Source organism: Mustela lutreola, chromosome 10 (assembly GCF_030435805.1).
Source record: "Mustela lutreola isolate mMusLut2 chromosome 10, mMusLut2.pri, whole genome shotgun sequence".
Lineage (NCBI taxonomy): Eukaryota > Metazoa > Chordata > Mammalia > Carnivora > Mustelidae > Mustela > Mustela lutreola.
The window spans coordinates 84672267-84744355 of NC_081299.1; the positions used below are offsets into that span (position 1 = coordinate 84672267).

Consider the following 72089-nt stretch of genomic DNA (forward strand, 5'->3'; position numbering starts at 1 on the left):
TGAGTGGCGAGCTGGGAGCTAGTAGAAGTGCGGGGGCACCACATTGCCGTCATTGCGTACAAGGCATGCATTCTGGTGCAGTTCTGGGGGACTGCAGTGAGACCTTGCAAACTCCTGCAGTCTGATTCTCTCCCGTAATAAGGTAACTGGATCCAGGAAAAACTGCAGTCCTCAGCACGTACTTTTCTCGAGGCCTTTTCAAATTCCTCTGCTTCTGCTCACAGTACTTAACTGTGGGGAATTAATTTCCCAGGATGCAGTGCACCATTGTAAATCTCTCCTGTTGCATTTTGGGAGTTGTAGTCTGTGAATGGATATAAAACTATCAGGACCGTTACTTTAACAATTAGCAATTTCAATGAAAAGGAATAGCCCCTCAGTTTCTTGGTTTGTAAAACAAACAAATCAAAACTACTGCTTTCGCCTGGAACCATGAAGTTGAGAAGAATTTAGTTTCTTTCCATCCTCTTCCAAAGGGGAAGAATTGCTTGATTTCCTGAGACAAAGCGTAAGTATTGATTACATTTCTCAATTCATGGAAATTTCACCTTGGTTCTAAAGAAAAAGTCTTAACACTTTCAGTGTTGGTATGTTTTCACTATTTCATCATTTATTTTTCAGTACTCACAGGTATGTTTTCTGAAAGATATGCTAAGCTGTGTTATAATTTGTTAACCAGAGGCTTTTTTTAGCCCTAATGTCAGAAATTACCAAGTAGAGGCTTGTAAACATCTGTTAATGATGCTAAAGAAAAAAAGAATCTGCATCTAATACTTAGATTGAATTAGGTTACATTTACATTTTCTTCCAAGTTTATATCCTATTGACCCTAAATACATCTGAAATTGATTCAAAGAAAACATGTTGTACAAATATAAAAACATTGTCTTACATTTCATTCTTCCTTAGAGTTCACAAATTACCTGCACAAACACTTGACAGAACTGCTAAATCGTTCACCTAAATATCAGAATTGTGATGTTTTTGGGAGAGAAGACAATGTGCCCAGCTTAAAAACCACATTACTCAGCCCCTCACAGAGTTAGACCTTTTACTTTACTCTTGGTTGGAGAAGCCATACTGGTCATGGCTGAGATTGCCCTTGTATAACAATATAGGACCTCTGAGCTCTCCCGGACAAGTGAAAACCATTGACTTCTCCTGTGATTCATAGACTAAGAAACTACAACCTTATGCCCTCTCTGGTACACAAGGTAACCCATGTGCTTCGGTGACATGACAGACTGGTGGTTGCTGGGTGACTTTAGACTCATCTCATGCAGGCTTTTCACGCTCCTGGGCTGACAATTAGAATGCTGAAATTTTTTTTAAATTTTTTTATTTATTTGACAGAGAGAAGGAGATCACAAGTAGGCAGAGAGGCAGGCAGAGAGAGAAGGGGGAGCAGGCTCCCCGCTGAGCAGAGAGCCCGATGCGGGGCTCGATCCCAGGACCCTGGGATCATGGCCTGAGCTGAAGGCAGAAGCTTAACCCACTGAGCCACCCAGGTGCCCCAGAATGCTGAAATTTTAATACCACTCTGAGCTTTGCAGGTACCTTCTGCTCCCAGATCACTAAACCATGTTGAGTTTTTATTAACCTACAACCTCATGAATATTTGTCTAGGTGTGAAGGGTCAGAGCTCAGCCTTTTTATTAAGATTGACCAATAAATAAATTCACTTTGCTCTACTTCTAATTTTTTTCTCTTTCTCTAAATTTTTCTCAACTTCCCTCTCTGAGCTTGGTAGGGGTGCCAAAGGTGGTAGAAAAGACATGGAAAATGATAAGCTTTTCTTACTCATTCTAAATTTCTTTTTTTATATCAAGACCCGCCTTTTGGGGTCACTGCCATATATTTTATTTGTTCTCCAAATAAGTTAGGGTATAATATATTGGATATTTGGAATAAAAGAAAAAGTCATGGGATTATGTAAATTACTGGAAATGAAAAAAATGTATTATAGTATCAAAATCCCAAACTATTCCAAGTGTATTGGTCAGAGTTCTTAGGTATAAACAACAGAAACCATTTCTAGCTGATTTAAGCAGAAAAGGAACTTATTTAAGAAGCTGAACACCAGGGTTGGGGGAAAGAATTTTGTAGCCAGAATCCCAGACAAAATTATTCCAACTGAAATAACTTTTGCTGTATAATGAATCATTCCAAAATTTAGTGGCAACCATTTGTTTAGCTTACAATTTTGTGGTTCAACAATTTGAATTGAGTTCTCTCATGGGTCTGTAATCAGATGCCAATGAACTGGGTAGCTGTTTCTGATGTTTGGGCTGGGTATTGGCTGACACAATAGATCTATGTGATTTGCATCAACCAGTAGGCTAGCCCAGGCACATCTACATAGCTGTTCAACAGGGTTCCAGGGAATGAGAAGTCTGCCATTCTTTCCACCTTACAAAAGACAGATACAATTTTCACCTACATTTACTCTTGTGGTGTATCAGATCCCACAAAGCAAACTACAATTTAATATGATGCTGACTTCAATTAATTAGGATTATTTTATCCTCTTAGGGTAGAGATATGCTGTTCAAACTCATCACTGTTAATGTAATCACTTTTGGCTATAAAAGCAACAACCAATTTTTGTGTAATAATTCTAATATCCATCTTTCTGTTCATTTGTTCTATTTTTTAAAAATGTTTTTAAAGATTTTATTTTTTTATTTGAGAGAGAGACTGAGAGAGTGAGAAAGGGAATGAGAGGGGAGAAGGTGAGAGGGAGAAGTCTCCCCATGGAGCTAGGAGCCCCACGTGGGACTTGATCCCTGAACTCTGGGATCACAACCTGAGCCAAAGGCAGTTGCTTAACCAACTGAGCCACCCAGGTGGCACCTGTTCATTTGTTTTAAATTTTAAAGTACTGTAAGGGGTGGACACCTGGGTGGCTCAGTTAGTTAGGGCTTTGGGATCAAGCTCCCCATGGGGGTCCCTGCTTAAGGCAGAGTCTGCTTGCAATGGCCACAGTCACCAAACTGTGGAAAGAAACAAGATGCCCTTCAATAGACGAATGGATAAGGAAGATGTGGTCCATATACACTATGGAGTATTATGCCTCCATCAGAAAGGATGAATACCCAACTTTTGTAGCAACATGGACGGGACTGGAAGAGATTATGCTGAGTGAAATCAGTCAAGCAGAGAGAGTCAGTTATCATATGGTTTCACTTATTTGTGGAGCATAACAAATAACATGGAGGACATGGGGAGATGGAGAGGAGAAGGGAGTTGAGAGAAATTGGAAGGGCAGGTGAACCATGAGAGACTATGGACTCTGAAAAACAATCTGAGGGTTTTAAGGGCGGGGGGTGGGAGGTTGGGGGAACCAGGTGGTGGGTACTGGGGAGGGCAAGGAGTGCATGGAGCACTGGGTGTGGTGCAAAAAACAATGAATACTGTTATGCTGAAAAGAAATAAAACATTAAAAAAAAAAAAAAGGCAGAGTCTGCTTGTCCCTCTCCTGCTGCTCCTCCCCCGACTCACACATCTGCAAGCACATGCTCTCTCCTGCTCTCTCTCTCAAATAAACAAACAAATAAAATCTTTAAAAAAATAAAGCACTCTGAGTGGCATTTGAAATAGGTATGGCACAAATATGTAAATTTTTACTTGAAGCTAATGGACAAACCCCAAAATAAATAACTTCTGATTTTATAGAGTCCCTTTTACTCTTATATAAATTCCACTTGATAGTCAAAGTGCTTCTAATTGAATGAATAAGGTATAGTTTGGTAGTTTGCTATGTCTTGGTAATATATTTTGATATACTCATAAGAAATTGAGAAAACAAAACATGACTATAATAATGAATCATTTCCAAGATAAGCAAAATTCTTTTTGTATAAATTTTAGAATCAAATTGTCAAGGCCTTTATTTTGGAATTTTTATCAGGACTGCCTTAAATTTATAGGTGGTTTCAGAGAGAATCAACACATTTATAATATTGTGTGTCCTGCTCCATAAATATGTATAGCTCTCTATTTATTTAGGTCTTTAATTTCTTTCATTAAAGTGTTTTAGCTTTTACTATAGAGATCTTGCATAACTTTAGATTAATTCCTATAACACTTTGATAATGTTTAATCCCGTTGTAAATTAATATAGCTATGTCAGTTTCTCTGGGCAAGTTTTTATATGGTGTATTATTTCTGTTCTTTCCATTTTCAAAATTTCAAAATCTTCTATAAATAGGTCACAATTAATTTTGAAATCTGATGTATGGTCCTCGTGTTTTAACTAAAATAACAGTCAACTTGAAGGCCTGCATTATATATAAGTAATGATGTAGTATACACATTATGAATTATATATATTGTACTTATATCTCCCATTTTCCTATGTTCTTTTTGTTGGTTCCACCTCATATGCTTTTCTTGACCTTTTCTTGACCATATGCTTTTCTTTCCTCTTTTCTCCCTCCTGAAGAAGAACCTTAGAACACTGAAGACCTATTTGACTTTTTCCTGACTTTCATGCTATTTTGCTTATATTTCTTTCTACATCCTTATGCTTTCATAAGGGTCTAATCAACTGTTAAACTGATCTGTATAATGTTTCAATTACATAATTTTTAGGTAGATCCTCTTCAAGTCTGTTTACTTAAATCCCTTGAAAAAAATTAGGTTTGACTTTTATCTCTATAAACAGAATAAGTATTTTACCCCAGTGTGTGTCTGATAAATCCAGTATCTGGAGTTCTTTCTGGTCTGTCTATTGCTCCTGCTGATTCTGGCTCACACAAACTTATTTATGCTTTGTAATACTAAATTATTTGATGGTCAATTTTATTTGAAAAAATATCTTTTAGATAAAGTGTGGCACTTTGCGTGATATTATCTTCTTCAGAGAGGATTTTACCTCCCACTTTCAATTACCTGTGAACCCTTGCATTATAGGCTCGATGTTCAAGGAATCTCTGAGCTGCCTAGGGATTCCCCAGAGTAATCTGCAGATCCTGCTTCCAGAATTCAGCTCTCTGAGGTATTTGCTCATAACAGGGATGGGTTATTGCCAGCTTTGGCAGTTGCTGAGCTGAGGCTCAGTTCCCCGCCTTTGGAAATCTGCCCCAAAGCGCAGCTTGCCTCTCAGCTGTTTATGGGGTGTTCCCACTCATTCTAGTCCTCTTCCCTCAAGTGTGAATTGCCTCCTTTCCCTGGGCAAACGCCTCTGGTGTCAATCACTCTAGCTCACCTCTCGGTGGTGTTTACCCTCACTAGTCCAAGATTGGTTATTTTTCACTAACTTGTTGAGTGTTCGGCGCTATTAGGAAGATATTTTCTGTATTTTGTCTAGCCTTTTTACTTATTTCAGCAGGTGTTAGTCAGATTGCCTAAAAAATCACTACTGGAATCATCTTTTCAGTTATATCACTAGTGAATGAAGGTAGGCATCAAATCATAATGGCATTTAAAGATTTTTTTAAAAATTTATTTGTCAGAGAGAGATAGAGAGAGCACAAGCAGGCAAAGTGGAAGGCAGAGGAAGAGGGAGAAACAGACTCCAAGCTGAGCAAGGAGCCCAATGTGGGACACGATCCCAGAACCCTGGGATCACCACCCGAGCTGAAGGCAGTGGCCCAATCAACTGAACCACCCAGGAATCCCCATAATAGCATTTAGATCCCACTGGACATACATTCGAAAATGATCTCACAGATTCATCTAATATTACCAATATTTACAACATGCCAAAATGATATCATTTTCACTAATTTAAAAATATCTTAAAATTTAAGATACTAACATAAAATGGACAAAGAAAAGGTTTTTTCATATTATTTCAAGAGACAGTTTAGAAAAATTTTGAAAGCTAGTGTCTGTTTTCTAAGTATTTGATTTCACGTAACTTCTATTAGCACAGTGTAAACTTGTTGAGAACAAAAATGTGCTCATTTATCTCTAGACCTTTAGTATTTGGTACAGTACTTTGTATAGAATAGTCCCTCAATAAATATTTCTTGAATTATTACATTTTAATTTTTTCCCCAAATTTTTAAATTGTATTGTGTCCAGTGTCAATGAGGAACTGATCAGCAATGGAAAGCAACATTATTTTCATTAAATCTATTCATTTTCTTTAATAATTAATACAACAGTTGGTTTTAGTAGTCAAGTGACATTAAGACCAAGGTTCCATCTGCTTCTTCTGAAATATTGGTTAATTTACTCTAATTTGCATTCCATCTTAAGTAACCTTGAAAGAACTCAGCACAGATTGAACAAACTAAAGATATTTGTATAATGTGGCTTTTGCCATTTTATGGCATTTTAAAGTTTAAAATTTCTTCTGAATAATATTTACAAAGGCAAATAGATATCTGAATTTTAAATAGAACATTAAAATTTTCTCTAGTGTATTTTATGGAATATTAGGAAATATTTTTAATTTCCATCAAATATTTTGTGAAAAATAAACTATAGACTATTCTGTGTGTGCTATTCCCGTGTATCTGAAGTCATGTCACAAGTTCGCTGTTCTCCATTAATTTACATCCATAGATGTGACATTAAAGAGTCAAGACTAGATATTGCAGTGGGGTAGAAGGATGTTTACGAACTCTGCTGTGAGAGTGATTGTTGAGAAATGGTATCTACAGAAAAAGTGAGGGTCTATCCTAGAGACAGCAAGATCAACCCCGTGGGTTCAGAGTAAACACAGAGACTAAAATCGAGAATTAGTGAGAATTAGGATAGATGGGGTGAAGGGGAATCTGAAAGCTGTTTATATCAGGCATCAACACAGTTTTCTATAAAGAAACTGAGAGTAAATATTTTACCTTTTGTGGGCTATATAACCTTTGTCATAGCTTCTTGATTCCGCCATTCTGCCACTGTAGTGTCAAAGCAGGCAGAGACAGCACAGAAAGGATGTGTGTGGTTGTGTTTCAGTAACTCTACATAGGAAAGCAGGCTGGATTTGGCCTGTGAGCTGGTGGCTCACCTGCTGACAAGGATTCTAGGGCCCCAAGAGCTAACTTGTTGCTAGAAGGGTTCAGTCCACTTTCAATGCCAGAAGAGTGAATCGAAAGCCTTACTTTTCCTGTGGTATCTGGCTCCCTTTGCTGCCAGACCCTTGGCCTTCATAATCCAATGGAAGTTAGCCCACCACTGATGAGATTCTCTCAGTGACTTGGAAACGTACATAGTCTGCAGCATTGCCCACTTGGAACATTCGTGGTTCTCAAACCACAGCACCACGCTAGGGCCAAGTCCCGAGGGGTCTTCCAAACTTAGTTACTACTCTTCCAGAGCTAGTTCTTCCTTAGCAACTCTTGGGTCCAATTATTTTAGATTTGGGTCATGAAACCGGAAATAATTTTCCTTCTGGTGGGTTCCTCTTGGGAGTCTTTATGTCTCTTCCTGCCAGAAGACTTCTTGTTTAGAGAACAACAGATCACCTTGAGAGTTGACCTTAATTCCTTTTTCCCCTTCATTTTGAAATTGGGATCAGAGTCTGTGTGTTTTTCTTCCACCACAACCCTAGCTTTTTTATAAAGCTGATTCCTCTATCAAAAGACCAAAGAAAATAGAAAAGTTGTCTCCTGGCAACAGAAGTTGTATGATACCCTTCCCTAAGGACAGTGGGTTCTATTCAATTTACATTTGCCTATGTCAACCCTTTTCAAAGCAGAGATCTGCTCCAAGGTGACTTCTTTCTTTGTCTATAGAATGAATGTGCAGTTTGTCTTTATAAAAAGAAAATTTAGCCCTGTCTAAAAGAAGCTCTTATTCAGGTGAGGTCATTTTCTTGGGATGCAAGCAGCTCTTTCTGGAAGAGCTAGATTTTATAAATTGAATAGAGGCTAAATTATCTAAAACGCAAATTAGACCAACACTGCATATCTTGATTCTTTTAAATTGCTAATACACCACTTATCTTTATTCTGGCATCATCTCACATGGGCTGGCCCATCACACAATCTGCTCAGTTCACCAATCAAAATTTGTCAACCTTAGTTAACCCCAGTGAGTTCTGTATGTGGACAAGATGTGTATGCTGCAAATAGTGAACGTCCAGAACCACTGTTTAAGAGAGGTTCATGGACACGTTTGTCATCATCCCTTCTTGCAGATTGTGGGTGGCAGCAAAAAAAATGCAGTGGTAGACCACTTGAGTTGAGATTTAATTTATAGTCTATTGGGATACATTTCAGGATGATGGCATGGTAGGATTGTGGCTTGAAATCAATTTGATACTGACTATTAGCATCTCATACTTTATTTTTCGAGAAAAACTCTTACAATATCATTATCAGTCGTATAGAGTATGCATTACACAGAAGTATTTGGTTTATAATTGACCGGAACTCAAAGAAAAGTAACTTGAGCAAAAACGGCTTAAAAAGGAGGTGATTATTGACTCATGTAGCTCAATCCCTGAGAAGTTTGTGTTGCTGCTGGTTTTGTGGCAATTGAATTCAGAAACTCAAAATTCTCATTTATATATTCTTCTCCCTTAATATTGGCTTTATTCTCTTCTACTACTGTAAGACTTTTCTCATTTGACAGAGGAAACAGGACCATGGGAAGTTTGGGACTTACATTGGCATAGCCTTGCTACCTAAAAGGGAGGGAAGGGCCCACTTCCCTCTGACTCTAGTTAGGAAGCCCTTGTGAGGGTATTTTGATAGGTTCCTGTTGGTTTTATGCCATCTCTGGGCAAATCTCCATTGCCAGAAGATAGAGTATCTTATACGATAGTTCTCACTTCAGTTATGTGACCAATATGGTGAATTCTGAGACAATGAATGTCCCCATTTCTTGGGGCCATATATTGGTCTATATTTGGAGAAGAGGTTATATCTCAAAAGAAGGGATGGGTGTAAACCAAAGTACCAGATGTTTCCAATGCCTGGAATCTCCAAAGAACAATCAACTGATGAAATAATAGTTTACCAAGTGATAAATCAATGACATATAATTCAATGCAAGGGGTGAACCAATGAATCTAAGAATTCTAGCATTTAAATAATCACCATCTCCACATTTGCAAAGATCTGTTATTTGTGACTTCATACCTGTGTAAAATCAACTTTGTATTAATTTTGTACTTCAAAATAAAGTCCAGCATTAATATGCCTATTTTTCCAATATCAATGAACAAATCTTTATCAAAGATATAACTGAAGGGGTAAAAATTATTTTAAGTGTATAATTTTCATGTAGTATATATATTACTGTGAAATTAAATTGTAATTCTACTTGTTTTAAAGTTATGTAATATCTTAATTTTAAGGAATATCTTGTTTTAGCTCTTATCATAACTGTTTCCAGAACATACTAAAAGAACAAAAGTGGTGTGAGTGGCAGCAAAGGTTAAGAACCACTGAGTTATATCATCTTACATTTCTTTCCATGTCTCTTGATAATTCCTTTAAAATCTTTTCAACTCTTGTGAAACCTAATTTTTCTCATAATTTGTTCTAAAACAGAAGCATGATGACTGTAGTTAGTAACAGTGTATGGAATATTTGAAATATTGCATATTTGAAAGTTGCTAAGAGAGTACATCTTAAAAGTCCTCATCACAAGAAAAAGAAATTTTAGCTATGTATAGGGACTTACTATGGTGACTATTTTGTAATACATACAAATATTGAATCATTACATTGTATACCCGAAACTAACTGAATGGCAGATGTCAACTATACCTCAATTAAAAAAAATGGTTATTATCATGACATTCAAATTAAGAGGGAACATGGGGAAATTTCAGTTTAGTATGACAAATAAAATATAATTCCCAGTCCACAGAGGAGTTCAACAGCCAGGCAGACCAGGATAGGTGAAAAGAGATATAGATATAGATATGTAAGATATGTACACAAAAGTGTACAGGTACTCAGAGAAAAAAGAAAAAAGAGAACTCACATTTGGATTCTAGAAAACATCTGAAGCTGTTAGAGCCTGGAAATAAGGCTGGAAAACTTCATAGGGATAGTGAGTCTTCAGTAGACATTGGAGAGTTTGAGATGAGGTATTTAAGAGAGTGTATGGTTAGCCACACACTGGGAAGAGAAGAGAAGAAAATGGAGAGCTGCTTTAATGGTGAACATTTTCCTGCAGTTCCAGAGAGAGGTTCAGAATTCTCATGTTGGACTAATTATTATAAAAATTCTATGCAATCAATGGATAATTACAGAAGGAGCAAGAGAACAGGAGTCACTCTGGACTAATTAAAGTAGGTTCTTATTTGCATGTCAGATGCCTCTCACACTTTTTGTGAAAACTGCCAATGTGCTCCAAGTGTTGAGAGATAGAAAGGAGAGAGTGAGAGAGAGAGAGTGCTTATCCTAGCAGGATCAAAGATCGTGAAACCCTAAATTAATCCAAGTATTTATTCAGAACTTTATTATTCCAGGACTTTATCAACCCTAGGAGACAACAGAAATTATGTAATTTAGTTATTCAATAAGTATTCACTGAACTCTTGAAATGTGTGAAATATGATGCCAAGGGTTGTGTGTGGGGTCCATAGAGGGAACAATGGGGGATGAGACATGAAGATTGGTGGCGGCCAGAACAAGGACCCTTACATGCCAGGTGAAAGCGTGTTTTAGCAAATAAGTAACACCGTCAAAATTGTGTTTTGGGGGAGATATCTTGCTGCAAAATTAAAGAATTGATTATCAAATGAAGTAATGAAGCCAGAGGCTATCATAACGTTGTAGAGATAATGAAGTCTGGAACAAAATGGTGAGAGCAGAAATGTAATGGTGGGGGGGGGGGGATGAATAGCAGAGAAATGACACGTGTCATTCCCCCAATTTACCCCTACAGGCGGGAATACAACATTACAATACACTAAATAAAACAAAATAATCAAGGTCATAATCAAGTGCCACACTGTGCAGTGCAAAATGTCTACTGCTGTTCAGACGGAGGTCACTGAAAGTGTGAAATAGCATGAATAAAACTCAGAAATGTCAGGTGTGCGTGTGTTCCAGGATAGAGGAACAGCATGTGAGTGGGCTCAGAGGCAGAACGAACATGATCCAAGTATGGCTCAAACAAGCTCATCACAGGAGGGGACATGGTCTAAGGAGAGGAAAATGAGGCTGTTTGGCAAAGACAAGAGTTGTCCAGTGGAGCCCTTACTTAGAGGGGTATTGTGTGGCAAAATGAGCTCAGAGGACACAGCAAACTTTTGTAGGAAACCAGGCATTAATTGATGCCAGTGGAAATAGAGGAGACACAAATATGAAAGAACCAAATTGCACTGGACATTCAAAAGGATTTGGAGACTAAATATAAGGGTTGAAAGGCATGAATAAAGCCAAGATGATGGCGAGCAAAATCTTTAGACTGAGTGGTTGGGTCCATTTTATACTTTAACTAGTTGTGGCTCGTTGCTTACCAGTTAAGATAGTAGAGAACCATTTGCCCAGTTACCCTGAAAGAAAAGGAAACATCAGTTTATATTCATGTATTCCTTAACCTTTTCACATATTAAATAGTGTATTAATACAGCACAATAAGGTAAAGTAAAAAAAAATTAAGGGCAGCTATAAAAAACTTGGTGGGAAAAATTAATTGTATTTTTACAGTATAGGGAGATTTTTATTTATTTATTTGACAGACAGAGATCACAAGTAGGCAGAAAGACAGGCAGAGAGAGAGGAGGGAAGCAGGCTCCCCACTGAGCCCCATGCGGGGCTCGATCCCAGGACCCTGTGATCATGACCTGAGCCAAAAGCAGAGGCTTTATCCCATTGAGCCACCCAGGCGCCCTATTTTTACAGTATATAAGCATGAAGACAAATCAAATTTTAGGGGAATATATTAAATATAAAACTGCCAAATAAAATCTATTCTATTTTTTAATGAGAAACTCAAGCTTATTGTCATAAATATGATTTTGTACAGAGAATGGCTATATAAAATTAAAAATTTTTATCTAACTTTGTGATAGCTACAGTTGAAAAAACTTTGCACAAATAGCTAATAAAAATCTAAAACCATTGCTTTACAATCATTGAAAATAGAAGAACCCTTGAAATGACACTGAAAAAAATCCAAAAACTATACTTTCATTGACCAAAGTCATGTTTAAATTCCGTGCGATAATTGGATGTTTTCAAATCCAATTAAGATTTTTATATCAAATGTCCCAAAACAAAAATCTTGGTCTTATTTCCAAAACGTGCATGTGTTTTTAGGGCATTTGTACCCTCATAAAAGAGACATTGGTCTCCCATGGACAAATTAACGCATAGAAGACAGAGGTGTTAGTCACTGCTTTTATCTGTACACAGGAGGAAGCTGCTGGGTCTCTCCACTCTCACACCACTCCCAACACACCTGGGGTTGTGCCCGGTGCTCCTTGGGCAGAAACATGTTCTGCAGCTGATTGGCTGGGGGGGTATGTCCAGTGGGTTTCCAGGTGGTGGGGCCTCTTCCTGGCTCTGTCAGTGCACTGGGGTAGATACCAGTTCCTGATGCTCCTTCTCTGTTCCTTTGGCTCTCAGCCCTTTGTGCTTGTTGTCATACAATGCTCTACCCTAACCAGAATGTTTGCAAACAGAAGTAACCTGCCTGTGAAGGTCTCTCACACAAACCCTGCCACATCCCTGAAGAGGTTAATATTTTGTGGGGCAGTTGTAGCCTATTCTCAACACATTAGCATATCAATGCACACCCACAGCAAAACTTAGCAATGCAACTTTGTGTTTGGTTCCTTCTCTTATGGGATTTCTTAGGATAGCTACAACTCTCAGAACAAAGGTATGTTCCTGGGGAATGGGACTCACTAGAACTGTGTACGCCCCATTTGATTCCTCCTGAGGAATCACAGGAGGCCATGGTGGGCAAAAGTCACTGATAGCAGGAAAATGTAGAACTCAATTAAAAAAAAAGAAAAAGTATCTCCTGCCAGAGAATACTGTTAGGTGACATATTTTTTAAAAAGGTCTTAAGTTAATCCTTTAGTGAATAGGATTCTTTCTTATCTCAGGAATCTGACAGTCTTTGTATTCATTTGGGGTTTTTGCTTGAAGCCACCAAGAAGTGGACGAGAGAAAAGGAGAGGGGAAGAGGAGGAGAGAGACGGAGAGAGACAGAGAGAAGGATTTATTTGAAAAGCTGTGCGGATTTGCAAAGGGACAAAAGAAAGGAGAAACTAGACTTCCAAAAGGAAAGGAACACCTCAGTTCTGAGAAATGAAAGACCAAGAGTAATTGCTGTTCTCTCTGCACCTGCCATGAATCAACACTCAGTTTTTCAACTCTGTATCACTCCCTTCAAAATTCAGCTTCCTAGGGAATTTATTCCCTTTGTTTTTACATGGCTCCCCATCCCCACTTCCCCAGTTAGCCAGGAGAGGACCGAACACCTTCAGTATAGCTCTGACCGCAGGAATAGACAGTTCATCATGAAAATTCAAGACACCATCACAAGAAAGGACAATGGGTCTTAGACAAACAAAACCCGCAGATATTCATTTTTACCACTCAAACTCCATTTTTAGGTGAAGAAACCGAGTCCCTGAGGTAAAATAGTCTCCTCAGTCCATGACAAGGTCAGAATTAGAACATCACTCTCCCATCTGCCAGAACTTTCCTCTTTTCACTACTTTTTCTCCTTCACACATTCAGTCCTTCTAAATTTCTCTCTTTTAGGAAAATGAAATAAAATCTTAAATTGCCTCCCCATACTACTGAGAAGTGGACTGATGTTTGAGAAATACATTACTAAATTAAATACACTTTTTTTCAACCTTAAAGATAAAGTCCAAATATCCCAAGGAAGCACAGTTGCCAAAAAGCCGAGAAAGAGTTTGTATTTGGCTGTGAGCACCAAAGCCAACACATAGGAAAATGACCTCTTTCTTATCTCAAGAATCTGACAGTTTTAATGATCATGTCAAATGCATTTTCAGGCATATTTTTTCCAGGTTATTTTTGCTGTGAAGTACTCTGTCTTGAGAATGTCAGAGTGCTCTGTTTTCAGTGGGTGCCATTTTTCATTTGAACACACTGGAACAAGATTTCCACTGAAAAGTATTCAAGTGCTACGAGGCACATTAAATTGCTTTTAATTCCACCGTTATTATAAGAAGCTGAAACCAGCAAACCTGAAGCAACATTCAACATATAAGTTCTGCCCTTGGTACAAACACGAAGGTGCGTGGTGAGTGTGGGATGGAGCATTTTTGAGTTCAGGAATGTCCTCTAGTAGCCTCAAGGCTGAAAGTGGCTCAGAGGTCAACCCTTCCCAAAGCCTTCCATGACCACCACACTTAAGCATCTTTTTTTTTTTTTTAAAGATTTTATTTATTTGTCAGAGAGAGAGAGGGAGAGAGAGCAAGCACAGGCAGAGAGAGAGCAAGCACAGAATGGCAGGTAGAAGCAGAAGGAGAAGCAGGCTCCCTGCTGAGCAAGGAGCCTGATGTGGGACTCGATCCCAGGACGTTGGGATCATGACCTGAGCCGAAGGCAGCTGCTTAACCAACTGAGCCACCCAGGCATCCTGACCACCACACTTAAAAAGTTTCTCCACAGTAATTACAACTGCATCCTAATTGTCTCCTTAGTAGTGTACATCTTAAGAGGTATTTATATGCTTGTAAAGGAAGGCAGTGTGTGTGGTAGCCCTTAAGATCATAGAGTTTGGAGGGGCCCCTGGGTGGCTTAATTGGTTGGACATCTGACTCTTGATCTAAGCTCAGGTCTTGATCTCAGGGTTGTGAGTTCACACCCTGCATTGGGCTCCACATAGGCATGGAGCCTGGGGAAAAAAAAAAAATCAGTATATCAGTATATCAACATATCACAGAGCTTGGAGTAATCTACTAGGTTCAAAATCTCAGGTAATTGTAGTTGTTGCCCTTGTGCACAATAACTAACCTTTCTGAGTCTCAAGTCCTGCAACCCAAAAATGTGAGCCAGTGTATGCAGTTCTTAAAGTTGTTTTAAGATTTAAGCGAGGTTAACTGGTGCAAACATTTCTAACAGTGACTCATCTGTAGTGAGTATCATCTAAGTGCTTTCTATTGTTATGATTAATTTATTGTCCTGCACCTCTTTCCTTCCACCTGCATTAGACTTTGATTTCTGTGAGGGCAGGAGCCATATTTATTATTTTATCCAATGGGTATCCAGTAAGAAAAGTGCCTTCCAAGTAGTGGGGGAGGGGTTAATCAGGATTTGTAGGTTGAATGGATGGACAGTTGAATGGATGGACCAATCTGATAATGTCCCAAGGGTTTTCACATATATTGTCACATTTGAGCTCCCAAGTGGTCAGATGGGGCCAATATGTCTGTGATGTAATGTATTAAGAACCTGAAATGTTGGGAGACCCGGGTGGCTCAGTCAGTTAGGTCTCTGCTTTCGGCTTAGGTCATGATGGCATAATACCAGGGTCCCGGGATCCAGCCTGTTGGAGGCTACCTGCTCATGAGGGAGTCTGCTTCTTCTTTCCCTCTGCCCCACCCTGCAACATGCTTGCTCACTCCCTTACTCTCTCTGTCAAATAAATAAATAAATATTTTTAAAATTTTATTTATTTATTTATTTATTTATTTATTTTTAAAGAAGAAACTGAAATGTGGCATGACTTGCTTGAAAGCAGATTTCAAATATAAATCCTGGGCTTGAGCTCTGGTCTCTGTCTCCAAATCTCATTCTCTTCTGGTTCAGTCTTTTATTTCTTAATGTTTTCCACCTCTGAATTGCATCTACAAGATTATTCTTTGATAGAGGGAAATAATTTGCCCTGTTCATTGCATTGTTTTGAACATCAAAAGTTAGAGTAGGTAAAATACATTACACTGTTACTTCAATATAAAGTTATTATTGTGTTTAGTATTGGGGAGATTGCAAAAGGTAGCTGCATTGTTTTGTGAAATGGTTTTAGAAGGGAAAGAAAATATTCTAAAAGAGATGGGAGAGAAGAAAAGAGAATCTGGTCAAGGGAGGGATAAAGGATTTACAATAAGAACTGAGCTTTGAATTCTGAAGCATTTCCTGATCCCAGACCATGTGGTCAGGTCATGCTGAGCCCACCTAGAGAGAAAAGGAATGTAACTTTCTAATGTTTCAATAATTTCTTGAATTACTGAGGTGTGGTCAGCATGCGTCTCTGGCATTTTATCACAGGTTTTCAGCTCTTGGCTAATGACATTAGGGAACTGCAGTTTTAACCTTCTGTTTTACCTCCCCTTCATATAGAAAAGCTGAGTTTCCTCGATGATAAATTCAGAAATTTTCTAACTTATTTTTTACCACTACCAAGAATTGCAAATTCTGTTGAGGTACTAAAAGAGTTGGAAAAAGGAAATCCCTACAGAAGAACTTTGGTAGAGATGAGAAGTATAATTGCTGATTAATAGCATGATGGTTGATTAACAATCATTGAACATTTAGTATGTGAAAGAAACTATTTTACATGGTTTTGTATGCATTGTTTTCTTTCTTTCTACCTATACCCCCACCCACCTCTATCATTTAATTTAAGTGATTGATTCATTTCTTCAACAAATGTTTACTGAGTGCCTATTTGCCAAGCTCAATTCCTGTTACTAGGTAAGACTTACTGACCTTTTAGAGATTATATTCTAATGGGACATAAAGTCAATAAAAGTCAATGAAAAATTGACGAATGAATACTTGATAAACTATCAGATAGTGACAAGGTCTGTATAGAAAAACAAAATAATATGTAAGAATAAAGAGTAAAAGAGGCCTGAAGTGATTAATGTTATCTAGGTGGAGTCACTGGTCCAGAAGAGTTTAAATTTGGGCAAAGGTATGAATTAAGTAAGAGGTTAAGCCATGCAATGTTGACAGAAGAGCATTCTGGGACAAAGAAACAGTGCGTGCAAAATCCGTGAAGTTGGGGAGGTTAGATTTTCTCCTGAGTGTGATGGAGAGCTCTTAGAGGGTTTGGGCAGAGGAGTAACACAATTGGATTTACTTTTCAGAAGATCATTCTGGCTCATCCTGCATAGGAAAAGGTTTATAGGTCACAGGACTAACATGAGTAGAAGCTGGCAGTCAGGAGGCTATTGTGTCAGTGCAAGGAAGAGATGGTGGTAGTTGTGGAGGGTGAGGAATGGGGCAAGTAGTCAGCTTTGGATAGTAACATGGTTCTCTTCTGATTACTTCCACTCTTTTGGTAAAATGAGTTGATGTCATTAGCTGAGAATGACAAGATTTGAAGAAAAAGAAAGTCTGAGTTGGTCCCCAGAGAGTGAGAAAGTGAACGGACTATGGAAAAATACTAGGACTGTGGGGTCCTGTTTGAAGTTTGTGGTCATCACTCTAATGTGAGACAACACCGCATGGTTGTGTGTTTTCCTCTACCCACCTTCAGTTTTTCTGGCAAGGGCAGAGAATCTCATTCAATTCGGGCTGGGATTTTGCTTTCTAGGTGTGGTGCATAGGGAGGCAGAACATGAAGGTTTGTACAATTGTGAGCTTTTGGTAAAATGAGGAGATAAGGTGCTATTGCCCGTGAAATGTGGACATTGGTGGATCAGTTTGTCTCCATGCTGCTAGATCTGCTGGAGTGTGCTGTGGACTGAATTTCTGGGCCCCTCAAAATTCTTAGGCAGAAATCCTAACCCCCAATGCGATGGTATTTGGAGGTGGGGGCATTTGAGTCATCATTGTTTAGATGAGGTCATGAGCGAACTGGAATTGAGGTGGAATGTCCGCATTGGCAGTCAGACACTTGAAATGGAGACCTTGAAGATATTGGGGCACGTGATCATGGGAGTGGGTTATCTTTATCAGCCTAATACAATTTATATAGTATTTTATATTTGCTGGGTGTTTTTCTCCTCTGTATCACTTGACCTTGCTAGGTTGTCAGAATAATCGCACAGTTGAGACCAGCCAAGTTCACTGCCAGAAGGTGGAGGACTTATTCTAGATTGTTAATGTCTGAAGAGGTGCCTCCTATCACAGTTAAGACTGTGATGTTGGCTCTGTTCTGGAGGTGTGAAGGTGCGGGTAGAACAGGCCCTGGCCTCTGGGCGCAGTGAGGATGCCCACACACCAGCCTCCCTTGGTGCAGGGAACCCTCACCATTCCCAGACAGGTGATGGTGTTTATCAGCAGGAAGGTGTTGCAGGGGGCCGGGGAGTACCCTCGGCAGAGAATCCTCCCTCAAAAGGGGCGTTCTTTTCTGGATAACAGCCAGCAATCTGTAATTCCCACCAGGCCTACTTTTCAGTATGGGATCCAAGTTTTTAATTTCACGCAGGTAGAGGTCAGTGTTCATTCTGTGGGTCAGTGCGCAGGAGCCGGGGGCTTCCGCTCTTCAGCAATTCTTAAGTAAGCACCTCCAGCGGCTTAGGAGGCTTTCCAGGGGGGGAGACGTGGGTGTCTTAGCTTCTCAGCCTCGCTGCTGCAATATCCAGGGGTGCGTCTCCCCCTTTTCGATTCTTGACGTCAAGCTCCAACAGCGCGGAGCCTGGCAAGGGCGGTGGAGAGCAGAAGGAGGGTGGCAGGGAGGGGAAGCCATTGCAGCAACAGCTTGCAGGAGGGAGCTGGACGTCTCCCGGTGGAACAAAACCGGGAGCGGGGGCCGGAGTAGGGGGAGGAAGGGGACCTGCCCGTTCAGGGAGCCGCCGGGTTGCTGCAAAGAGGGGCGGGGAAAGGCGGGGGCGCTGCATGCAACGCTCTGGCTCCAGCGGTGCCCGCGGGGAATGTGACATCAGCGGCGCCGGGCGCTTGCGGCTGGAGAAGGCAGCTCGCCTGGGCTGCGCGGTGCACACCTCGCCCGGGGGAGGACGCGGACTCGGGCAGGCGGCCGGGATGTCGGCGAAGGAGAGGCCAAAGGGCAAAGTGATCAAGGACAGCGTGACCCTCTTGCCCTGCTTTTATTTCGTGGAGGTGAGTTGGTTCAGCTCTTTGGCATAATGCAGATCTTGAGGGCAGCTCGGGAGCGAATTCGGGTCCTGGACGGTGTTGGAGGCGCGGAGACTGTGCGGGGGTGCGCGCCGCTGCCCTAGATGCCCGACCCTCCCCCTTCCCCTAGGTTTCTCCGGAGCTCCCCCGAGTGTGCCTATGAGTGTCTGCCGGCCAGGGGTGACTATCACTGGTGGTGTCGCTGCTGGGTGGCCTGCAGGGAAGAGATACCTGTGTGAGTGAGTGTGGGGCTAGTTCTCTGGCCCTCCGGTTCTGCTGGTGTGCAAAGCGTCCGTGGCCCACAGGGGCCATGATGCCAATATTTCGGGATTTGTGTTTTCAGTCTACGAATCCGTATCTAGAACTCTGTGAGCTTTCGGTAAGAATTCAAATGCACACAGCCATGCTCAGAATGTATGAGGTCTGGAGATGTTTATAGAGCATTGGAATTACTGACTGCTTCATTCAACAACAACAACAACAACAAACAACATTCCCTTATTACAATTATTATGGTGCTCACGTCTGCTTCTAAAACTGGGTCTGCTTCTCTAGACATCAATCTATTGGCCCTTTTCCATGGCTAACAAAAATTATACATGTGTATACGTATGTATATATGTATGTATAATATTTTTAAAATATGTGACACCATCTGCTTTTGCATGATTTCTACATGTACATTTATTTTGTGCTGAGCAGTACTATAGATAAGCAATTAACATGCAGATGTAATCATAATAAACCTTTAACTTACCAAAATGCAGTATTTAAGAAAGGAACAATTTGTGGAAGGGTTAAAAAGATTGACAGGTACAGTGATTCCATGCACCGTGGTCCATTGCATTAGGAAGACATTTTTTAGGCAAGAGGTTTATTAAATCATAGGTAGAAAAGAGATACATTGGATAGGTTTGGAGACTTTAGATGGTTGTAGTCATAACATTATGTTCTGTAATTAAAACCTGGATTGCAACAGAGAGTGTTAGAGTGTTGATGAATTATAAATATCTTTCATTGGTTGTCTTTTCAGGCAAATATGGAGGTTTAGTACTTCCAAGTACAGATAGTAGATTCTGTATTTGATGATGGTGAAGCTTATCTATATTGAACGATAGGAACGATAGCCACTGCCTTGGAACTTGGGGGTAGGGACGTTGTCAGATTGTTCTTATACAGGACAGAATATTTGCAGATTTCTCTTAGGTGTCCCAAATTCTAAAATGGTTTCAGTTTTAAGAAAGATGTATGTGACTTGCATGAGTCTCAGAAAAATGATGGGTGACTCCTTCATCCATGACCTATAGGAAAGAGGGAAAAAAAAGAAAAAAAGAAAAAAAAAAGAGGTATTTTGTTTATTTAAAGTAATTAATTGATTAATTTGTTTTTAATCCTTTCTCTTTCACAAGGGATTTTGAGGTCATGGTTTAGACAATTTTGTTGAAAGGTCATAGTTTCCATCAGAAAAATGTGGGCAGCAGAAGATTCCATGATGAAAAGGGAAAATAAATAGAAAGAAAACGGGATGCCTGACTTTAAGCTAAATCATGTCAAGCCACTTGTCGCATTGCTAAGCCACTGTGGTTTTATACTAAAGCACTTTCATTCATATCTGGACCATTTATGTGTTCTAGAAGGAATCAGTTCATTTCCGGGCTCCACCTCCAGGATGGAGCACACCTGAGGTCAGCTAGAATCTGACCGCATATGGACTGCAGCTGTATGGCTTCAAAGCAAATACTTTTATGAAAGAGGACAAACCAGAGAATTAAGTATATGTCTTTAGAGTTTATGTGTGAACTTTTGAAGGACCTTTCACAGGGGTACATACATATCCCTTAATCTAAAATTTTATAAGTAAAAATGCCTCATAATGCTTTTGAGATGTATCTCTAGGAACAAACATCTCACAAATGTCACTTCTTTTCCATGAGTGGAAATCACCCCAAATCATTACATTCCCTTTGACCCGTTCAGATAACCCTCTACAAATTCCTTAGCAGAGCAAGCTATAGAATAGCTTAAATACTTGAAGACTATGCATGGAGTCTGAATGAGCATTAATGGCATTATATCCTGGGGGTAACACAAAGTGAGAGCCACAAAAATCGGATTGCAAATTATCTCCCTGAAACTTCAATGCACTATGAACCACTAAAGAGCCTCTAGAAAATTGGAGAAGACATTAGTACACCATTTATTTAAGGGGTTGACAGGATGCACTACCAAGCTTCTTTGGAGTGACTCATTTTGAAGCCAGTGAAAATGAGCTTTGTATTTCCTTTGGAGGATGAATAAATAGCAGGAATTAAGATGTCAGTAAAATGCCCTAGAATAATGACACTTTGTCTTACAACATGGTTTCCCAAGACCTTAGTAATTAAAACAGAAAAGTGAAACCTGAATCTTTCATCCCATATCAGCCCCAAAGCTCATATCTCAAGCCTTTCTATGTTACTTCAGGCAGTAATTTAAGCCCCTACCCCCTCCCCAATTTCTAGAGGTGGTTTGGTTCCATAGCATTCCTGAAGTGGACCAATTTTGATGGACAGAATGGAAACAGTAACCAACAGAGTGCTATTTACAGTTCATACAGTAATAATTGCAACCAATTATGAAGCACCTAATAGCTACTAAGAATAAAGCAAGCTAAATGCTTTACCTGCACCATCTCATTTAGTTTTCAAAGGTTCTTTTTAAGAGAGACACTATTATTATCTATGTTTCAGAGAAGAAGAAACAGAAGCTCATGGAAACTGAACAGCTTGTCCAAGGTTTACAAAGTCAGGTCAGAGGTAGAGCTGGGTATGGATTCAGAGCATGTGCTCCTGGCACCCACTGTCTCTCTCGACACGCTGAAAGAATATTCACAGGGCAAAGTTACTGCCTATGGCCTCCCACTGGTAAACATAGAAATATGTAGTTTCAAGTAAGGCTACATCAACAAAGATAACAGTTTTGCCTGATAACAGACCATCCTTCTCCGCTGAGTTCCTCCTTCACAGGACGCCTCTAGATGCAAGGGGTTGGTGGACAGGGTCCACTCCCCATACGGACTCAATAGTTAGCAGCTAGGGTCCCTTCAACAACTCCCCATGACCAGGTACGAAGAAAGAGTGGAGATGCTGGCAGTTCAAGTGCAGAATGTCAGAGGGTGGGGACTGTATCCTTGTGGGCACTAGGCTAAGTGGTTCAGCCACTAACAGTGAGTAATCTTGTCCCAGTTCACCACCAAACTCAACGTCAAACAAACATTAAATTAATGGATAGAATTCATTTCTCTCTCTCTCTCTCTCTCTCTCTCTCTTTTTTTTTTTTTTAAAGATTTTATTTATTTACCTGATAGAGATCACAAGTAGGCAGAGAGGCAGGCAGAGAGAGAGGAGGAAGCAGGCTCCTCGCTGAGCAAAAGCCCCATGTGGGACTCAATCTCAGGACCCTGAGATGATGACCTGAGCCAAAAGCAGAGGCTTAACCCACTGAGCCACCGCGGTGCCCCTAGAATTCATTTCTCTTACACCTTTGGTGTATGCTGCCAGTTGTCTGCTGATGAAGGGGCTTATGGCTGACAGTAATGAAATATATTAATAGTACATGGTGATGGAAAAAACACATGATGATTTTCAGCACGGTACCTCTATGATCTAGTTTATTAATTTGGTTTTGCCTTGTTCAACTCAAAAGGAACTCTCTGACAAGCACATCCAAGGCCTTATCAGTTTGGACAGAAAAGCAGGTTAAAAAGGAATGTTCCATTGAAGATAAGGTTTCTTTTGCCTTTAAAGTTCCAAAGCACTCTCCAGCTGATGGTTCTATCACTTTCAGTGGCAATTGCACTGGCAGCACACCTACACTTAGTGAAAGGTCTTGCAGGCTTAATCACCCAAAATTACGAGAGATGAGGTTGATTATCTGTGTGCTAGTGCATTTCCTTTATACAAGGCATCATAATGGTTGTACCTGTGCTCAGACTCACCATTTTGTTCTCATTAGTCATCCTGTTCAAAGATAAGAGTTCACATCAACTCGGTAGGTAATATAAACAAATGACAAATACCCTTTAAGCCAAAAAGGCATAAATTATTAATAAATAAATAGGAAAGAGCTTTTTTACATTTAAATGTTCTGTTTTATGACCTATATTTTTATTACTAATCTAATGTTCTTTTTATGGAGGTTGAAAGCTGTGTTTGACCAATATGCAAGGATATTTTTATAGGATTACAGAGGCAGATGGTTGGAAATTCTTGTTTTTCTACACACACACACACACACACACACCCCTGCACACACAGGCAGGCACAAACCCAGGTCCAGGGAGAATATCATCTCTTGCCATTAAGCATCAAATAGCAGTATCTGAAGAATTCCAGATTCAGAATATTTTAAACACAATAAACTTGAAATCATACAGAAGGTGTTCACTAGTTTGAATGTTGGACTTAACAATGGCTATGTCTCGAGATTTTGTTAATGCAGGTTAATTACTGTAGGCTTGGTAACCAGACAGGGTGTTCCACAGTAAAAGCCCTTGTTTCTTGGTTGCCGTCCGACCTGGAGAACTTCCAAAATCCTTTGTTTGAGCACAGATATCCCAGTTTGGTCAGTCTGAGCACCATACGCAGACATTCTGGTGTCCTGATAAAACATTAATTTGAATTTTGTTTTCTTCTCCCTGGAAAGTGTTCCCAGATTCTTAATCATAGCAAACCTGAAGTCACACGATTTCTGTTCTAGCTCGTGATCTGTGTGAAAATTACATAACTCATTGGATCTTCTCTCTGGGAAATATAGCTAGCTTATTTCTTTCTCCATAAACTTTGGCATCAGTAAGAAGTACAAAATCACATTTCTGCATTGCATGTACCAAAATAGTAGCTGGAGGCTTTTCCCTTTTCTGGGCGGCATGGTGAAGTAGTCTGCTCAAAGTAGTCCCACAAACCTGCCAACAGAGATGAGCTGACAAATTTTTCCTCCTCTTTTAGAGTCACAGTGCGCAAAGTCCTCTGGTGAATGAATAACGAGAAGGAAATAGAGAACAGATTCCCAAGTTTTAGACTAAATGAGGACATTTCCACAAATACCAAATATTGATAGGTATGCAGTACCTGCTTTGAGGAAATTCTGTGCTGTTTTAGGCACCATCACTATCCTACTGTCCACGGCCACATCACTCATAATAATGTTCTGTGGCCTACTTTTCTCTAATAGAAAGAAAAAGAAAAAAAAAAGCATTTGGCTTCTACCAACCTCAGAGGAGACTAACAATAACAACGGCAATAATAATAATAAGTAGAAGAATCAATTTCAGTCCTCCTATATGTGACACACCCTGTCCCTACATTATCTTTAATGCTGAGAACTACCCTAGAACTAGCATTACTATTGTGTTGAGGCAGTACCAAGAAAGGATTATTATCCTTATGTTTTACATCAGCAAACTGGAGCTCAGAGAGCTAACTGTGGGGACGCACGGCAATGCAGTGAAGCAGCCGGGATCTGAGGGCTGGTGCCTCTCACTATTGCACTGCCCTCACACTACTCCCCCTCACTCACACTCTACTCAATGGAACAGAGCGGTGGGTTGGGGACACCCGCCGCTACCACGCCCGGGCTAGCTTCATGGTATCTGAAGGCAGGTCCTTGAAAGATACCTGGTCAGGGCTCCCTCTGAGTAGTGGGGTGAAGTTTTTCTCTTTTATTCAGCTACTGAACGTGGGGCTTCGTTAGTGTTGTCTCCTACTCACAGAAAGGGATTTAATCCTGACCTGGAGGTATACATGACACGCTATCTGTCTGCCTCAGAAGGCGCTTCCTTTGGGACAGCCCAGGGCACCCATGAGTCTCCTGTGGGGACCAAAGGAGCAGCAGGGATGGAGTGAGGAGTTGGAACTGAAATAAAGCTTAGAAAAGGAAAATCTGCAGGTCTGGGGAAGAAGGAATCCCAAAGAGATAACAGAAACAGAGATAAAGCTTAGAAAAGGAAAATCTGCAGGTCTGGGGAAGAAGGAATCCCAAAGAGATAACAGAAACAGAGAGAGGCCAGGCCATGGGGGAATTAGGAGAAGATGCTTGAGAAAATAGAAGGTAGATGTGAAGTGCATGTGAGGGGATGGGGATCCCGTGTGTGAACAAACCATGGAGATCCTTTAGGCATCCTGGTCGTCTCAACCGGCTTGTAAAATGCATAGCATTAGAGGCACAATTGTCAGTTTTTATGTCGGGAATGTATTACAGATACAGTGCACAGCAGATTTCCTGCCGGAGTATGTATACACACCAGGCTATTTTCAGGCAACCTCTCTTTAAAAAATAAATAAATAAATAAATAAATAAAATAAAATAAAATAAAAATTTAAAAAGTGAGGAAATGTTGTATTTCAGAGTTAAGTCTAATAAAATCCTGCACTCCAAGAACATCTGGCTTGGTTCCTCTATCGCAGAGGAGAAAATTGTGCCTTGAAAAGGTTAATTGAGTTACCTAAAGACACACTCTAGTTGAATATCAGATCGGGAATAGAACCTGAGTCTCCCATCTCCTGTTCCAGTGTTCAGTCCTAATTACTACTATTTCTAGAATTGCTCATATTAGAAAATGTCCCCCTGGATTATAACACTAAAAATACAGGTCATTCTAATTCTACATGTGAACAAATTGTGCTAGTTGTTTGAAAGTTGTATCTCGAGACCTAGGGTACATGTTTCATGACTTGGCATTGAATTAGTCAACATATTAAAGCAATTGTGAATGGATCTTCTGCTTTCCCAAATTGTTGGGCTCTTTGAAAAACATGGCTATAGCTAAAGACTGGAGTTTGGAAGTGGTATTTTTCTTTCTCATTGCCTAATTGCCCACCTATAATTTCACAATTGCTTCCTTTGACACGAGGTCTCTGACAGACAATAAAGATGAAACATTGAAGGAATAAGAATATAATTTACATCATTAGTAAAAAAAATCCTGAATTTTCTATTATAATGTATTGTAGTTTTTCACATACATTGTCTTTTTTGATCCTTTAAATACAACTGGGCAGTAGCAGTAGGTACTAACTCTTGTTCTACAAATGCAGTAACTGAGGCTCAAGGAGGTCCAAGAATATGCCTGAAACCCAAATAGTCCTATACGCCTATGTCGAAGTTTGTAAAAAAAAAAAAAAAAAAAAAAAAAAAGAGGCTTGTATTTAGATAGTGAAATGTCTATTTATGAGCATCTTAGCTTCTGTGGTTTCTTCTAGAATTAATTAGCTGAGAAATGTACTTCCAATAATTCCTCATGGTCAAGTAGATTTTGGAATATGGAAGCTAAGGACAGAAATGTTCTTTTTAACACAGTTAATGTGGAGGTGTTTTTCCTGTCAGTAATTAGACACAGAATCAATTGCCCTGTAGTTCCATTATTCTTTGGTTGTTTTCAAGTCACAAACATTTATGTTAATGCAACATAAGGGAGGATAATCGCTTCCTTATTTGCTGTCACAAGATGGCTTCTGTATATTTTTCCAGAACTGGCCTTAGGTCACTGAGGTATAAATTAAAGAGAGGGAAAAATTTGGAAATTAAAATCAAGGTATTTAGAGGAAAAGGTAAATAACGTATCAGTTTGTTTAACAGGCTGTTGTTTGGGAGTGGGAACATGGAACTATGTATGAATGTGGTATTTACAATTTAATGTCCTCACCAAAATCCTGGGCTATTTAATTGCTTTGGTGGTAAAATGCCATTTTATAAAGTCCTAATCATGTTTCAGAAAGCGAGCCCACATGGGCAGAACCCCCAAGAGACCAATCTTACATGAAGTAGTCTCCAAAAAAAGGGTACTAAAATGAAGTACCAGGGTGTAATCTGTTTGTGTCTTCATGACAGTTCATTTATTCATTAAATAAATATTTATTGATTGCTTATTATGTGCCTTTTAAATTAGTGGAAATGATATAGAACCATTGCTGGCATATTTCCTAGTTCGTAGGAGAGTTTCAGTAAATTTTCACTGGACGGATGGAATAAAACAGAACTAATATGAACATAAGTTTGTCCTTAACTTTTTTTTTTCAGCTAATGGAAATGTTTTTGTTTATAAAGTAAATGCTGATGAATATCCCATCAAATATGTTGCTCTGTCTCGTGAATTATTGAACAATGGAAGATTAAATCAATCTCCATGGTCAATAGGAGTCCTCAGTTCTTAAGTATACTTATACTCATTTTATGATGTAAGACATACCTATGCAGTTTTTGAGATTTCAAGGAGTGGTATTATTTAAAGAAGGAACTCGTCATTTTAATTTTCATAGATAACTCTTTAAGTTACATAAGGCACACATTCTAGCAAACTCTGGGCAAGTAACTTAATTCTCCAAGTCTCACATTTGTAAAATGTGAGAAATACTGTGGGCCCATTCATTTTTGTGACTCCTTGATTGTATACAAATTATACAATATGGCTAGCAATTTCTAATGGAAACTCAGTGCTTAGTAAATGAGTTTACTCTTTCCCATTTGCCAACACCCTCCAACCCATCATCTCGTCTAAAGTAAAGTTTTCATGTGGCTTCAGACTTTACTAGATTCCCTGGAAAGGAGTTTATTTTCCTGATGTTTTTTTTTTTTTTTTTGTATCACACATTTTGGTATGTTTTATAATGTGCATACAATGATAAAGTAATCTGTTTCAAAATAAAAATACGTATAAATAAAAGCTTGTTGGATTGCATGCTCATTTTTTATTGATACAGGCAGGCACACACATACACACACACAAAACACACATTCACAAAATGGAAACCACTTGCTTTTAGTATCCTTACTTAACCTTGTCAGTGGGAGAAAATTCACATTTACTGAACATTTTCTATATGCTAGTACAACACTCTACTGCAGGCTTTTGTTCCAAGGATGTTGGTAGGTCCGTACTCTGTGAGACCGTGCCATTCAAATCATTTAGAATTCTGTGGTACTGTATATGAACTCAGCGGCAGCTATCCAGTGCAAAATACACATATTCTCATGTTTCATTTCAGCCATCTATGAGATAAAATATATATACATTCTACAAGAAAAGATGAATCAAAGGATAATCTAATCTTTGGGAGTACGTATCCTCACTTGGGCTATTGGGGTGAAATTCATTGAAATTTTTTTTTGAAACAGTTGGATACACACCAAAGAATTAAGTTTTTTCCTTTCTGTGTGATGATCTGGAAATGCTTGTATTGTAGCAACTGAGATTTGAGTGATTGAAACACAGCTTCCAATTATAAAGATTTGGGTTTAGATCATGAGTCTTCTCCAGGGGAAGACATCAAAGTACAGGCAACTCTCTGTTGTAAACTGTATACTGGAAAAAAAAATTAACTTTTGAAACTTTTCTACTTTGGGTTCTCATTGGGTTTCTAGATTCCAGTTAAATTTAATAGATGTATGAAGAAATTTATTCAATGATGCTAGGTTCTTTGATATTTAAGTCTCATGCGTATATAGTTATTTCATGGATAATATTGGTTCTGGTGGTTTTTTTAGATAGTTAGATCAGGAGATAGTTAAGATAATTTTTTTTAATTTTTTTTTTTAAACTCTAACCTCTAGAGCAATAGAAATAGCAGAGAGAAGGTAATAGGGTCTCAATAAATTTGTGTTGCATTAATGTCACATTGGTCAAGAAATCTGTCAGTTACTGGAGATAGGGAAATAAAGACTATACTGGCCCTCAGCTTTGGTTTTAGCCTTGGCCTCAGTCTTCTCTGGCTGATTCCAAAGGCTAGTTGTCTTTCTAGTCCAGTTCAGAAACAAGGGAAGAGATCACTAAAACTTTATCACCCCGATATGTGTTCTAACATGTCCAAGAAGGGCCAAGTGCAATACCTGCCAGAAGATGCCTGTTCTCTGGGTTATAAAAGAATTTTACACACTGTCCATTCCAAAGCTTCCAGCCCACCTGACTCCACAGGCTCTGCCCCTTCCTCCATCACCACCCTTGCACTTTAAGATTGCAGAAGTCAACACAACAGAGGAGGAGAGATGGGTAATAAGAGATGACCCCAAGAAACACAAATACCTTTGTGAGCTGTGTTTTAGTCTCTCATCCTCTCCTGTGTTCTGTCTTCATTTTCCAGGCTGCATTAAAAACCATAATGAGGACAACAACTTCTAATCTAGACAGAGGCAGTTAAGCATAACAGAGGGGCAGACACTGAGCTTGGGCAGTGGGGCAGGGACCTCCCCTTCTTCAATGGCAAGATAGAGCCAGTTAGCTACCCAGACCAGATGGTTGGGTTGCCAAAATCAGAGGCTGCTGAAATCTTGGCATATGAGCAAGGGTTAACCAAATCTGTAATGGATGGCTACTTCTTCTAATGGGTGGGGAGGTTGCTTAAAAATGTCATCAGCTACAACAATGCTTAACGGTCCCTCCAGTTCAGAGACATTTCCATCCTACTGCGCCACCTTCTGAAGATCTGTGCATGGTACCAGGTGAAATTCTAGAAGGTCCGCCAAATATGTGCGCACACACACATATACATACACATGCACACGCAAACATATGATTTCATTTATTCTTTGACTTTTGGTTCAAACTACTGACTTTCCCAGTTTTTTGTGTTGGTCAAGTAATTCAGTAGTAATTAGATTTATTTGTTTAAAACTTGAGTAATAAAATGTGCCTCTTTGCCAGATGTACTTGTATGTCACATCACATTGTATTTTGTGTGTGTGTATTTACTCATCTGACTTTTTGATGCATGTCAAAATGAAACACATGATACAATTATACTTAATTTAATCACAGCTTTAAGATGTTAGAAAATAAAAGTTATTAATGTCCAGTCGCACATTAATATTTTACCTTCAATATTCCGTTTATATTCATTGATATCTTTCACAGATTACTTTCAAGTAAATAAAATCCTTAGCAGTCTTGGAAAATCTTTAATCTTGAAGGTGGGCACATAATATGCATTTTAGTATGCATCTAAGTATGTAGGAGACAAGCTTGAAGGAGAGAATGGCTCACGAGACATTGTTAAATTCTTATCTAAAATAATGGATTAGAAATCCCTTTGCTGGATAATTGATAGGTCAAGTAAAATATATCAGCTACAAGTATACACTTAATAAATGTTAAGACTTAAATCAATTATTACATAGTAAAAAATATAAACTTTAATAGTACTTACATAAAATAGTTTAAATGATAAATTTGGTGCCTGAATTTAGTAAACAACTAAAAAATTTTTCAAATGACTGATGTATAGAATTCAATAATTTCTGTGTTTATAACACAAAATTAGGTATCACTTTAGATCTCAAAATCAGAATTTTGGTTTTGTTACTCCACGTCTCAAAATGGCAGTAATTTTTAGTTAGATTTCATTTCCCTGACATTGCATGACAATATTTATTTATTTATTTTTTTACTCCTATGTTGTTTCATATTAGGAAATATGTATTGGACCCCAAATGTATTATGTATTTCCTTTGTAAGACCATTCAGGGGAAAATATGTATGCTTTCTCTACATGAATTAAATAATCCAAGTGATAGTCAAAATGTCATTTAATCTAAGTATATAAAAATTATAATTTTTTAAGAGATATCAAAAATACATGCATAATACCAATCACAGCAGAAATTATAGGGAGGCCTCCAGGGTACATAAAGCTAAAATGTACTTTATGTTTGTTTATTTTTTCTATTTCTCATTGTCTTTGTGAAGGCAAAGGTCAGAGGTGGAAATTTTTAGCAAAATGCAAGAAGTATAATGATCACGAACATGAACACAGATGCTGGGTTTCTTGGAGTTTATAATCTAGCTAACCAGCTGAGTAATCTTGCACAAATCACGTCATCTGTCTTGGCTCAGCTCTCCCATCTGCGGGTATAATAATGGTACCTAATAATAGGAAGAGGCTTTATGAAGATTGAAAGAGTTCAGAAACGTAAACTACTTTAAGTGGCCCCTGGAAGTAGCATTAAATTGCTACTTGTACCCATTATTTTTTGAAGTCAGGTCTATGTTGTAAGGGAAATGAAATTACAACTCTAGAAAGATTTAAAAGCAATTACTTTTAACAATTGAGGTATGGGTCCCCAGCCTCAGGTCTTAGTGTCTAATTTGGTTTAAAGAACAAAATGCTTTCCAAGACAATGTACATACTTCATTGTCTACTTATGTAAGAGGAGCAAATCTCCAAAACCTGAGGTTAAAGCTGTGATTACAAAGCTTACTACCCCAAGCCTAATGCTGGATCAATATTCAGGTGATAAAACAGACATGTATTTTTATTTTAAACTTTACTATTTGAAGGGCTTAGTTTGAGTTTCTTGTCTTTTTCAGTGCTTAAAAAAATCATTATTAGAATTGTAGAAATTTACAATAGGAGCATGTTCTGTGAGATAAGTAGGCAAGGATCTTTTAACATGAGTATTTTTGTTTTATCATATTAGCCACACGACAAGAATTGTGTAAAACACTTAACATCTCTGTCTGAGCCAGCCATGTATGTATTTATTCTACATTGAGGCTACTGAGTATGTCCTTTGCTATACTAGGCCTGTGGGATAGAGACATGAATAAGACCATTTCTGTGTTCTCAAGGGTCATATCATTGAATAAAAGAGAAAAGTAGAAAACAACTGCCATCCCATATGGCAGTCGCTGCGACAGAAGCATTCATGAGGACATCCCTGTGCAGCTAGAGAAAGGGATCCAAAGAAATCACTGAGGACAGGAAAGCATCTGGAGATTTAAGGGTGCCCCAATCCCTGGTATTTTATACTAGAAGTTATTTACGAGGAAAAAAAAAAAAAGTGAAGATAAGAGCAGAAAACATCCAAGATATAATTAAGGGTTCTTAAGATATTACCCAAAAATAATAATAATAATATGATTACATTGGAGAAACTGCCCCGGGAAGAGCATTAAGACCTTGGAATATGAGATCGTTGAGAGCATGATTTGAAAGTGCCTAGGGCTTTTCACTCTTGCTGCCACTGTTGAAACCCCTCACACACACATGGCCATTTCTCGCCTCTGTCCTTATGTGGCATTTCTACGGAAGCCTGGGGCTCTTCTTTCCTGGAAAACACCGGACTAATGCCAGATGGCGACATGTGCCAGAGCGGCAGCAGGGTGGAGTGGAGCTTGTGCTTCTGGGAACTGAACAGATAAGGTTCCTTACTCGGGCATGGCACTGAGGAGCCAGGCACACTATTTAACGTATCTGGGGCAGGATCTTCTCTCAAAATTTATCTTACAATTCCCAAAGAGGTCATGAGTATTAAACTAGATAACTCGTGGGGAAATGCCTACGTAAAAGCCCAATAAAAGTTCTTTTCTTTTTAGATATGAATTACTATTCAATAAATATTACTTTTAGTAACTGAAAGTGAACTGAGCTGCAGAAAAGACAGGTAGTAGATTTGAGCACAAGAAGCTGTTTTCATGGGGTGCTTCGGTGGTTCTGAGGTGCTGAGCCTTCAGCTCAGGTCATGATCCCAGGGTCCTGGGATCAAGTCACACATTGGGTTCCTTTCTTAGTGGGGAACCTGCTTCTCCCTCTGCCAGCCACTCCCCCTGTTTGTACTCTCTCTCGGTCTGTCAAATAAATAAATAATTTTTTAAAAAAGAATACATTTTCATATTTGGGGGCTAAAGAAGTTGATAGAGAAACTGTTTAAGAGTTAAGAAGTGGGTGACTTTTTTCAAACATCACATATTCTCTGCAACCCTTTTCCGCTTTGGCAGTCACAACCTTTATAGCAATGTTGAAGGGAAAGTAGGCTGAGAGTTATGAGCAAAGAAGTTGATGGCCTGTTTTCTGGACTTGGGCATCTGCGTAGGAATCTGGGTACTCCTGCTCACCAGCTTTGTGACCCCTGGACAATTCACATAACCGACATCTGCCTCAGTTTTCTCACCTGTAAATTGGGAATACCAATAGAAACTTTATAAGGTGTGGACTGAATGCAGAATCTGTTATAGACCTAGGCACAGTATCTGGCACCCACATCCCCAAAGCATATGCTACTGATTGTTAAGAAATCATTCAAGTTTTCCATTTAATTAATAGTAATGTCTTGATTTCTTTTGGTTAAATTTGGTAAACACGTACCGAATGCCTGAAACATTCAGAGCACTGTGTGAGATACACAGGTCTCAAGTAAGTTAACCTTTTTAAGTAGTTTTAAGTAGTTAATCTTAAGACTAGGGCTGGTGATATACAAAAAATTATAGTCCAAGGCAGACAAAAAGGTCCTATAATAGAATACATATGGAGTATGGAGTCAGAGTCTTCTGTTCTGAATGAAGATCATGGAGAAAGTTTCAGGGAGAAAAAAATCATGTCAACTTGACCTTTATGAGGACAATTTTTATGGGACATAAATGTGAAAATGTAATGTAAAACAGAGCCTAGAACATGCCTTTTGAGACATAAGTGTAATAGGAACATAGTGCGACAGTGGAAAGTAGGGATGGAGCAAAATTAAACAAGAAAGTAGATTAGGCGAGAATATAAAAGGTCATAAGTGCCATTCTAAAAAAAAATAATAGCACTTTATTTCGTTGTTAGTGAGACACTCTTAAAAGGCATGATCAGATATGAACTCTAGAAAAATCAGCCTAGGGTGCCTGCATGGCTCAGTTGGTTAAGCAACTGCCTTTGGCTTAGATCATGGTCCAGGATTCCAGGGATCAAGTTCTGCATCAGGCTCCCTGCTCAGCGGGGAGTCTGCTTCTCTCTCTGACCCTCTCCCCTTTCATGCTCTCCCTTTCTCATTCTCTCTCTCTCAAATAAATAAATAAAACCTTAAAGAAAGAAAGAAAGAAAGAAAGAGAGAAAGGCAGAAAGAAAGAAAAATCTGTCTAGAAATATCTTAGAGGATGAAATGACTCAAGTGGAGGACACAGGTAGCAGACCTAATACATTAGAGAGTAGTGACCATGTAAAAGAAACGAGTGAGATGTCTCCAAAATCATGCCAGCACATGGAGAATTCTAGAAGTAGATAACAATGCAAGCAGCCCCTCATTTCACTGAGAACAGATGAGGCCCAGAAAGGTGAAGCGACTTGCCCCAAATTCTAGAAGCTGGTGGAATAAATGAGGGGAGAAACTGACTTCTCCTGTCTCCGAAGCTGGCGTTGGTTTCGTTCTCTCACACTGCCTTGTTTGAATATGTATCTATGCATGCCATTTAAACCAGAGCCAGTTTATTTGTGAAAACTCATTAAGATACCTAGACCTAGAATGGTGTTATAGACTCATTCCTGACCATTTCCTTCCCTTAACTACCCTATACATGTCAGTGTGTTTTCTTATATTTTTGAGATTCATTGTAGTTTATCTAAATATGCTGCAATTAAGATAGTGATATATTCTTCTCCCACCCACTTAAGCCCCCATGTTGCATCACCACCTCTTAATCTCACAAAACAAATTGAGGGGTGCTGGGGGGAGGGGGTTTAGGAGAAGGGGGTGGGATTATGGACATTGGGGAGGGTATGTGCTTTGGTGAGTGCTGTGAAGTGTGTAAACCTGGTGATTCACAGACCGGTACCCCTGGGGATAAAATATATGTTTATAAGATAGTGATATAAACTATAAAGCCGTATACTGTACTATAGTATATATTATTAATTATCATTGCCAATATTTTAAGGAAACATTTATCTGGATTAACTACAAGGCAAAAATTACCAGAAATGTCATTAAATATTGCACTGTAGGAAGTAGAAAATTCTATCATCACTGTGTTGACCTATGACAACCTCCTTTGTGGCATAAGCTTTAGTAAAATTACTTTGATCTGCTAATATTTCTCCTACTTTGAACTTGATTTCAGTATATTATACTACTATTTTAAATTTCACTTGTTATATGATTTGGGGATACTTTACCAGAATTGGTTCCCAGGCTCCCATTTAAACTTTTTATTAACAAAAAATAAATCAAATCAAATTAAATTTATTATTTACATTTTAAAATGTTCCTTTTTTTGTAGATTATCTCTTGCGTATGAGTGGTATGAATCTATCCAGTTACATTCTTTGACTTCTTGTGTCATTATTCATATCAAAAGCAAAGTAATTTCGTTCTGAAATTTCTTGTGCAAAAAAATTCTGAAATTTCTTGAGTGTGGTGTTGTTTAAATCCGAGGGTTGCTGGAGGGAAGGGGGATAGGAGAGATAAGGTGGCTGGGTGATGGACATTGGGGAGGGTATGTGCTAAGGTCTGAAAAAAAAATTTTTTTTTAAACAATAAAATTTAAAAAATAATCATCCTGTATCGGTCCCATGCAGCTTTTCACCAGCAGCCTCGGCCCAGAATGGCACGTTACTCTTTTCTACAGCAACATTTTGATACCTAAGAGGCATCTCAGCTTTCATATTTCCAGAACAGAGCCTTAGATTTCTCCTACTCGAGCTTCTCCCAGCCTTCCTCCTTCCAATAAATGATGCCACTGACCCGATTGCTCAAGCCTAGGGTCCTTGAAATCAGGGACCTTGATTCTTTTTCCTTCCAGGTCTAGACTGCCAATAAGTCCTGTCATTTCTGCCTCTAGAATCAGATCCAGATCTGGCAACTTCTCTACCTGTGTCCCTGTCTTGCCTGGCTTAGGTCAGGGGCCACGCCTCCACTAGTATGGAAGCTCCATGGGAGCAGGGAGTTTTCTGTCATGGACTGTCGTCTTCCTCACTCACGACCAGGGTCAGGCACACAGGACGTAGTCGATAAGTATTTGCTGAGTTTTGACGAGCCTTCTACATTTTCACCCTGCTTCTACTCTGGACCCACCACATCCATCCTCAACCCAACAGGCAGAGTGATGTCTGTAAGACCTATTCCAAGTCATATTAAACCTCTGCTTAAATTCTCCAAAGCATTTCCAAACGTACTTTGCCTAAAATATTAACTCAGCCCACAGCCTTCAGTTCTCTGCCAAGCGTGGCCCCAAATCCACCTCTCTGACTTTTCTTCTGTCACTGCTCCTTTTTGAGTCTGCTTTTCACCTAGGTTTTAGACGATGAGTTCTTTCTTGTCCCGTGAAATCTCTGCTTAAATGATACCTACTGAGGTAGGCCTTCCCAGATCTAGAAGAGCAATCCAGGCACTCAATTACTACAACCTTCCCTTTTATCTTTCTTAGAGCACACGTTCGTTCTCAGATTATAATTTTTAAATTGTTATCTGCCTTCCTCAGTGAGAATGAGAACAAGGACTTTGGCTTGTTCCCAGGACACTGAACAAGGCCCACTGCTAGCAGGTTCTCAGTAAATATTTGTTGAATAAATGAAAAAGGAACATTAATATTATATTTGTTAATTGGCTCTTTGCGGCTCTGATACCACCAGTTTAAGAGGATTTTGTAAGACTCTACATTCCTGATGGCCATGAAAGAGGAAAAGAATGGAACAGAATTATATTACTCTGGGCCAAGAGCAAAGAAAACTCTCCCAAATGAGAAAGAAAGCTTGTTCTCATGATCAACATGCTAAAAGCAAGTAAGTTATCTGACCTAGATAAAATGTCATGATAGATTCCATAAAATGTTTTGCTAAAATTGATACATTCCGTCGATTTGATTTTTTAAAAAGGCCTCAAGAAATCAATATTATCCAGCAAATGTAATCTTTTGAAACACATTTCTTTTGTTTGCCTTGTTTTCTAAAACTGTTGTAATTTTCTCTTAAAAATTGCTTCTATTATTTTTAGTCACAAGTTTCTTAGCAGATGGTAATTATAAGAATCGATCTCTTTCTTTTTTTTTTTTAAACTATTTTCCTAATCTTCAGGTAATTTCCCTCCTCTGTATTGCTACATAAAAAGAGCTAGTTCACACTTTTTCTTGGTTACAACATAAGTGGAGAATAAAATTCTTAATTCTTGCCTATATGGATCTTTTAAAATCTCTTTTAAAATCTCATTTTAAATGCATTTGAAAGATGTCTGTGCAATTTTATTATGTATATATATCAATGCTATATGTGTGCCCAAATTAGTGTGTACCATCTGTTAAAGTTCTTCCATTGAAAAAGAAGTTTTGTTGATGAATATTTCAAAAGATGAAGGATACCTCTGAATATAAGTATGTTAGGAGGAAGCATTGTAATCTAATTCATTGTTGTCTGGTAGTAAAATACACTATAGGACCACAATGTATAAAATTACTTTTTTCTCAAATATTATAAATATTTTTTCAAATCATTCTTTTTTAAAAGATATTTATTTATTTATTTATTTGCCAGAGAGAGAGAGAAAGAGAGAGAGAGGCACAGCACAAGCAGGGGAAGTGGCAGGCAGAGGGAGAAGCAGGCTCCCGGCTGAGCAAGAAGCCCAATGCAGGACTTGACTTCAGGACCCTGGGATCATGACCCAAGCCGAAGACAGATGCTTACCCAGGCATACCCAAATCACTATTTCTTAAAAACAAATTAGAATACAAGGAGTAAAAGATATTTTAAAAATCCAGAGAAACAAACATCAAAAAGAAGAAAAATATGATTATTTTGAAAACAAATGAGGGTCTTGAAATATGTTTCTTTAGAACTGTAAAAACTATTAATACATGGGTAGAAAAACTGTGTCACTAGGAAAAATCTTGAAAGAAAGCTGATGTCTGAAATGACTAAAGTGCATAACATTACTGAGGGAAATTAATTTTTACTCAAAAACTAATTTATTATATTCATATATATACATATATATTTAGAAGTCACTCTGATATGTAATATTCGTGGAAGTGTAGAAATGAGTAAGATTAGGCCCCCACTTTAAGGAGATTTTCATTTGGGAAGCAGAGCAAAGGCTCCAACTAACCTAGCAGACAACTGATAGTAAAGAAGAGCATATAAAAATTTATTGAAAAGAGGGGCGTGGGGGTGGCTCAGTTGGTTAAGCGTCTGCCTTCAGCTCAGGTCATGATCTTAGAACCCTGCATCATTGGGCTCTCTGCTTAGCAGGGAGTCAGCTTCTCCCTTTCCTTCTGCCCCTCCCCCCTGGTTGGGCTTGTGTGCTCGCTCTCTCTCTTCCTCTCTCGCTTGTGTGTGCTCTGTCACATAAAAAATAAATAAATAAAAAACAAATTCCTAAAAAGAAGTGCTAGGGAATTAAGAGTGAGGAAATTACTTTCAAAATAGATTACCATATAAAGAATTACAAAAAAGGGGACATTTGACAAGTATAATATTATTAATAGTTATAACAACAGCAACAATAATACTACTACTAACATTTATAAGCTATTCTTCATTCTAGGTATTGTTAAAAATTACTTGCCCTAGTTCATTTAATCCTTTCAGCTGCCTGTGATGATGGGTACGTACTGTCAATGTACCTACTTCACAGATAAGAAGACTGAGATTTAAGGAAAACACTTCCAAGGTCACATTGGTGGTAGTGAGTGGGAGAGCTGATATTAGAACCTCCCTTGAAAACCATATGACCCGCCTGGTTTGACTACAGTATGTTGAATTCAGAGTGTCCCTCCCTATCTACAAATATATATTCACACACGTACACACACAGACACGCACAATATAGGAATAGAACTTTCATTTCACAGCTATATCTTCACTGGTACAGTTAAGCAGATTCTAAAGGAATCACCCACAATATTCAATGGCAAATAATGTCTTTACTAGGGAAGACAACAGAACTTTAAGCTAAATAGCCCCCCCTTTAATTGATGCTAGTTGTGTTTCATTGTCCTAAAACTCTAATCCCATTTTTGAAAATAAACAAAAAGCATAGAGTGTGGTTAAGAAGTAAGATTTTGGAGCTACAATTCATGGGCTCAAAACCTACCTCTGCCACTTACTAGAGAAGACTGGGTTTATCCACCTAAAAACAAGGATAATAATAGCACCTATATTATATCATAATCAAAAGTCTTAAATTAATGAGTTTAAAATTAATAAAATTATTTAATCTTTCTAAAACAGAAACTTCACAGCACATAGTAAGGGCTATATACATTACTTGTTAAATTAAAACTAAAATATATTTAAGTGGATTTAAATGAAAAATTACGTGGATTTAAATGAAAAATCTCAATCACACACATGCAGCATGAAGTGATGTTTTATTGGTTGAGAATGAAAACTCCTAGTTGTGTATTACAGGAGAGGGGAGTGGTGGGGAGAAATGATCAGATATTTGAAGTGAACAAACGATCATGGGTTCTAATGAGAGAAATGTGTTTTTTTTTTAATTTTTTATTTTATTTATTTGAGAGAGAGATCACAAGTAGGCAGAGAGGCAGGCAGAGAGAAAGGAGGAAGCAGGCTCCCTGCTGAGGAGAGAGCCTGATGAGGGGCTTAATCCCAGGACACTGGATTCATGACCTGAGCTGAAGGCAGAGGCTTTAACCCACTGAGCCACCCAGGTGCCCCAATGTGAGTGTTTTGATGTGCTTTTTGTTCTATTGAAAAGCATCAGTCTGAAAAACAGGACAATGCCAGATTAATCTCTATAGATAAATAGTTTTTCTAATAAACTTAATTCTCACCTCATTATAAAAAGACTCTTGGGAATAGAAGGCAAAATCTTGTTTTGTAAATTTATTTTTTTAACTGAACAACCAGATATGATGAATGGTCACTAATGTCTTCATCAAAAATCTGCTCTGTTTAGTCAAGTAAATATTGTATCCACTATAAATAACACAGCCTTAGGCTAAGCAACTCCTAATATATGTGCGATTTAAGCTGAATTTTCAGATTCTGAGAGGTCTACCATCAATGTACTTGCAGTATTTTCTCTTGAGCTGACAGCAGGTGTCTCATAATCTTGCTGGCCAAGCCCATGTCCTGTTCAACCATATTATAGCTCGCATCCACATAGTACATGAGATATTGTAGGTTGAGTGAATAAATAACTGAATCCATAATACACAGTCTTGAAGGTAAATGTGTAATATAGACTTAACCAGACAGACTAAAGGACATCCAGTGAAATTACAATTTCACACAAACAGCAAATAATTCTTAGTTTAAGTATCCCCCAAATATTGCATGGGACATACTTATACTAAAAATTGCTCATTGCCTATCTGAAATTATCATCTCACTGGGTGACCTGTATTTTCATTACTAAATCTGGTAACTCTAGTCTGATTTTTAACTTATTCAATTAGTTATTTATCAACAAGTATTTTGCAGTATTAAGTTATTAAATGATGTACTACGTGCCCACCACATGCCGGGAACAATTTTGTGCCCTGACTCAGCAATAAATAAACATCACTGGCAGACTCTCACTTCATGGAGGATGTATTTCTGTGGGAGATGGGGAGAGAGTGACGAAAAATAAACAGGTAAAGTATTAAATTGACAAGGTAATTTTGGTTGATGATCAATGCCATGAAGAGTGTCAAGCAAGATGATAAGGGTAGAGAGGGAAGGATGAATCAAGGGCTATTGTGTGTGAGTGTGTGTGTGTGTGTGTGTGTAAAAGCCTTTGTTGATAAATAGGTTATAATGAAATAAATAGAGTGAGGGTTTGTTGAGGAATAACAACTCAGGCAGGGTCTCCATGTCTCCATGGCAGCTCTAGCTTTCAGCCTTTGCCTTCCTACTGGTCCGTTTGGACAATAAGGGCTTGGTGGGCATGCCCAGCCTCCTCAAGCCGTTGGGGGCCTCTGTCTTCCTGACCAGGGGTTCAAGTACCGTCTTAGACTCACCACCCCTAGGAGGAGGAGCAGCCTTGGCCTTGGGCCTCTCCTTGGCCGCATGGACAATGACCTCTTTAGGGATGAGGTTTTCCTTTGTTTTGGCTGGAAAAGCAGCACAATTCTTTTCCTTGGGAACCACAGATTTTGAACTCTGACTCTCAGCTTTTGTTTTCCCGTGGGCTTCACCATCTTCACTATTCCTTCTGCCTTTGACCTTTGACTTCCTCCTGGGCCCAGTGCCGCCGGGAAGAGCCTGTGTGGCCTTGTCTGTCTGTTGGGGGGCCTGGTGACAGGAAATCATCATTAAATGATGAAAAGAAAACAGTTTATATCAAGAGCCAGAGGAAGAGCACAAACAGAAGAAGGAACAGCAAATGCAAAAGACACTAGGTAAAAATGTATACAACTGTTCAGGAGATGTGTGGAAACCAATTAAATTATAGTGGGCAGGGGCTTGGGAGTTGTATAAACATCATACAGAATGATGTAAGAAACTGAAACAAGAGCCAGTTCATGCAGAAATTGGTATTCCATGATGTGACATTTGGATCTTTTTCAGGTAGAATGGAAAGCGCTTAGAGTGGTTATGATCGGGAGGGATATGATAAAAAAATTTTTTTTCCAAAGACCCCTTGGTTTTCTGGGTGGAAAATGGATAGGCGGGGTGGAGAGAGAAGAGTGAGAGTACACCACCAGTTAGGGCGTGATCTGAGAGCAAAGGTGAGGGACATGACACGGGCTCATAGGAGGCTGGTGGCAGGGGAATTGGATGTTCTGAAAGTAGAAGCCATAGCATTTATGAAAGGTGTTAAGTCTGAGATCAGAGGAGAGTGCTGAGAGAAGGGGAAGTAGCCATTTGTTTCCACTTAAAGATGCACTGATCCTATGTATGACCTGTGCACAATAATAAATTGCTCTTCTATATCCTTCCTTCTCAGTTGCCTATATTGGCATCATCGGTGGTTAGCCTGTATTTCCTTGAACTCACGGATGTCTTCAAACCCGTGCACTCTGGATTTAGCTGCTATGACCGGAGTCTTAGCATGCCCTATATTGAACCAACCCAGGAGGCAATTCCATTCCTCATGTTGCTGAGCTTGGCTTTTGCTGGACCTGCAATTACGGTAAGAATTGCCCCCAAATTATATTTGTCATTCTCCCCAAACTAAGAATGACCACATTTGTGTAATAAATGAGTTAAAAACAAACAAAAAGTGAACTCAAAATCTTGGAAAAGAAAGGTCATGTCTTTAGGGATATTTTGAAAATCCCGTGACTTAATAGTTGAAAATTACTGGCATTAGAAGTTAAGATGTATAATTGCAAAATTAATGGGTCTCTAATGTTCAGTTTTATAAATCATTCTTAAAAAATGTTTGTAACTGCATAATTCCCCTTGAATAGCTAATATGACATTTCTGATATATTTCCTAATTAATGTGTTGATTTGGTATCTGAAGTCTGGAAAGCTGGAGGAGAAAAACAAATAATTATATGGCCAAGAACTTTCTTCTCAATAGCATGTTGATATCACAGTTTCATATTTTTACTGGATTAGCACTTTTTATTGATTATGAGCACTGAGTACCAACAATTATAAAGTAAAAAGGACACAACTCACATTCCTGGCATTTTGGTTCACACATGCGCACACAAACTGAACATAAAATACTTTAGATGCATTTTTACATATATAATATAAAGAAATGTCCTAACCTACTGGAATTGAATGTAAAACATAATCCTTTTTAGTTTGTTAACTTACACATTATGAGTAAACACATTTTTCATTAATCCATTAATAAATAAGACTGGACAGGCCTTTTTACCATCTCTTCTGCCCCCAGAATTCCACATAAAGGTCAAGAAACATGTTTCAAGGTTAACATCATTTATTTCTACCAGTAGGAACTGTTACTTTGCTTTTATCATGCTCATGAATGTCAGAGGAAGTGGTTATTAAATGAAAAGCTGTACTTGAATGGAGTTTTTACAAGATTCCCTAATGAATTGGCCAATTCTGGTTCAACACATCAGCAATTTTAGAAAAATCTATACATAAATCTTCCAAAGTCTATACTTTTATGTAGTTATGAATTTGTTTTTTCAAAATTTCTCCTACATTAATTTATAGCGTATGTTTACACTCAAATAAATTATACAAAACATTCTCAGAAGGTAAAATCAGAACTTAATATTCCACAGAACTTAATCATACTTAAAAGGTCTCAAATACTTTGTAAATAAACTGAGTTATTTTAACTCCAGTTAACTCTAGTGTGATCGGAACTCTTAATGATGTGCTTGGAAATAGCTGCGATTCAAACTAATAAAACATACCTAAAGGGCAGTATTGCTCAGAATAACGGCACTTTCCTGTCATTTCTCTAACGACTTACTAAAAAATCTGTATCATCAGTCATTTGACAAGAGCAAAAAGAATATAAGCTTTAAAGTGTTACACCAGAAAGCATTTCTCCTAGTTGAGGTGTAGTCCTCAAACTTATTGTAATAGAATACTTGAAATAAAACAAAATTCTGTACAAATATTCATGACTGTATTGATATTTAACACGAGACTATGTTTGATATTTATTCATTTAAATGATTTTTTATATATCCAGAAGCCTTTCCTCCCTAGGGTATTTTATGAAGTTGTTAGGAAGACAAGTCTAGCTGTGACTCCTGCTGCTGCTCACCCCGTTTATCTCACACTGATCCCTTTGCTGACACTGTTAGATGTCCTGAGCTCAACAACCTTGGCCTTATCACTGTGTTCCTGTATCTGTGACTCCCCCATTTCCTTAATAAATTCTTAAGATGCAATCTAGGGATGTTTTCTGGGGCTTCCAGGCCAAAGCTTTCTTTCTGGAGCCTTGAGAAATGACAGGAAGAATCTGCCATGTCTGTCTCTCACCAAGCTGGACCTGGGGAACCCAGTGTCAATACCTCCCACAAAGGACCCACTAAATCTCAGGATCTCCACGGGCCCTCCATAGTGGCTACGTGCCTCTTAATGGAACAAGAGGCAAACTAGGAAAATATTTATATTCTGAGATCCCCTAAATCCCCCCATATCACTTAGAACTCCACAATACTCCAAGGAGTCCATGGTTCTTTCACACTGGGTTCGTAGCTCTGGATAACCAACTCAGTGTAAAACAAATCTTGACTTTGCTCACATTAAATATTGCTTTCGTACCTTTCTCTCAAACACATATCATGCATCTTCTAGATCTCTTTCCAATTTCATTTTCTCCTCTATCTTTAAAGATTTCTCCCAAAATATTTATTTTCTCAACATTGGTGTTATGGGATCTGTAGTCCTCTTGTCCCATGCCCCTAATTCTGTCTCTAATCTTGCTACATAGTTACAATTCTAATCTCCTTCCCCTCTTGGTGAAAAGGTGAAAAATAGCAAGTAGACTCTAATGGCCAACTTTCAAGGATGCTGTTTTCTTTTTATGTATATGTAGCATTAACCTGTTAGAAAATGGGTTGGCGAGGGAGGAGGGGAAGCAAGAGGAATCCTTCATGTGGAAATGGTTTTTAAAGCCCAGTTCTGATGGGCATTAAGGAGGCCACTTGATGTAATTGAGCACTGGGTGTTACATACAACTGGTGAATCACTAAATTCTGCACCTGAAACTAATGCTACACTGTATGTTAACAACATTATGTTTAAATTAAAAATTAAAAAAAAATAAATAAAGGCCACATCTGTGAAGGGAGGCATGGTTTTCACCCACTCATCTGGAGAGGAGACCAAGTGAAAAACAAAAGAACTCATGTCAGCAATATTCTTCAAAAGAATCTTTACAAGAACAAAAGATCAACTGATTTTTGATAGAGGCATTTAAATATACATCACGTAATGTTTGCTTTTCAGATTTTTTAAAGTGCTTTGAGAGACGTTTTAAAAATAACCTGTGTTCGTGATGCTGTACCAGAAACTATAAAAATTCCTTTCATGTCTGTGAAATACATTTTCTTATGTCTCTGAAATTGCCCTTGAGTTGAAAAATTTCATCCTTAATGCTCACTTTTCATTTACTTTAAAGTAATAATGAAATAAGCATTTTGTTCAGTCCTTTGGAGATTGTATCTCAGGGAAAACAGCAGTTTTAAATGTTCATGTAATCTGTATGAATAGAAAAAAATGTATACTTTCTCTTCGCTGGAAGTTAACTTTTATTACATTTTATTAAAGGATAAATATATCTAACTTTATAGGAGAATTCTATTGGAATTTGATTATAGATCCTAGATGGGAACCTTACACAATATTAAATGTATTAGGGTTTCCAAAAGACTTTCACTACAGATTTAAACACTATAATAAATACTATTTTGTCATTCTCTTTTGCTGTTTCCACAATGAAGACTTTTTAAAAATTTTTATGTATTTATTTGAAAGAGAGGGTGAGAGAGAGAGCATGAGTGGAGAGGAGGGGCAGATGGAGAGGGAGGAGCAGACTCCCACTGATCAGAGAGCCCTATGCAGGGCTCCATTCTGGGACTCAGGATCATGACCTGAGCCAAAGGCAGACGCTTAATGGACTGAGCCACCCAGATGCCCCAATAAAGACTTTTTCATTGTGAGTTCTTCCTGTGGTAGATATTCCTAGGGCAGTGCCCATATGATTAATAGAAAAAAATATATTTCTCACTGTGTCTCCCCTGAAGCAGAGCCATTTCAGAATCTCTTCCAAAAACCTCCCCATGATATTCAACAAGAAACAAAAAATTCTTTTTTGGCCTGTGTACAGATTAAACAGAATATTGTGAAAAGATACATGTCAGAAATTGTTTTCTGTTTACAAATGACAAAAGCAGCAAATAATTTTATTGTCAGAGCCTAAACTCTGAAACCACATTTTAGCACAACCAGCATGCCATTCAGAATGAGGAAACAAGCAGGCGCATTTAGAAATACATCAGGAAGCATCTCCCCTCCCCCCAAGGAAAATTCCATCTTTGGACAAAATTGAACCACTTTGAAAATTCATGTAATGACATACAGATCAAGGTTAAATGAATAGAAGTGTAAGGAGAAAATTGATGTGTTTCTTAGAGAGGACAGTTGGGAGATGTCAAAATAATGACAAGAAACCTCTATCCATAATCAACCCAAATAGTATTAAAGCACTCTCTTGACATATGAGTCTTGAACATATTAAACAACTAAAATAAAATGCCTGAAATCTCAAGGTCATTTGAGATAATGACTACTGTGTTGTATGCTAAGACACTTTTCCCTAATGGCACTACACAAATAAATTCTTATATAATTTAATGTTCCTGGACAAAATGTGAATCATTACACATATAATTGAAAAGAGAAGAAAAAAAGTATCCGCAGAACTGTTTTTGAGAAAGTGAGGATAAAATCAATATCTTTTAACCATGCAAGAGTGCATTTCAGGAATGAGTGGTTAATTCTCTTGAAATGATGAATTTTAGATAACCACTATCTTATTCTATGTGTGTGGTGTTTTGTGTCACATCTATCTATGCAGAATACAAGACCTACTGTGTTTCTAACTTAAAGTGATAGTGTAGGGTGATATTTCTCAAGAAGTATAAATAATTAACTCACTGTTAAAATGATTTGAAAAAAAAAAAAACCCTCCTTTTGGTGATTTCAATACAATTGATCTTCAAGATGTTTATCATATATGCCACATGATTTTCACACATTTATGATTATTGATTCCATTAAACAATTATTTTTTATACAAATTAAGATTCTTTATAATTGTGTACATACCGTGATACCTACAGAATTAAATATAACAGATTGAATACTCCAAACAGAAGGTTGTAGGCTGTCATTAGTTTAAAAAAAAAAAACTATAATTTTAAATACTTCATAAAATAAATGTTAAGCTAGTAATGAGAACTGGGAAGTTTCCCTTAGAAAATCTATTTGAGCCCCTTATCATGACTATGACCTTTAAAGTGACATCATCCCTTATTTCTAAGACTGCCAGTATCTCCTGTAATTCAACTTTTCTCAGCTCCACACATGTCTACAAATCAATGTCGCATTTCAAATCAATCTCTTAAGCATGGTGATCTTAAATATTTGAATTTTTTACGTAAATAAGACTCATAATTTCAAATCTTGCTTCTCTTTTGTAGCACAATTAAGGGCCTGAATGCCCAATCAGCCAACAAGCATCCCACAGTGAAGGTAACAAATGCAAACCCCACAATGGCAGCCATTGTGCTAGACAGTGAGAGTAAAGGGTGAATAAGAAACGGCCCTTCCCAGGGCACCTGGGTGGCTCAGTTGGTTAAGTGACTGCCCTGGCTCAGGTCATCATCCCGGAGTCCTGGGATGGAGTCCCACATCAGGCTCTCTGCTTAGCGAGGAGTCTGCTTCTCCCTCTGCCCTTCCCCCTTCTCATGCTCTCTCTCGCTCTCTCATTCTAAATAAATAAATTAATTAATTTAAAAAAATCTTTAAAAAAATAATAATAAAATAAATAAATAAAAAAAATAAAGAAAGAAAAGAAAAGGCCCTTCCCTCAGCGGGTTATAGTCTAGTGAGAGACAAACAAGTGAACAACTGAAGTGCACTTTCACTGAGTTATACTAAAAAGGAAGGATAGGTGCTAAGGAAACCACAAAGAAGATATAATTCAGTTTAGGGTGGTGTTGGGTGTTTCAAGGAAAACTTCGTGAAGGAAGTGATGACCAAATGCATTGGCTCTCTTCCCTGATGTCCTATGTCCTAGAATCCTACAGCAAATATACTTTTCTTTAACTTAACACCTTTAATCTGTTAATCTTTCTGATATTACATTACCGCTCCTGTCCATTGTAAACACATTCTCTTTTTCCTTTTCCTTTTTCTTTTTTCTTTATTTTTTTTTTCCTGAGAGACACAGAAAGAAAGCATGAGGTGGGGAGGAGCAGAGGGAGAGAGAGAGAGAATCTTTTAAATTATTTATTTAATTTTTTCAATATTTTTTTTTTTTTAAACAAAAGGCCTGAACTTTATTAATTCTCTGCCAACACCGTCCCCGCCCCCCCAGCCCTGGTGAGAAGACTGCAGGGGTCAGAGGTCACCAGGCCTCAGGGCCGGGAGGGCCAAAGCGCCTCAGTAGCTGCTCCTGGTCTTCCAGGTCAATATTTTTTTTAAATTTTTAATAAACATATAATGTATTATTAGCCCCAGGGATACAGGTCTGTGAATTGTCAGGTTTACACACTTCACAGCACTCACCATAGCACATACCCTCCCCAATGTCCATAACCCCACCCCCTTCTGCCTACACCCCTCCCCCTGGCAACCCTCAGTTTGTTTTGTGAGATTAAGTCTCTTCTCCTTTGCCTCCCTCCCTATCCCATCTTGTTTCATTTATTCTTTTCCTACCCGCCAAACCTCCCACGTTGCATCTCCACTTCCAGAGAGAGAGAATCTTAAGAGAGAATCTCCATGTCTAGCGCAGAGCCCCACACGGAGCACAGTGTGCAGTCCTGAAATCACAACCTGCGCCAAAATCAAGAGTCAGACATTCAACCGAAAGAGTCCCTCAGGCACCCCTGTAAACACATTTTCTAATCTTATGCCTAAGAAATTGTACCCTGCTTACCTAAATTCTCTTGTAATTTGCATTCTCCAACAAAATAGCTACCAGCCACACGTGACTATTTCTGTTGTCTAAAATAATTTGAAATTTAAATACTGGACTAAATGTGGTGAAATAAAATAAAAAATTCAGCTCCTCAGGTGTAGTAGCTAAACTTCAAGGCTCAATAGCCACATGTGGGTAGTGATGACCGACCCTATTGGAAAGGACAGGAAATATTTTCATCATCACAGAAATTTTTGTTGGACAGTTTGGTTATAGATCTCAGCTTTCTAACCCCATGCATGCTTTCCATGGATGGAACCTTCTGCTCAATTTTGAATTGGCTTATTGAAATGATATGTTAGTAAAATTTTCTAAACCTAGCTCTGGTGTTAACTTTATCCTTCCCCTGCCCCCACCCAGCCATCTTGTTTTTGTGCTATAAGAGATGAAATGCCAAGACTCTAAGAATTAGGGCAGAATCAGTAACTGTGCAATTAAGCAATAAGGCATCATCCCTGGATACTGTTGAACAAAGGGCCAAAGACTGAGTGCTGCAACCGCAAGAAAATGCCAGGACCATATCTCACCCTTGACCAGTCCATAGGCACCCAGAAGATCCAACTAGCGCTCTCCACAGTGCCCTGATTGCTGCTTCTCACTGCTCGCTCAACCACTCAGGAGAAATTGCTCACATCTCTAACACTTTATAGAAAAATATATCTTGGGGCACCTGAGTGGCTCAGTGGGTTAAGCCTCTGCCTTTGGCTCGGGTCATGATCTCAGGGTCCTGGGATCAAGCCCCGCATCGGGCTCTCTGCTCGGCGGGGAGCCTGGTTCTGCCTCTCTCTGCCTGCCTCTCTGCCTACTTGTGATCAGTCTCTGTCAAATAAATAAGTAAAATTTTAAAAAAAAAAAAAAAAAAAACCTTTTTCTTGTTGAACCGATGATGTGTTAAGAGATAACTTAGAATTCATTTGTTACCCATCAGGTCCATTCTGAACACCATCTTGTCTTTGCAGATTATGGTAGGGGAAGGAATTCTCTACTGTTGCCTGTCCAAAAGAAGAAATGGGGTTGGACTGGAGCCCAACATAAATGCCGGAGGCTGCAATTTCAACTCCTTCCTTAGAAGAGCCGTCAGATTCGTTGGTGGGTGTGGGGAACCACAAAGAAAGGAATTATTTTTTCCCAAATAGAAATGTTATATTTAATTACAGATATTAAGTTTTTAAAGCTATAATTTAGATGTATAATTTCAGGTACAGGATGAGTTCTACATTATACAAAAAAGCTGCTAAAACACCAAGATTGGGGCTTTGTATCTGTAATATGTTATTTACAGTTATAGTCCTTATTTTGAGAGTTAACATGCCATGCATTTTAGTATATTTTTGTCTTAGCTGTGGTGGAAGCATAAGTTTACTTTAAAATGGTTTCTCTGGATGTGTGTTTGTTTTTTAAAATGGAGAATAAATGTTGGGAGGCTATTGTGAATGGATAACTCTTCAGAAATTAGTTTAGCCACATCATTGATTCCATTTCAATTCTGGAGTGTTTTCATCCAGAAGCTACTGCACATGGAAATGTCACCATACAGAACTGAATCATGACTATTTTTCCTTGGTTATATCCTCTAACTTTTCCCCTTATTTTTTTTTTTTTTAAATCTAAACCCGCATCTCTTCTGATTAGCCTGGGACCATCTTAATGTTTGAGTCGCAGACCTTTTTGTTTTTTAAACCAAGTTGAGAAGTCAAAACACAGTATACCACACCAATATGAATGCTTCACTTTCATTCCCAGTAAGTCAGTAAAAAATTACTTTACCTGTAACCTCTCAGCTCAAGAGAATAGGTAATTTTATCTAATATCTAGACAATAATTAAATATAACCTTCTCTCCCACTAGAGGAAAAGCCTGGTTTAATGCCCAGGCTCTGATCCACTGATCAAGGTACTTGGAGATGGTGAGCCACGAATAAGCCCTTTAGCGGGGCCACAATTGAGGCAAGAAAAGAAGTCTTCAGGACATATAGCTGATCTCAGGGAACAATTTTGCTAATGTAACAATTGCTTTGGACAAAGGGGCATATATCCTCTGTGAAAAGCCTCGTGCCTCTGAGGATAGTCCAGCCTTCCCTAGAGAATAAGGTCCCAGAACCCCATCCTCTGAGGGTCTGGAGATGCTCCTTCTCCAAAGGTAAAAATGGATGGGTTTTCCCACTGAAGCCTACTCCTCTCCAGGACCAGTATGCTGCTAGGAATTAGAAAGTAGAAACAAAGGGCCTATATCTTGAATTCCAGATGATCAGGTGGAGAAGGAATGGGGAGAGTCATTGCTAGGTAAGGATAGGCAGAAAAGGAAAGTGGAAAACAGGGTAATGGGCAGGCCAACGACCACTATCTGGAGGAGTTTATTGATGAATTACTCAGCTGCCTCTTGTATTGATTTCTATGAGCACATCATGAATCAGAATCCAGACTGTCAAGTCAGAGTGAATCCGGGGTGTCAAGACGACGTAGAGGAAGCCAGGTTCAGATCAAATGTATGTGAGCAGAGCTAGATTCCCATGCAAGGGACTTGGAGCAGGAATGGAGTTCAAGTGAACATGCCTGAATCAGAGTTTGTGAGTTTATGGTTTGAGACTGGGGCCAGGGGGCAAAAGAAAGAATTTGGGCGGGGAGATACAAGAGCATCATCTCTGAATTACAAATCTGCAGGAAGTCTCCCACAGCCCTGCATCCAAGATATGATTATTATTTCCGTGACAGGGCCCGCCTACCCTCTTCTCTGTTTTAATTAGCATTCCCGGTATGACTGCAGCTTGTGGGGAGCTGGAACCAGTTCTGTTGGGCTTGGCAACTGTGGCTGGAGTTAGGGAGTCCTGGGGAGAGAGAGAGCCCCAGAAGCTCAAACGTGCTAAGCAATTTTAAATTATTTTGAATTTTTGCCTCATTCCCCATATTTCATCCTCCTCAAATCACACAGTTGGTCACCTTCACATGCCCCAGGTATCTGACAAGTGGCCTATAGTAATAATATTAAGAATGGTCCTTTTTAACCAAACTAATTAAAAATACTCCAAATGACTACCCTGGTGGTATTCATTGCCCTTATTTTGGCATTATCTGGTTTAAAGGTACAGGAATTTTCTATCCTTATTTTCTCTAAATAAACTCAGAGAAAATGATCACGACAGATTTGCAGGTCACCACATTAATGTGTAGTAAACATGGTTGATGATGGTACAATGTTGGTATTAAGCACTAACTTAATAAGGATTTCTTTCCCATTGTGTATAGGTGTTCATGTGTTTGGACTGTGCTCTACAGCTCTCATTACGGATATCATACAGCTCTCCACAGGGTATCAGGCACCATACTTTCTGACTGTGTGCAAGCCAAACTATACCTCTCTGAATGTGTCTTGCAAAGAAAATTCCTACATTGTAGAAGATATTTGCTCAGGATCTGACCTTACAGTTATCAACAGTGGCAGGTCAGAAATGGAGATTTTTAACCTTCCCATGTCAGTGTTTTCATGGTTCTTGAATAACGACTGTGGGATTGTTTTATGCATACATTTTTCAGTCATAAGGATTTTGATTTTATTTTTCTTTTCTTTATTTTCAATCCAATGATTTCTTTAGTGGTTACACCATAGAAACTCTGGTGGCTCATTCCAAATCCTCCTGTCTCAAAAATACCAGCCTCACATTCTTGCCACTAATCTTCATATCACCAAATCCTATTCATGTTTTGCGAGGTACCCTAGACTCTTTATGGTTTTAGATTAACACAATTGATTTATCTTAGGATGTTTATATTGACTTAAGTGGAAGCTTAAATATTTATATTTACATCTCCATTTTATGTTGTATTTTTTAAAAATCATATTAACCTTCCTTTTGGTAGAGTTTTATATGTGCATCTACTTTGTATAAACCCAGAAGATCAGTATAGCTTCTATTCTTGCATTTTAGAAAATAAAAGACAGAAGAACTCAAGAAAATACCAGTGCATTAAGTTTTTCTCAATCAATGAAGTAAAAATTAAACTTTCTGGCAAGAGATAATGTTTTGGAAATCCAAAAGAAATAAGTTACAGAACAATGAAGGGCAATAAGTGATTGCTATAAGAACTGCATTTGTTGTTCAGTGAGTTCTCAAGATCAATTTGAGTTGAAAATAAGTTAGTAAGTACCCTTGAAGAAGCAGAAACTGATATTATGTAATTATACAATTTCAAGTTCTCATAGTCCATTCAATAATTTTGAAGCTACATTTAAGACCAATGTCCTCTACTCTTTCTCAGTCTTTCTACATATCTTGTCTGCTTTAAGTGGCAATCCTTTTTATGGGTACCAAATAATTAGGAGGACATTAATATAACTGAAGTTTATTTTTAAAAATTTTTTTTCTATTAAGAGAAATCTCTATTTTTCTTCCTTCGCCTGTCCTTTTCGGTGTTTCTCCCATATCCTGTGTTGCACCTCTCTCTCAGCTTGCTTCTTCAATTATTTAACTAAATAAGATGCTCTACGATTCTCAAGATGCTCTACAATTCTCCACGTTAAAGTGGAGAAACACTCTGTTAAAATTGGACTTCTTGTGTTATCTAGAGTGTAAAAATTACATTTAGACCCATTGCTGTGAGAAAATAATTTTGTGTTTGAAAATTTTGTGTAAATGCACCCATATATTTAGGAGCATAAGAGAAGTTTCAAAGCTTTAAAATCCTAGGTTTTATAGAACTTTACTTTAAACTGACACACTTTGAATACCAAAGAACAATTATAATGTTTTCCAACCCACTTCTCCTTTCAACCATCTTTTCAGTGGTGTAACAAATCAATTCCTCCAACGCTAACACTTTGTATTGGAAAGCGCACTATGCTGTTCTTTAATTCTAATAGTGATTAGCAGTGTTTATCACTCCGATCTTTCTCCAGAAATCTAAAGAGAAATTAAAGTTATCACTTACTGCCTTGAGGCTTTTAGATAGAACATTTGAAGCACCCAGCGTTCTTATGATTGTTAGCAGTGAATCTGAAACAGAAGGCATAATCTGACTGTCTTCCTTTGGCAGAAAATCATTCCCTTCTCAGCATGCGACCCTCGCTGCCTTCGCGGCTGTGTACGTTTCGGTAAGTCTCTGACTCTTTTTCATCAGTCCGTGTCCTAGAGAATATCTGAGAAATGAGTCTTGTCTCCAAGTGACTAATTAGATTATATAGCCGTGTAATAACAGAACAGTAAACCTGAGCACAGCAGTCCTTCAACACAGTTGCACCGAAAACATAAATTGGATGATACTGTATACAATACTACATTAAACGAAATTTTCTACACAGTCATAATACTTATTCAGCCTGGTATCCTTTCAATGCACTATATCTCATGGCAAGGTAGTGTGAACTATATGAAAGTTATAAATTCTCGAACTGAAAGAACTGTGTTTAAGCACACGCATACACACATACACACATGCTTTACTTTCAGTATTTATGTAATAGTGAGTTCAAAGTCAGTGTAAAGTTGATAAATGATATACAGTGAATCCACATAGTGTCTGATTAATACAATAGTCCATCAGGTCCTATGTGAGAAAAGTCGACTGGAATTAGGTGACAAGTAACTTGGACACTAAACAGTTATCTTGCTAATTATACTGCTTCAACTTATCTTTCAAGCTTTCATGTAATTAAATGAGATATACTTTTTATTTGATGAACTTTGCTATGTATTTCTTCTTTTTCAGGAATAGAACATAGCCATAGCAGGGGGAAAGGAGCAGTAAAATTGATGTCAAATGTATGAGTTAGACTTTGAGTCTAACTTTTTATTCGATTATAATTTAATGGTAAAATGACCTTTCTAACATACTTACCAGATTGCTTTCATTTTTCAGATGTACTTCAATTCCACATTAACGGATTCCTCTAAGCTTCTCAAACCCCTCTTGGTCTTCACCTTTATCATCTGTGGGATCATCTGCGGGCTCACCCGAATAACTCAGTATAAGAACCACCCAGTTGATGTCTATTGTGGCTTTTTAATAGGAGGAGGAATTGCTCTCTACTTGGTAAATGATTTACTATTCTCATTTAATAAACCACAGTTTAAATAGAAAACATGCATCAAAGTAAAGTTAGCAGATCAGGAACTGGGCATAAGCTTGGGTTTCCCATGGGAGCGTTGATTGCCAATGCTTACAGAATAATCAAGGAAGACTGAGAGCTGTGTCCTTCAAGTTCCTCCATTGCCCTTGTGTGAGTGTGATTTCACGGTGTCCAGCAATTAGCCTGGGGTCCGTAGTCTGAAGGGCTTTGGCTTGAATCTCAAGTATCTTATATTTGGTCAGACTACATTATCTCTTAGCAACCGGTTTCATCACTTATTAGGTGAGAATAGTAACTGGCTATTTCATATAATAACAAAGATGAAGCGACTATGTTTACTGACCACAGTGCCAGCACTGCATGTCGAACAATATGGCAGAGGTTCTTACAGTCTAGTGGACAGTTTCCCCAAATTTACTCCTTTAAATACAATTATTAATGGAGCCTTAGGTAGGGACTGCTCATCCTGAGAACTCTGGCAGGGAGAGCAAAGATAGGTACTATTTAGAAGAAAAGCTTCTGGAGAGGCAGAAGCTGGACTTATTCCATTTCTGTTTGCACCCAGTGCCCCGAAATTGGAAATTATCCATTGCAAGCCAATGCTACTATAAATTGTTAAGTGCTCTATAAAATGTTAAATCCATGGGATTCTTGTGGGTTGATTTAAAAAGTGGCTACCAAAGAGGTATCTGCTGCTTTCTCTTACCTCTAAACTAAAGCATCTCAGAAGCTGAAAATCTAACAAGAATTTGGTCTTCCATGTGTAAAAATTGTAAAAATTCTGAATCTAAACTTTGCCTCATCCAAATTTTTATCCCCCAAACCCAAAATAACAGAAAACTGGTAGGTTGAGGATGAAGATATGATTACATGAAATTTAGCTCAGATTTAGTGTACTAGCATTGAATTGATCAACTATTGCTTCCAAACTTAAAGGAAAGAACATGGATGTTCCCAACTAGTACTAATGTCTGCCCTTTCTTTTGAGAATATTCTGTGTAATGCTGACCACCCAGGGCTGTGTTTGATCTGAGTTGTAACAGTATTTTTCTCTGACCTCACTGCAAAACCTAACAGCATGTTTTATGAATGATTCCTTGCTTTATATTTTTCATGCCTCCCCCACTTTCCATCAGGGGGTGTGATTGAAAATGGAAGGTAAAATAAATCAGTTACGCTATTCAAGGTGTCACTCAACAAGAGGTTCCTAAATCCAGAAAAATGAGTTGCTTTGAAAAGCAGAAGAACATCCTTATTTCTTTCATTGTCTGTCTTTTTTTTCTCAAAACATACAGAGGATAAGATTCACAAAAACATCCAGGGGGATGGAGAAAGGAGAGAAAATCCAATTAATATAAAATAACGGTCCCCTTAGTTCTGAACGGTTAGTTCTGTGATTTATGATATAACTTACAGAAGATTTCCTGAGTAATTGTAGTTTGGTTTTTTTGTTATTTGTATTAGTCAATGATGGATAGAGAGCACATACCTTCTTTATATGCTTCAGTGGATCATCTGAGATAAATTCTTAGTAACTGTGTCTTCTAGTGCATGATGTTCATTGTTTCTCTTCAACACTAGGGCCTGTATGCTGTGGGGAATTTTCTGCCTAGTGATGAGAGTATGTTTCAGCACAGAGATGCCCTCAGATCTCTGACAGACCTCAACCAAGACCCCAGCCGAGTTTTATCCGCTAAAAATGGTAGCAGCAGCGATGGAATTGCTCACACAGAAGGTATCCTCAACCGAAACCACAGAGATGCTAGCTCATTGACAAACCTTAAAAGAGCAAATGCTGATGTGGAAATCATCACTCCACGGAGCCCCATGGGGAAGGAGAACATGGTTACCTTTAGCAATACCCTGCCTAGAGCCAACACCCCATCCGTAGAAGACCCTGTCAGAAGAAATGCCTCCATTCATGCCTCTATGGATTCTGCTCGATCAAAGCAGCTTCTCACCCAGTGGAAGAATAAGAATGAAAGTCGGAAGTTGTCCTTGCAAGTTATAGAGACTGAGCCTGGACAGTCACCACCCAGATCCATAGAAATGAGGTCAAGCTCAGAGCCCTCCAGGGTGGGGGTGAATGGAGACCACCATGCTCCCAGCAATCAATACCTCAAAGTACAGCCTGGCACTGTCCCTGGGTGTAACAATAGCATGCCTGGGGGACCAAGAGTGTCCATTCAGTCCCGCCCTGGGTCCTCACAGTTAGTGCACATCCCCGAGGAGACCCAGGAAAACATAAGCACCTCTCCCAAAAGCAGCTCTGCTCGAGCCAAATGGTTGAAAGCTGCTGAGAAGACTGTGGCCTGTAATAGAAGCAACAGCCAGCCCCGAATCATGCAAGTAATCGCTATGTCCAAGCAGCAGGGCGTCCTCCAAAGCAGCCCCAAGAACACCGAAGGCAGCACAGTCTCCTGCACAGGCTCCATCCGCTACAAAACCTTGACAGACCATGAACCCAGTGGGATCGTAAGGGTTGAGGCTCACCCAGAGAACAACAGGCCCATCATACAGATCCCATCCACTGAAGGCGAAGGTAGTGGCTCCTGGAAATGGAAAGCCCCTGAAAAGGGCAGCCTTCGCCAAACTTATGAGCTCAACGATCTCAACAGGGACTCAGAAAGCTGTGAGTCCCTGAAAGACAGTTTTGGTTCTGGAGACCGCAAGAGAAGCAACATAGATAACAATGAGCATCACCACCATGGAATCACCACAATCCGGGTCACCCCAGTAGAGGGCAGCGAAATTGGGTCAGAGACGCTGTCCATTTCCTCCTCCCGCGACTCTACCCTGCGGAGAAAGGGCAACATCATCTTAATCCCTGAAAGAAGTAATAGCCCTGAAAACACTAGAAATATCTTCTACAAGGGAACCTCCCCAACACGGGCTTATAAAGATTGAGTGATGGCATTCGGCACTTGAGCAACCCCCAAAAGACCACATCTTGATTCTACCTGTGCTCTGTTCCAGCAGATTGAGAAAACTTCTCATCGAACTGGGTCATCTACCATCAGCCCGGAACTCAATGACTCTTGAGAACTACTACACTCAAGCTTGTAGATTTCACATCATGGGGAGGGAAAAGCACAATGCAGGAACCTAACTAATGTGATATTGTTAAGTATCTTAAGACCTATCTTCAAACTCAGAAGGTTTGCAGGAGGCAGTATCAGAAGAAAGTGGTTTCCTTCAGTGTATACTATTTTACTTCCTGAATGTGCCAACTTTAGGGATCTTTCTTTATAATTAGCTGTGGGAATCCAGAATACGTGTTTCCCTACAGCAGAGGCCATGCAGTATTATATATTCATTTTGCAGAATCTGCACCTAGAGCTCAGTAAGGGTGGTGCTGATTATTATAGTACATATACGATGTAAACTCTCAAATTCTATTTAGCTGTGAAATAGTGGTGTGCAATTCCTTGTCAAAGAAATGCTACTGTATTAAGAAGATGCTGGCTGCTTTGTGTTAGAATAGGACACCCCGCAGCTTCTCTGTAGTGGCTCTGTCACAGTCAAAAAACGAAAAGGTTTTGTGCATTTCTTCAAAATTATGCTTTGTTCAGCAACAAAAATTGTGTAGGAATATTTTCAGTGAGAGGGAAAAACTAGTACTTTTCTACATAGGTTGTTTTTATTTTGATGCTTACTTTTTATTTAAGTATAGCTACTGCTCCTGATTCTGTTTTTTAGTAAGTAAATTTGCAGAATTTTAAAAATACTTTGTTTTAGCGTCTTTGAAAATTGTGATCATATTTTGCATTTTATGGCTCCTCCTTTATTTATTAATTGAAAATTTTTTTGATGTTATGATATGTTTTTCTATTTTTAAAGCAAGAATAACAGTTGACATTCCTTAAGCAAAATATATTGCTGTGAATTTGTGAACAAGAAATCTGAACCAACACTTGACATTGTGGATTACATTGCCAGCAATGTTGGGTGAATCCACACTTGGATGTCTCCAACCAGCTGGCTTTGGTTGCTATCTTAACAAGTAATCCAAAAACTTCATTTTGTTCCAGATTATTCTTTTTTATATCCTAATAACCAGTAAATTAGAGCAACAGTTGTTGGGTTTTACCTTCTTCCCTCAGATATTTTTGCTCATTGGACATCAACAGGAAGATCTGAAAAAAAAATGCAAATTGATAAGTGAAAATATCAGTATAAATTAACAATATATTTCTTCAAAATCTCTAAGTAGTCACAGTGTTAGTGCTTAATATGCAAACAATAGTTTTGCTACCTATCCTGAATAAAGCCTTCAGCCTAAATCAAAGGAAACCAATACAATGAGAAGAAGATAAAACCAAAACATTTGGAGGTGTTTTCCAACTTAAAAATTTAAGTACGGAGAAATATTTGGTTCTTGGAATTTATTATCAAGCCTTTTTTACACCATTTCTTAAGAATTCTAATATACACTCAATGATTGCCAAGGGGATAGAAGGTAACGACAAAGCTGGTTGAACTGATCTGTTTCGTTTTCCATGAGGACAGAAGCAGTTGTTTGAGATAAAGACTATCACTTCATTATCAACTTCTACAGGAAAAGGGCAAAGCTTTCTAGAGTCACCAACTTCCTAAAAGCATTAGGGATTTAGCTGAAACCAGCAGAATTGAAAACTCTGGCAATAAAATATGATTCACCTATATCCCTTCTGGCAATTTCCTTCTCAGAGAGGGAAGTGGGAGTAAAATGTTGCCTTCCCCACTTCTCGCCACTACCACCGTCACCACACTCCTACTGGCTTCTGCCATTTCATAGAGAGAAAGGTGGACTGGTTTTAGTACTCTGAAGAAAAAAAAAAAAAGCTGCAGCATTTCAGGTGCAGTAAGATGTTTCCTAATCTTTCCTATTTCTTAACAAAAGATTTTAAAGTACTTCTCTAGTCATTGAGGGTTTTTTTTTTCTTTACATAAATATTGATATATTCTTTTTCTACTCAAAGTGCCAAAGGCTACAGTTTTTAATGACTGAACCAATTGTACCACATTGTTAAGGAAATATAATGATAGTCACTAGAACTCAGACCTCTGCATGTATATTTGATAATACATCTTTTGTAAAAAAAAATTACAAAAAAATATTTGTTTACATTCCACTGGTACCTTAATTTAAAATAAATGAGACTAACAGGTGGTATCTCTTCTTAGTGTTCTATTTATCTGATTTGCTAATGAGAGCACTTCTTCCTTTGTTAGGCTGTGCTTTACTGAGAAAACCAAGTATTGAATAAAGAGAGTAATTATCTTTTTAAAGTAAATAAAATTATGAAAATATATATAATATATATAAAGTATTGTGTTTAATAAAATGTTATGCAATGTTTTCCAAACTGATAAAGTTTGTAAAGTGCTATAATGTATTTTGTTAAGTACAGATTAAAGCTATTGTGTGAGTATATTGTGCTAACATCATAGAAATAAAGATTAGATTTCTTCACCAAAATTGGAACATTTTGGTTTTTTATTTCAGAGAGAGTATGAATGGATAATAACTTGGCTTATAGGAAAACAGCTGAAGAAACAAGAATGAATCAGAGCTGAATACATTCATAATTGTTTAGAAGAAAGAGTATTGCACTCACAAAGAAAAGTTTATCAATCTACACCATAATGTTTCTGCATAATTTTGAGTTTTGATTTTATGCTTATAACAAGATCTCTTTAAAATTTACTTAGACATAGATTTCTCACATATGAACATTATAAAGTAAAAAAATGAAAATATGTCAGGGCTAATTGCTCTGAATCAACTTTTGAATAAAGTAGTTGTTGGGCCTCTTTTCCCCAATATTATTGCCCTTTGTGCCAACTTTTCTTTAAAAGAATACTCTACTATTAACGCCAGGATTGTTTTCCAAGACATTAGCAACTGTTACATGATTTTACTGCTGATACTGCTGATAAGTTTGACTAGAAGATACTAACACAAGTTTTTAGACCTCAACTGGGAATTATGCTTTACTCAAATGATCCTGAAGTGGAGCACTTACTGAAACATGAAGTTACAGTTATCCAGTAATGCTATCAAGTTCATGCATCATGATTGCCACCTGGCCAACAAATGCAGTATGATGCAATTCACTATAGAAAACCCATTGGTAAAACAAAACAAAACCTCATTGATTTTAGAGATGTTAATATACGTATAATGATGTGTATCTTATTATGGTCGAAATACAATAATAAGATTCTCTGGGTCTTGATTTTTCAACTCTAAAACATGGATGTTTGGCTCTATTATCCTTTCTAAAAGATATCCTAAAGTCTTTTCTAAAGTTCTATATATAATTATTAACTAACTTATCCAGAGAGCAAAATCTAATGTCAGGATAATAGAAAATAACTTGATATTTTCTAAATGCAAAAGAATATCTAGATGAATCCTCTGATACAGAGATGACTTTTATTTCACTGTCTACACTGTTGTTAGTTAATGAAAGCTCCTGTTTGTGATTGTGCACTGTGGTCAATAATAATGAGGGCAAACTGAGCAAATCTATAGTTCTACCACCTAATTCTATTTAACAAATTTGTTGAATGCCCATTTTATCCCCTTTACTTTCGCTACACTAAGATTCTCAGTCGTTGCCTTTGAGGAAAATCCATCTAAAGTTTAATGTTAGCTTTACAAAATAGTACAACTGACAAATGGGAAGTGGTTTAAAAAAAAAAAAAGTATGAGAATGATATTCCCTTAAAATCTCTCCTTTTCCTTAATCACTTCAGGACACACTGCACCCAGGTACTGCCTTTTAGAAAGAAAGCTAGATATTCTATACTAGAAACTCTTTCTTCCCCCCATGTTATGGTTCATACCTTTCAAACCTGAGATGTCCCTCTGAGAAAAGGTAAAGAATCTTTGAGTACTAGGAAAATCTAATCCACTCCACTCTCAGATCAATCTTTCCCATCCTGCATCTAAATTAAATAATGACAGGTATTTTCAAAGGCATAAAAAGGAGTATTTTTTAAATTTTATTTGTTTATTTGACAGAGAGATCACAAGTAGGCAGAGAGGCAGACAGAGAGAGGAGGAAGCAGGCTCCAGGCTGAGCAGAGAGCCTGATGAGGGGCTTGATCCCAGGACCCTGAGATCATGACCTGAGCCTAAGGCAGAGGCCCAACCCACTGAACCACCCAGGTGCCCCTAAAAAGAAGTATTTTTAAAAACTAACTCAAAATGAGTTAAAGACTTAAATGTAATTATGAAAGTATAAGACTCCTGATAAAAAAAATACAGGAGGAAATCTTCAGGACCTAGTACAAGGACCAGCTACTAGTCCTTGGTTAGGTATGTGGTTTGCAAATATTTCTTCCAATCTGTAGCCTATCCTCTCATCCTTTTAACAAGGTCTTTCAAAGAGCAAATGTCTTACATTTTGATGAAGTCCAATGTGTCCTCTCCCTTTGGCCATGCTTTTAAAGTCAAATCTAAGATACAGGAAAAAAATCTTCAGAACTCAACAATACAATGCCAATAAGGGCAATAAATATCAAAGAACAGCAAAATAACAATAGCATAGTAAATATCAAAGATTAAAAGAGTACAACTGTAAAATCAGAAATGAACAAAGGTATGAAGAGACATTTTACAAAAGATTCATTACACATGAATCAGTGTTCAACATCATTAACCATTTAGGAAATAGAAATTAAAACCACAAAGAGATATTACTATACACATATAAGAATGACTAAAATAAAAAAAATGGTAATAATATCAAATGCTGAAAAAAATGTTGAGGAATTGGATCATTTATCCATTGCTAGTGCAAATGAAAAATGGTATAACCACTCTGGAAACAATTTGTCAATTTCTTTAAAGAACAAAACTAGACATACAGTTATATGACCCAGGAACTACATTTGGGGACATTTTCCCACAGAAATAAAAACTGTGTCCACACCCAAAATACTTTACATATTCACCTCAGTTTCACGACTAATAGCCCCAAACTGGAAACAACTCAGATGTTCTTCCATGAGTGAATGGTTAAACCATGAAATACTACCCAGCAATAAAAATAAATGAACTATTGATAGTGTACCACTTGAATAAATCTCCAGGCAATTATGCTGAATGAAAAGCCCACTATTAAAAGTTTCTATGCTGTATGATTCCACCTCAATGAGACAGTACAGATATGAGCCGCCCACATATGGAGAAGTGGTTTTGCCATCCTTACCACACAACTACCATGGTTGTTCCAGTTGCCATAATTTCCCAGCAGGAATGGAGTGGGAAGGAGGAATGTAAAGATATGCAGCTTTGTTTTTAAGAAGAAGACACAGAGGTTTTTTGTATGTCAGGTGTAATCTACCCAAATGGCACAAACCAGATCACCTTACTACAAGAGAGGATGGGGATAAAGTCTCTAGGTGAGAGGCCTTGGGCCCGCTAAAAATCTGTTTTCTCTTAGGAAATGAAAAAGGATGAGAATGGCTCCTGGAGGTTCATGACCAGTTTCTGTCATAATAGCTTCAAGACCCTTCACAACAGGGCTGTAGAGCCTTATGTTTCACTGCTTCTCCACTGAAAACTATTTGCTGCCACAGGTCCAGCTTCTTCATTTGTGTGGGGGGATGGGAGGTGGGTGGGTGCTTGTGTGTGTGGCTTATTTTTAACTCTCTGGAAAGTCTTTGTTTCCATTTTTAAAATCCCCTTTGTCCTTCAAGGCTAAATGCCAATATTTCTTTATTTTCAATTTTTCCTTTATTCTAATTTTAGGGCTGGAAGGGATTTGAGATATCACTCATCCTTTTAGGTATAATCACTATAATTGCCTATATTTCACATATGAGAAAAGAAGAACACATGAGAAGAGATTTACTCGAAACTGCACAAGTGGTAGATCCAAGAAGGATGTTGAGGGTAGGGAAAAATACCTCCTGCTCATTTTGTAATCCCTAGTGTTTAAAACATCACCCACCACATAGGTTGGACACTCAATAAACTTTGAAATGAATGAATGAATGAATGAAATGAATGAATGAAATATTTATATTTATAATCCTTGTTCTGCATGACCAATGTAGTCACTTACTCAGTTTGTATTATTGAGCAATTCAAGTAACGAGGCATTGGATATTTATTACACATTAAATTACAAGCTTTTATAAGCAGCTCCTAGCACAAAAGGTACTCAAATATAAGAATAATTGGATGACTACAGTATACTCCATCTACTATAAGAGAAAAAAATGATCGAAATGAGTAAGTTATAGAATTCATCACATAAAGGAAAGTATGAGAGCATTTCAAAGAGAAAGAAATGGTCGTCTATTTGATTATGCCCCCCAATCCTACAGTTCTCAGAAACCCCCTCCAAGACTCTGAAGCCAAATAAGTGTTATTTATATTTTTCTCCTTTTTCTTATTTGAAGCATCTTTTTCAAATGTTGACATTGTGTAAGCCAGATTTCCTGGAACAAACAGTCTTCTCACAATAGATATGATTTTGGAACAGTTGTTTGTTCAAATGTTCCCACCTCCACAGTAATCTTGGTAGAGGAAGGGGCCAATAAAGATTTATTCTATTATTAAAAAAAGAAAGAAAGCTCTCTTTATAGTCAACACTGGAAACTTATCTTTATAATTCAAAATCAGATGTTAGAGTCCAGGAATGAGAGCAATTTCTTTATATCTGGCCTATCCACTGGTCTTTTATTCCCACCCAATCTACCATTTAGGATACCACAGCTATTTTCATAATTGTGGAGTAATGTCTTTGGGGTCAGGCTAACAAGTATTCAAATTCTAGCTCCAACAACTGTGTTCCTCACTTTTCTTGCCTGTATAATATGGATAATAGTTTAGGGTAGGTATGGAGATTAAATGAATAAATATAGGCAAAACAGGGGCACCTGGGTGGCTCAGTCAGTTAAGTGTCTGCTTTGGGCTCAGGTCATGATCTCAGGATCCTGGATCAAGTCCCACACTGGGTTCCCTGCTCAACAGGATGTGTGCTTCTCCCTCTGCCATTGTACCTTCCCTTCAAATAAATAAATCAATAAATCTTGAAAAAAAAATATGGGCAAAACATTTGAAACTCTGTGTGGCAGTACACAATTATTGGTTCTTAATCTTGAGCAATGCTGTGTGACTTCTTTATTTTCAGTCTTCTCCTCTCTCTAGAAATACACACCTGCCTGCTAGATTGATATCTATGCTTATATATCTATAATTATCTCAGATTTAACATTTTCAAAATACTTTTCCTGATTTCTACTCCCAAATGTATTCTTCCATCTTAGTAATAGTAAACTGTTGACTTCCACTACAGTTGCAAAAGCAGAAAATCTAAACTATATACGTAATCCTTTCCTTTCCCTGACCATTCACTTTTGAACTAAATCCTATCTCGTCTGTCTCAACATATATCCTATGATCTCTTTCCCCCAACTTCATTGTCTTTAGTCTTGGACAGACCACCATGGACTCTTGATACTCCTCTCTAGGATTGAGGCTTCCATTTTTGCTGCCCTATAGTCCATTTTTCACATGGCAGCCAGAGAAACATCTTAAAAACATAAGTCAGATAAGATGTTCTCCTAAAATTCCTCAAATTGTTTATGAAAATTCAAGTTCAAAAACCAATGAAAACTTTACACAAGGGTATCCAGTACCCTTCATTGGCAAAGAGAAGTTTCCCAATGAAGGAACCCCAACCTTCAGGGATGGTACCTATAAAATGGAGAATGTAGAGTGAACTTAACATGAGCAGAAGACAAACTGAGAGGAGTCCACACCTATTTTCTCTACCTCAGTGGCACTATCCATGCGCCCTTAGGCTGTCTAGTGACCTTAATGAATCCAAATAAAGACACCTCTAATGTTACTGAAAACCCCAAAATAATTCTTTTATTTAATTGGTAAATACTTATTAATTATATTCAACATGTCTATCTTCCAGAGATAGATTTTAGAAATGCAGGACACAGTGCAATCCTAGCTGGATCACTCACCAATTTTGTGACCGTGAGCAACATTTCTACCCTTCTTGAAAAGCTATTTACATATATACTATATTTTAAAGTTTGCTATGAGATTACAAATGTATATCCCCACTGTCATTTTTATCATACCTTCAAAGTGTCACAACCAGGTGCCTGGGTGGCTCAGTAGGTTAAGCCTCTGCCTTCAGCTCAGGTCATGGTCTCAGGGTCCTGGGATCGAGGCCCACATTAGGCTCTCTGCTCAACAGGGCGCCTGCTTCCTCCTCTCTCCCTGCTTGCCTCTCTGCCTACTTGTGATCTCTCTCTGTCAAATAAATAAATAAAATTTGTAAAAAAAAATTAAGAAATAAAAAATAAAGCGCCACATCCTTCTTGTATTTTTAGGAAAAATAAGACAGGTTTTTAATTCAGATCCTATCTGAGTTTTCCACCCACCAGTTGCTTCTCAGCTTGTTGTACTGAAACATGCTTCTAGTATCACACTGGCCCTCTGCTTGTCACCACCAAACACTATTAAGCATGGTAACTAAATATTATGTTGTTCCTTTCACATAGATTTAACAGGGAAGAAGATCAAGAAAAAGCAAAATTCTTGCTACTGTTCCTTTCTTTTGTTCTCTATGCTACCATATATATGCATCTATACAGATGTAACCATAGGAAATGATAAGTATAGGGGGTGAAAATATTGAAACTTTGTGCTAAAAATGGAATTCCTACAATTAAAGAGAAAGCTACCAAGCATGAAAAGACATGGAATAAACTAAATGCATATTACTAAGTGAAAGAAGCCAGACTGAAAGTCTTCACTACATGATTCCAATTAATATGACATTCTGGAAAAGGCGAAACTATGGAGAGATCAATGGGTGACTATTTTATAATACACTTCCTGACTAGATTTTCAGTCTTTCCTTCTACCATTGATTGGTCATCTTCCAGGTCAAAAGAGAAAAGTACTGAGGAGAAAGTGCAGAAGAGATGTCTCTACTAAGGTCTTAAAGTGTGTCAATCCAAAAGCAGTTGCGAAATAAGACAAATCTTTCATGGGTGATTTTATTCTCCTGCCTCTCTAATTAATCCTTCCTCTCCAGTCTTTTCCCTTCCTTCCTTTCTTTCTTTTTCTTCTTTTTCTTTTTTGCTTTGCTTATATTAGTCAGTGTATACTGATGAATCACATGAATCTTCCAGTTTTCAGTTTTTGCCGGCATCCAAAACACATACTGTTCCTGATGAAATTTTGCTTGAAAGTAGTTAAACTTTCCTTGATCAATTTATAAAACATATATGTGCTTGAAGGGCCCCTGGATGGGCTCAGTCAGTTACGCCTCCCACTCTTGATTTCATCTCAGGCCATGATCTCGGGGTTCTGAGATTGAGACCTACCTGGGGCTCCATGCTCAGCAGGGAGCCTGGTTGAGAGTCTCTCTCTTCCTCCACCCTTTCCCCACTTGTTCTTTCTCTTCCTTTCTCTAAAATAAATAAATATTTAAAAAGAATAAATACATATGTGCTTGAGTGAAAGGGCTATAAACAATTTCATATAAACCTGTAATTGTTTCACAAGAAAGCTGTAATATGGTCTACATTTTAACAATTCCATCTTTTAATAAATACCTGATGATTATGCTCACTAACATTTGGAACCATTTGGAAACCATTGCAAGAGGCCATATTCAACAAGTGGAGAGGGACTGTGTTTTACTCATCATTGTATTTCTAGTGCTTACTACAGTGCTTCGGCATTGAAGAAACTCAAACTTATCTATATGACTTTACTAAATCCTCCTAACTTAATAACAATTACTGTTTCAATCTGAAAAATGACAGGCAAAAACTCCAAGAAGTTAAAGGACTTTGTCAAGCTCGCGAACTAGCTCTTGACAGACCTGATTTTAAAAGCCAGAGTTCTGGGATTGCAGCTCTGTCTGTGATGGTGAGCACAAAATAGTTGGAATTTTCCCCCTTTTTGGTGAGTATCAGGTTCAAAAATATCCACTCATACAGCCTGGAGGAGACTTAGAGGAAGATGGAGCAAAGCGTTTAATTCACCAAAACCCTGTCAAGGTAATTTAGCCTGGAAAATTCCTTATCAATAATGATAGATAGGTAGATAGATGATAGATAGATAGATGACAGATTTATTTATTTATTTATTTTTAAGAATTTATTTTATTTTTTTTTTAATTCTATTTGACAGACAGAGATCACAAGAAGGCAAAGAGGCAGGCAGAGAGAGAGGAGGAAGCAGGCTTCCCATTGAGCAGAAAGCCTGATACGGGGCTCCATCCCAGGACCCTGGGATCATGACCTGAGCCAAAGGCAGAGGCCTTAACCCACTGAGCCACTCAGGTGCCCCTAGATTTATTTTTTTAAGTAGTCTCCCTACCCAGCCTGGAGCCCAACATGAATGTTAAAGTCACAACCCCAAGATCACAGTCTGAGCTGAGATCAATAGTCGTGTGCTTAACTGACTGAGCCACCCAGGCGTCCCTTGATTTTTTTTTTCTTTTTTTTTTAATAAAACACATTTGACTAGAAGCCTTGTTTTAACATTAGTTCACTTTGCTATTAGTTCACAAGATATTATTACTTATTATTTCATTCTTCTTATTATTATTACTGTGAACTAATAAGTTCACAAGATAAAGGTAAGTCAAATTACTAATACTTTTTTTTTTTTTTGTTAAGTCATTTTTTTTTTAAGAAACACTATAGCTTGGGTGCCTAGGTGGCTTGGTCAGTTAAACACAGGAGCTAAGCCTCTGTCTTAGGCTCAGGTCACAATCCCAGTATCCTGGGATCTAGTCTCACATGGAACGCCCTGCTCAGCAGGAAGTCTGCTTCTCTCTCTACCCCCCCCCCCCGCTTGTGATTTCTCTCTCTCATGCTCTCTCTCAAATAAATGATTTTTTTTTTTTAAAGAAACACTATAGCTTATTTAGAAAACTTTAGGTAAATTTTAGAGAAAAAAAATGGCCTCTTCCAAAATCCAAGACCAACAAGGTCATGATTACTATCTCTAAGCTGAGTTTTTAATCTATTCTAATATTTTTATTAATCAATGGACACCAGGTGTGGGGCAGGAGCCTACATACTTGTATTGTCCCAAAACTAAGTTTCAGCTCTGTTAAACCTGCTCTGTCTACATCACACATTCCTTGCAAGACCTTGGAGCATCATCAAGTTGTGGCATTACCAAGTTAGAGAGACTCTGTTACTGTGTTCTAGAGAGTTAACCATATATAAATAGGTAGTATGTGGGTTCGTGTACACAGCCTATAAAAGCAATCACACACCTATATATTAGTCAAAACTTCTAAGAAGTGACTGTATGAATATTTCACATTTCCTCCCGGCCATTGCTTCTGTAACCTCTTTTTAAAAAGAGAGAGAGAGGATGCCTGGGTGGCTCAGTGGGTTAAGCCACTGCCTTTGGCTCAGGTCATGATCCCAGGGTCCTGGGCTCGAGCCCCACATCAGGCTCTCTGCTCAGCGGGGAGCCTGCTTCCCTTCCTCTCTCTCTGCCTGCCTCCCTGTCTACTTGTGATCTCTGTCTGTCAAATAAATAAATAAAATCTTTTAAAAAATTATAAAGTAATAAGTAACCTATAGAACTCTTCTAAACTTATAAGGTGAATTAATATGAAATAATTCAACTTAGAGAAAAACAATAACTTCTCATTATCAATATAAGAAAGGGTTATTCTGCACTGTATTTTAAGGGCTCAAAGGAAATACTCCATTTTAGAAAAATCCATAATTATCATGTAAATTCCAAGACTTCTGTTTATAGCTTTTGAAAAGGGGTTTAAGTATTAAAATAATAACAAAAGGTCAATTCTAGAAATCTCAGGATTATCTTTCAATTCTTATTTCCTCTCTCTCCATCCAGTTTGTCAGAAAACTCCATCCAGTTTGTCAGAAAACTCTGTGTTCTTCCCCTTCTTATCCTTTCCTCATGCATGACCTCAGTCTAGCTCTTGTTTGGCCCCAGCAGCTCTAGGTCCCCACTCCACAATCTTCCAGTACACTAGTGCAGAACCACTCTCCCTTTTTTGTATTTACTTGTCCACATTCCTATTCCTAAGGGCCAGGTTTCTCATAGGTTTGCCAGAAAAGTCCGATTAAATTATTTTGAAATATAATGTAAATAGCTGATGGAAATGTCAGTGTATTGTACTTGCCAGGTGTGCGTTCGAAAGAGAAATTTATTATCCCCTAGAATTAATTTGTTCATTCAAATCCTTTGGAAGTGAGAAGAAACTCTCTTTTAATTTAACAACTGAATACTCAAAGGAAGAATGAATCTATAATGTTAGAATTTCAGCAGTAACACAGCTATTGACCCCAAGTGACTCTTAATTTATGTAATTTTGACAACTAATTCCTTCACATATAACCATCAGCTCTGTAACAAAATGTTGGAAATTTAGAAGTTACCTGATTTGTTCTTTACCAGTTGTCCCACAGTTTGGAATTTGCAGTACCAGTTACCTTGAAAATGGATATAAGGGTGAAGTTAAGAACAAGAGGCTGTTTGAATCACAAGAGCCTCCAGATTCTCTTCTTCACTGTCCCTTCCCTACTTCTGCAGAAAACTGAAGATATGTCCTTGAAATAGTGAGACAGAGACTTATTTGAGAGGGTAAGAGGACTGTGTCTTAGAAACATACACCACAGAGCAGGGTAGGAATCCATATGAAAACCTCAAAGTTCAGTGGAAATCTATCAGTCACATACTGAATTTTGAAAATCCAATCCTTTTGCCTATTTAGGCCTCAGAATGATGACAGGATAATAATCTCTGGGTCAACTGTAGAAAAATTCATTTCAGAGAACTTGACTGATTAAGAGAAAAGAATGAAAGATACTGATAGCAGCCCAACTAGATTAACCAGCACAGAGGTCAAAGAAACAGGCAGGTATAATAATCCTAAGTGTGAATGCACCTATTAACAGAACTTCAAGATATATAAAGCAAAACTTAGGTCACTTGACCTAATATTTATACTTTACACACAACTGAAGAATTATACATTTTTCTTAAGTGCCCTGAAACACTCATTAAGCAGATATGTTGTGCCATAAAACAAGTCTCAATAAGTAAAAAGACTTGACATTATGTTTCCATAATAAACTGCTTTTAATTAAAAAAATCAATAAGATACCTAGAAAACCTCCAAATACCTGGAATTTAATCAACTTATTTCTAAATCACTGGTGGAGTAAAGACGAAATCACTGGTAAAATCAGAAAATATTTCTTACTTGATGATCATTACAACACAGCATACCCAAACTAGCAAGATGTAGCTAAAATAGTGCTGATGCTGTACTTAGAAGGAAATTTATAGTTTTAAATGTTCATATGTAAAAAAAAAAAAAAGAAAAAGAAAGAAAGACAGAAATGTAGAGCCAATGCTCCAAAACAAGGCCCTGGGCTAGACACTAGAAATTCAATAGTAACTAAAACACAGTCCATGTCCTGATGTTGAATATAACCTAGTGCAACGGTTGCCATATACTACATGAATAATCATCACTAGGAGTATTTATTAAAATGTAGAGCCATTAGAATATAGGTCAAATTACAGTCTTCCCTTATGAAGCAATCACTGTTTTTTTTTAAATATTTTTTTTACTTATTTGACAGACAAGTAGGCAGGGAGGCAGGCAGAGACAGAGAGAGGAGGAAGCAGGCTCCCCACTGAGCAGAGAGCCCAATGTGGGGATCGATCCCAGGACCCTGGGATCATGACCTGAGCTGAAGGCAGAGGCTTTAACCCACTGAGCCACCCAGGCACCCCAGCAATCACTGTTTTAATATGCCCTTCACAATGAGGAGCTCCATGTGGCTAACAAACATACAAAGATACAAAGAAATCCAATTTCATTACATATTTGAAGTGTTAATTGGAAACAATGAGAATTCACTACACACCCACCAGAATCACTAAATGAAAAGGACATAAAATGCCAGATGCTGCAAAGATGTGGAACAACCAAAATTCTCACACACTGTTACTGAGAATTTAAGTGGGTAAAACTACTTTGGAGAACCATTTGGCAGTAATGGCTAAAGCTGAATGTGTAGAAACTCCATGACTCATCAGTTTCTTTCCTTGGTATACACCCTACAAAAATGCTTACATATGTTGACCTAAAACCATGAACAATCATATTTGGAACAAACTATTGTAAATAAAGACAAATAAACACTACCTAAATGTCTGTCATTTTAAACAGATTTTTTAAATGGTGACATAGCCACATAATTAGATATTGCATGACTTTAAATAAGAAACAAGTACAAATATATGCAAAATTTGGATGAATATCATAAACGTAACATTAAATAAAAAGAGCAGTATTGATGAAATGGTATATGCAGAATGATTCTATTCATATAAATTTCAACAGCAGACAAAACTATTCCATGGGAGTTGAAGTCAGAATCATGGTGTGTGGAAGAGTGCAGAGTGGAGAGTGACTGGTAAGGAACATGAAACTAGCTTGCGGGAGGCCAGCAGTGTTCTAGTCCTTGACTTGTGTGTGCTACTGACATTTGAAGGTTCACATGGGTTAAAAGTTCACTGGGCTGTACATGCAGAATTTGTTCACACAACTTATCTATTTCATTTCAGTTAAAAGCTCAAATAAAAACAGAAGAAATACAAAAGACAACTAACAGAATGGGAGAAGATATTTGCAAATGACATATTAGATAATGGGCTAGTATCCAAAATCTATAAAGATCTTATCAAACTCAACACCCAAAGAACAAATAAGCCAATCAAGAAATGGGCAGAAGACATGAACAAACATTCTGCAAAGAAGACATCCAAATGGCCAATAGACTCATGAA

The 72089-nt window shown here is 38.1% G+C and overlaps 1 protein-coding gene across 2 annotated transcripts; it reads left to right on the forward strand.

The window, feature by feature from the left end:
* Positions 1-18251: 18251 nt before the first annotated feature.
* On the forward strand, positions 18252-57171 carry PLPPR4 (phospholipid phosphatase related 4). Of its 2 annotated transcripts, XM_059136985.1 has the most exons (8): positions 18790-18857; positions 19003-19107; positions 41481-41666; positions 49148-49277; positions 51431-51626; positions 53216-53273; positions 54038-54211; positions 55830-57171. In XM_059136985.1, exons 3-8 carry the CDS (start codon positions 41586-41588, stop codon positions 57153-57155), a joined length of 1965 nt encoding a protein of 654 aa, XP_058992968.1. In that variant the 5' UTR covers positions 18790-18857; positions 19003-19107; positions 41481-41585; the 3' UTR covers positions 57156-57171. The 2 variants fall into 2 exon arrangements, with proteins under 2 accessions (XP_058992967.1, XP_058992968.1); XM_059136984.1 differs by lacking the exon at positions 19003-19107 and having other exon boundaries at positions 18252-18857.
* The last annotated feature ends 14918 nt before the right edge of the window (positions 57172-72089 follow it).

Coding starts and splice junctions, on each gene's coding strand:
- PLPPR4 (XM_059136984.1), top strand. CDS start 18,636: ATGCAACGCTCTGGCTCCAGCGGTGCCCGCGGGGAATGTGACATCAGC. Junction 18,858..41,480: donor CCTGCTTTTATTTCGTGGAG/GTGAGTTGGTTC, acceptor CTTCCTTCTCAG/TTGCCTATATTGGCATCATC. Junction 41,667..49,147: donor TTGCTGGACCTGCAATTACG/GTAAGAATTGCC, acceptor TTGTCTTTGCAG/ATTATGGTAGGGGAAGGAAT.